The sequence below is a fragment of the Dermacentor andersoni genome, chromosome 8, assembly GCF_023375885.2.
Source record: "Dermacentor andersoni chromosome 8, qqDerAnde1_hic_scaffold, whole genome shotgun sequence".
Classification (NCBI taxonomy): Eukaryota; Metazoa; Arthropoda; class Arachnida; order Ixodida; family Ixodidae; genus Dermacentor; species Dermacentor andersoni.
In genome coordinates this window covers 22,823,218-22,895,306 of record NC_092821.1, presented here as the reverse complement: position 1 = coordinate 22,895,306, position 72,089 = coordinate 22,823,218, and the positions used below count along the sequence as shown (strand labels likewise).

Genomic DNA, 72,089 nt, shown 5'->3' with positions numbered 1-72,089 from the left:
GAATACGCGCTGCGTAAAAGTAATTTTCAAGGGGGATTGTATATACCATCCCACGTTAAAGTCGGACATTTTCGACATCCGGTTCGACCATTCATCCAGAAGCCGCTTCAGTGCCATCAGTGCTTCAGGCTAGGACACGTCAAGGGCGTGTGTCCCAACTCGCTACTGTGTTCCCGTTGCGCTGAACCTCATGCAGAAGAGATCTGCTGTGCGACAGTTCTGAAGTGCGCCAACTGTAGCGGCCCTCACGCAGCCTCGTCGAAAGACTGTCCCCGCATCAAGACGGAGCGCGCGGTTCTGAAGCAAATGGCCAGAGACAATTCGGCCCACAGGGAGGCAGCCGAAGTAGTCCGGCGTCGGCGTCGACGTCGGCACCATCGTACGTCTTCAAAGAAGGCGCATGCACGAAGCGATAGTACCCACTCCACTACGGTACTACTTAGTCGCGCCGCGAAAGGGCCCACCACTTCCACGACGGAATCACATAAGACTCTTTCTTTAGACGAATTGCCTACGCTACCGAACCGCTCCCTTGCTAACGATCCTCAGAAGGTCGCGGCCCCACCGGAGCCTTCTCCGGCTATGGATAATTCACCTAAAAGAGATCGTCAAGTCGTCTCGGTGCTACGTTCTCTCATGGAGGCCATCGGAACGATCTTAGTGGACATAGGGACACCGTCTGCTCGAAGCGCACTTAAAGTGCTGGACGCTTTAAGCCCAGTGCTTGAATCCCTCAACTAGAAACATGGCTACCCATACTCCATCCTTCCGAAAAGAAGTCAAGGCAGCGTCCGTCATCCAGTGGAACGCCAGAGGGCTAAAATCACGAATTTCAGATTTTCGTCAGTTTGTGTAGACCAATGTGTTTCCACTCATCGTCATTAATGAGCCCAACTTGTCGAAACCAATCAGACTGTCAGGGTACGAATTTATCATGTCATCAACAAATGGCGCATGCAGCAAAATCATCGTTTTTGTTCGTCGTGAACTTACTTATGTTTTGCAACCAATTGCGCCCCACGACGACAACCAATATATATGCATCACAGTTAAAAAGAACAAACTCTTCTTTACTCTCATAGGCGTATATATATCGCCTTCCAGCAATTTCTATACTAAAAGATTAGCTAATATCTTGAGTGTTTGTCCCGCCCCATGGGTAATTTCAATGCGCACCATCCAGCATGGGGAAGTACAAGGACAAATGCAAGAGGACGAAGATTAGCAAGCATCGCCGACAACTATGGCCTTACTCTCCTGAACGATGGTAGCCCCACCTTTCTTCGAGGCATGACATACGGCAGCTGCCTCGACCTTGCTTTCGTCTCCAACTCTCTCGCCAGATTTGTGAAGTGGTTTCCAGGTATTGAGACACATGGGAGTGATCACATTCCCACCTGTCTGAACATCAAAGGCTTGTCGTCTAGATCTCGCCCACGGAATACCATTCGGACGATTCAATGGGCCAACATTAAATCTGATATGGAAGATGCCTGTCGCGAGTGCCTACCCTCTGGGTTAGAGCAAACAATTAAAAATACGATGCAAAGCGCCACTCGCATGCTGACGATCTCTTCCATGCGAAACGACTTCGACATAGAATTAGAGCGACTTCGAGCACTTCGTCGCCGGGCGGAACGTCGATATCGGCGTACAAAATCAATCCATGACCTTAGGGCAGCCAGGAGGATGCAAAAGAAGATTCAGCGTCGAGTGGATAGGTTAGCGTCGGAACGCTGGGCAACGTTTTGCCAGGCACTCGACCCCCACAAGCCACTGTCTCACATTTGGAAAATGGTGCAAGGTCTGCGTTGCTTTCCGGAACAGCGTTTTCCATTCAAGGCGCTCGCGCTTTTCCAAGGGCGGCAAGACATCGATGTCGCCGAACACTTTTGTGCGCGGATGGCAGACCAAGCGACTCGTCCAGATCCTCCAGCCCGAGATGTCCCCCATTCCCGTGATTGCCGCATGGACCTTCCTTTTACAATGGAGGAGCTCGAGGCGGCACTAGCTCTCTGCAGGCGCTCATCATCTCCGGGTCCAGATGGTATATCATACCGAGCCTTGTGCAATCTCGGAGAACCCGCACGGATAGCATTGTTGAATCTTTACAACACCTCATGGCAGGAGGGAAATGTTCCTGACGAATGGAAAGTAAGCCACCTGGTGCCACTCTTAAAGCAGGGCAAATCCCCGCTAGAGCTCACCTCTTACCGCCCAATAGCGCTGGCCAGCTGTGTAGGAAAGATAATGGAACGGATGATCCTTGGCCGCCTGGAATGGTACCTTGAACACTACAAGATTTATCCGAATTCCATGGCTGGTTTCCGACGTGACCGTTCTTCCATCGACAATGTAGTTGATCTCGTTTCATATGTCCACCACGAAAGGTCCCGTAAGCGTTTATCTGCAGCTTTATTCTTAGATGTGAAAGGGGCATACGATAACGTATTACATTAGGCCATTCTCGACGCTCTTGTGACGGTTGGCCTAGGTGGTCGAGTCTTTTTGTGGATTGCAAGTTACCTATCTGCAAGATCATTCTATGTGTTAACTGACGATGACCCAACTACGCGACACTATACCAGCAGGGGCGTTCCTCAAGGCGGTGCTCTCAGCCCGACGCTATTCAACCTCGCTCTTATTAGACTTGCTGAATACTTGCCAACTACCACCAAACGTTCAATATACGCAGATGACATCTGTGTCTGGACTTCGGCAGTCACACGTCCTCAGATACGTGCGCGGCTTCAAAGAGCGGCTACTTTGACAGCGAGCTACTTGTGTAAACAAGGTCTCAGCATATCACCAAAAAAATGCGCACTAGTGGAATTTACCCGCAAACCAATGACGCCTTATGTCATCTCAATCAATGGGCGGACCATTTCCTATGTCAGAACCCACAGATTTCTAGGCGTAATTATCGACCGAGACCTCCGTTGGAGCCCGCACGTGGCCTACATGAAACGGCGCCTGACAGCAACCTCCCACTTGTTTAAATACTTGACAGGAAAAACGTGGGGTATGTCAGTAGACGCAATGCTGAAAATCTACGGAGCTCTCTGTCGGTTTTTTAAGATATAGTCTACCTGTACTGAACAACACCTGCCAGACAAATATTCGTGTTCTGCAGGCAGCACAAGCTTGCCTTGGTTTGCCCAGATGCACGTCAACAGAGGCAAGTATTGCGATTGCTCGGGACCATACAATGCAAACTCACATTGCGGTGGAAGCCCTGAGAACGCACATCAGACATTTTTTGCACGTGCCCCCTATCACCACCTTGCAACACTACCTTCAGACAGGCACCAAGCATCATTCTCTAAAGCTATCGTCAAGTACAACGACAAACTTCCCTCGGGCTTCACCGCTGCATCTATACTATTGATACCCCCTTGGTGTCTTGTCATCCCCACAGCCCATCTCAGCCAACCAGGAATCGAGAAGTCAGCTGTCGTGCTGAAACAACTGTCTCTGCTTCTTCTGCACGAGAGGGTCGCGTACAGTGTACAAATTTATACCGATGGTTCCACAAACATCCAGTGTTCGTCCGGTGCTGTGGTCGTCCCAGCAGGAGCTATTACCATCAGCTTTAGGACTTAACACCCAACGACATCGACATCTGCGGAACTAGCTGCTCTTCGCGCTGCACTTTGTTTCGTCAATGGGGAGCCACATCGACAACGGTCAATCTTCAGTGACTCAAAGGCAGCCCTACAATCTGTGCTATCAGCTCTGCATCGCGGACCATTTGAACAGATCGTGTTCGATATTAGATGCCTACTCCATACATCACATGAGAAAGGACATCACGTGACGTTTTAGTGGCTGCCAAGTCACTGCGGCGTCATAGGAAATGAAGACGCAGATAAAGCCGCTCGGGCAGCTCTTGAAGACACACAGGAAAAGGCCACACCACATTCACGGTCCGACGCAGCCAGCAGACTCCGAGTGCTTGCACGGGAGATCACGCTCTCTCTATGGTGCACACCCAGCAGCCAGACCAACCGGAACAATCGTCAATACGACCCGCCCTCTTTGATGCATCTCTATATGCCAACTGGACTCTGCCGAAGTGAGGCCACCCTGCTTTATCGCTTATGGCTAGGGGTGGCCTTCACGAAATCTTACTCATTTCGCATTGGAATGGCCGACAACGCTCTCTGCAATACCTGTCTTTGCGAGGAGACGGCTGGAACACATTCTGTGCGACTGTCCTGAATATGATGTTCAGAGACAGTCCCTGGCGTCCGTTCTAGCGCACCTTGACAATAGACCATTGTCAGTTGCAACTATTTTCACATATCGCCGACAGAAGACATCGCAGCTGAAGGCGACGAAGGGATTACTTCGGTTTATGAAGGAGACGGGTTTGGACAAGCGGCTGTGACAGTGATGTCACGTACCGCGCAAGAGTGACAGACTGTAACTAGCGATGTGTGTGCCATGTTATGTGCTCTCTCTATCTCTTCTCCCCATCTTTCATCCCCCCGTCCCGCTCCCATGTGTAGGGTAGCAAACCGGTTAAGCTAAACTGGTTAACCTCCCTGCCTTTCCTGCTCCACTTTTTCCTTCCTTCCTAAAAGTCGTGACTGGTTTGGAGTCGCACAGGTACAAAGTAGTATGCACTGTTACTGACAACAATGCTATTAATATAAAGACAATGTCAAGCTTTTGCAGTCCTCCAAAGCTGCAGTTTGTGTATCCACATCCCTGCGACCCGGTGGGACCCCTGCTTTACATTGTTGACACAGTCCACATCGTGAAATGTGTGCGTAATAATTGGACAAACCAAAAAAATCATGCCACCAATTTCTATTACACGAAGTTTGAGATGGCTAGTTATACAATTGACAGTGGTCATATCATGTGGGCTCCGTTTGAAGCACTGCGCAGACTACACGAACTGGAAGAAAGGTGTCTGCTAAAGTATGGCCACCAGTCAACTTCAAAAGCGTTGTATCGTTCAAAGTTAGAGCGGCAAAATGTGAAGATTGCACTACAAGTATTCGATCAATTTACTGCAGAAGGGCTTCTGACTCATGCCAATGACATTGACAGAGCAGCAGAAACTGCGAACTTTATCAACATTATCATTCGCTGGTGGTCAGTGGCAAATGTCAAAACACCTTCGAAGGGCTTCCAAAAACGTGACCCTTTTCAAGAGCCAGTGAAAGCAATGGAAAATGAAAAAATCCAATTTCTTGAGAAGTTTGCGGACTGGCTAGACATATGGATGGCGCTATGTTTTGACAATGGCGTTTTCACTCGTGAAACGGTTAGTGCCTTGCGTCTTACGTCCTGTGGGCTTATGGAATTCTCTCGCTACTGCTTCAAGAACTTAAGATGCGCTACATGCTTCTGGGAAAAATTCAGACTGATCCACTCGAGGCGAAGCTCGCTCAATACAGACAACTTGCAGGCGACCAGTACCATGTTTCTATACGACAAGTGTACGAGTGTGAGGCAAAACTTCGTTTGCGAAATTCGCTGCCAGTTCTACCAACTGAAGAACTCAGGCTTCCTCAACCGAGCACGCGACAAAAGCAGAACTTTGATAAAGCCTTCAGCATTGAAGTCACAGATTCTGACCTGGATGTTTTGCCTTCAAAAATCCCAATGATCCCATATGTAGCTGGGTATTGTGCTTATGCTGCTTGTAAGGCACTGAAATGTAAAGAATGTAAAAGAAACCTAGTAGTGGCTAGGAAAGCGGAGGAATCCCGTGAAGAAAATAGCCGCATCGACGCCCCTAATAGGGGTGGTCTTTGTTTTTCAGCACCAGTTGTTGTAAACGCTGTGATGTATGCGCATGCAGTAATATAACACGTTCTATCTAAGGAACACTGCCTTCGGTACTTGAAGTTAGAAGACCAGCGAACTGCCCTGCTTTGCTTAACAACAGAGGTCTTACCAGAATTTGAAGACTTTGACACATGCCTGAATGGCCATAGACCTGAACAAGTCATGGACCTATTGCTGCATTCAGCAGCAAACATCCTTCTAAATAACATGTGCACAAGGAAAAACGACCTTCTGTCAGCGTCATCTCATAATGCGGAATCAAAAAAAAGGAAGCTAACTGTCCTGTCCAAAAGTTACGTTATTTCCATGGCTTTCTGCTCTTTTCTGCGCTTTTGCCTGCGTAATTTGCTGTGATTCTTGTGTTTTTTGCATAATTTTATAATTGCAGTTTAATACATCGCCAGTCAGTGTGTTGCTTGTATTTCACTGTGCATGTGCATGTTTGTATGTGGAGTGTGTATTGCTTTGAATTGCTTTCGCAGTGCCATATTTTCTAAAGGAACCAAATTCCCAATTCTAGTCGCTTGTACTTATTTTCAACAAATATGTTTTGTGCTTAATCTATATATTGCTCGATGTTTTGTGTATTTTTCTACTGCGAACCATGATTGCTTTATTACTTGACGAATCACGTGCACACAGAGGATGGCTCGCATTGCCGACAGCTGTGCGTTGCTTCATTACCTTGAAGATGTTTGTTGCGGTGACCTGTTCTTCCTCTATATGTGACATGCTCCAAATCTTAAGTTTGTTCATGAGTAGAGTTTCTTTATGTCTTGATATTTTAAGGGTACGTTTGTTCTACAAGTCTGTGGTTGCTACCTGGCAGTCCAATTTTGTTACCTAGATGCTTTATTAGTTTTTTTAACGGTCGGTATTTTAATATTGTGTTATTTATTTATTGTGCATTTGAATGACCTTGACCAATAAACCGAGATTTGTCTTCTGGTTGACGACTTTGCTTCATTTTTTGCTTCATTTTGGAATTTTCGGCACATACTCAACAGTCCCGTAGGAGCAACAATCTTGGAAAGCTGCAGTGGGTACTATTATTCATTCTGCATGAAGGCGATGAGCTGCTGGTGCTGCCCCCATCTTCACGAATTCACGTGGCGCGCGCCGATGAAGCAGAAGGCGGTCAAGCAACTGCACTTCAGAAGTCGCCCCGCGTTTTGTATCGCAGTTATTCACTCACCTAGAGTACTTCGTCGACCGTACTACTTTAAAAGTGCACTGCAGCTGACCAGGCCCCTAGCTCTTTCACAGCAGGTTCTGCCTTTCTTTATAAATGAGCGCATGCGTATCTATTTTTTTCACGCTTTTATAGCGGTCACACTGGCACTGAATACAGGGGTCGATAGAGAGGAAATAAGCCAACCTAAATAAACGACACCAAGCGCGGCGGTGGAAGTGAGCGATGCGGCCATCCGCCTACCGGATGTAACGGCACTCGCATAGCGCACAGGCCTGAAGTTTTTAGAAGATGTTGGTTCTACCCATTCTCTGCCTCCTCTTCCCCTTCTGTCTTCCATTCCAGCTAACTTCCCTCTGGACTTGCACGTTGGTAGAAAGGTAAGCGCTTGGCGAGGGGTCACGGATAATTACAGCTGTCAAGAGGCTAATGTGGCGACGACCCGAGAGCTCCGGAGGGCATTGTGCACATTAGACGCCTTCCAGTCCAAATGAGTTCCTCATGTCTATTTTCTTCTCTGCCACGCTCCTTCCATGTATACACACACTCTGAACCCCCCTCCCCCCCCCCTCCGCGGTGGTGACGAACAGCAGCAGCCGTGGGAAAGTCGAAGGAAAAGGCAAAGAAAGCTTCGCTTTAAAAATAACTTTCCTACCTTGTTGAGCTAACCAGCCATAAACTAAGCCATTGCACAATGTAAAGTATCCGCCAACAGTACTTAAGAGAGTGCGCCTGCAGCTGCCGCGGCGGCATAGTGGATAAGGCGTTCTGCTAACGAGCCCGAGATCGCGTGTTCGATGGACATGCAATGCAACAACAAGGAGCACGCTGTCAGATTCGTCGGACGGTCCTACCGCTGTCAACCAGATGTAGGAGTCGTCGGACTATCTCGCCGCTGCCACCATTTGAAGGAGATGAAGGTCGTAGACAGGAACTCGGTGAACAGGATTTATTTACATATTAACAGTTTAAGCAGGATACATTGGCAGACTAGCGCAACTCCCATATGGAGCCCGCAAAACTAACATACAGCAAACAGTTTACGAGCACACAGCTCACTAGTACATTTCTAGTATGACAGAGCACTCAGCTCCCGACAACGAGCACACACTAGCAGCCGGCAAACGCTGCTTATAAGCCCTTGCTCGACGTCATAGTTCGACGTCATTCAAGATGACCCGCCTTTTTGGAGAATGAGGTGTGCCGACTTGGAGGATGAGGGCTCACATACACGTGCCGCGCATACACACAGGTGAAAAGGCCGGACGGTTCTCGGTACCGCCCAGCTTTCAGTGCCGACGTCAGAGGGCTTCGTAGAACTCTGCTTTGTCCCGGGTGGCTCGGCCAAGTACCAATTTCCTGAGTTGATCGCGCGCCACGTGGCTGCCGGCCCTTCGCAGTTCTCCGAAGGGTGCCCCGTCTGGTGGGCTTGGAACACGTGCAGCGGGCTGAAAGCTGGCACGTTGCCACCCCGTACGGCCATTCTTAACAACGCTAAAGACTCCATGGTGATAAAAATTAACCTTATATTCTTGCTTTGGAAGGTTAAAAGCAATCGATCACGGAAGCAGCGATTAGTCTCTCTAGTGCAGAACTTCGTGGGAGGGTAGCCGCATGTTGGTTTTGGATAAAATCGCAATTAGATCGAGCTAACTTAGGTTCACTAATCTGGTAAGAAATCGTATTTCACGGGATTAGACTAACGAAAAACGCCACGCAGTCGCACCCACCGCACTGTCGCTGTGTAAGAAAGCGCACATTTAAGTGGTAAAGCCGACAAGTGTGCGCCAACGCGTTTTAAATTATTTATTTTAAACATTTATTGAAGTTACAGTGGGATTTCGCCTTCGCGTCACAAAGCACTAAGTGCTTTAATCTCCCCGGAGAGTCCTTGCTAAGTTTAATGGCTCTCCGATTCTGTCCGAACGTCGACGAAAGATTCGATACATACCTTGTTTCCTTAGCTGTCAGTCACTCAACTTTGATGGCAAAGGGGGACACAGCAGTGTTACGGCACCTTAACCAGTAAAATTGTGTAAAAGAAATACGACACGGGTTTCCCTACGGCATTCGCGACGCACGTAGGCACACATGTTCCGTGCGTGCGCGTCGGTCGTCCGGCGTCGTCTGCTCCGCCTGACTAGGTGGCGTTGCGCATTTCGCATACTGTTGAAAAGAGTAGAAAAATGTTGAAGAGACAGACGAATACCAGACAGTTGGCGACCAAGCAGAATGAATTTAATTTATAAAGCCAAGGGGGAGAAAGACAGAATTCACTCGAATAGACCGTTGACCATTACATCTGTAATATACAGGTTAGCAATGCAGGCAATCAAATTAAAGCTGAAAGCATGGGCAGAGAATCATTGCATTTTAGTAAAACTTCAGAATGGCTTAAGAATAGATAGGCGTCTGGACGAGAAATTGTTTGTCATTACTCAGCGTATTGAAATATCCAGAGTAGAAAGGAGACCGTTATACGTGGCCTTTTTAGACATTAACGTATGACAACGTAGACCGAAACATTTTGAGGGATATTCTGGAAGATGAAGGCTTAGGTGACCATTGTCTACATTTTTTGACAGAGATTTACCTAGAAAATACCGTTTGCGTTGAATGGGAAGGGATGAGGAGCGAAGAGAAAGTTGACATCAGCAAGGGACAGAGGCAGGGGTACCCTTTATCCCCAGTGGTGTTTATGATGTACATGATGAGGATGAAGAGGGCGCTAGAAGGAAGTAATATCGGGTTTAATCTCTCATACAAACAGGCGGGTACAGTAGTAGAGCAGCAACTTCCAGATTTCTTTTATGCGGACGACATTGTGTTGCTAGCTAAGAAGCAAAGTGATTGCAACGTCGGGATAATATCTGTGGACAGGAAAGCGATAAATTAGGTCTGAAAACTAGCGTTAAAAAAATCAAGTGTTATGGTATTCAATGAAAACAGTGAACAAACAGTGTCAATACAGGGCCAGGAAATACCACGGGTAAAAGAATATAAATACCTTGGTATAAATGAAGGCAACAGATATATGGAAACAACAAAAAACAATCACAGTAATGGGGAAGAGAAATGCGGCCATAATGAAACACAGAGCGCTATGGGGATACATAGGTACGAGGTGCTCCGGGGTATTTCGAAAGTTGTAATGGTTTCAGGACTTACTTTTGGAAATGCGATTGTTTGTTTGAAATCAGGGGTACAATCAGGACTCGATGGCAACCAGTGGTCAGTGGAACGCCTCGCATTGGGCGCTCATGGGAACACTACAAATGAATCTGTGCCGGGTGATAAGGGTTGGACAAGTTTTGAAGTGGGAAAGCTCACAGTAAAATTGATAATGAAGAACGACTGAGGAATATGGCTAAGAAAGTGAATGGGCTGGGAGAGTGTTGAGGTATCTGTACAGGAAAAACATTGATTCACAGTGGAGGAAAAGAACTAGGAAGCTTACCAGCAAGTATGCGGCCTGTAGGGTGAGCAACACACCAACAAAGAAGGTCAAGCGGAAAGTCAGAGAGGCTGAAATAATCTCATGGGTGGCGGCAATGGAAAAGAAACCTGCCATGAGTAACTACTTAGGAGGAAAAAACGAAATCGGGAAAGAAACAATTTATGCTAACTCGAAGGGAAGCCCTTTGCTTTTCGAAGCGAGATCTGGATGGCTTAGAACACGCACTTATAAGGCGAGATACAACAAGGAAGAAGAAACATGTGCGTGCTGCGGTAAGCTAAAGAAACGATGGAGCATGCATTATTAGAATGTGAAGATATCTTCCCAGCGTTCAATTTAGGTACCACTGGCCTCCTTGAAGCCCTTGGGTTCAGCGAGAGCAGGGGGAAAGTAAACATGTCCGTAATAAAGATTAGTAAGAGGCGTTTGGAAGATTGGTGGAAGAAAAGTAGGGAAATAACAAACAACGGAGGCGTACAAAAACAACATTCACATTAGGGGTTCAGAAAATTTGGTTTTGGGAATTCCCCCCCCGCCATCGTGTTTTTTTTTCCTTTCTTTTTTTTAACATAGGCAGGACATTAGACAGTATAATACCAAGAGTTTGGTGGCGCAACCCACCACCCCGTTACAAGACGACGCTCATAGCACCCATCCATCCATCCATCCTTCATATAGATAGGGACTGAGGGAACTCACTGCCTGCAGCTCCTCCACTCACTAGCAGTTGTGTGTCGATGGAGCTAAGGTCGGGGGTCAGCAAGCGGAAGGGTGATCGTGTTCTGGTTCATCTTAGCGCACGCACAGCTGCTGGGGCAGACAGTATATGCCAGCACGTTCAATGAAAAGCCTGGAGCCTGATGCACGGGAATGACTTGTCGCTCAGCTGACTCGCATCCTCGGCGGCGCGCAGATCCCAGTGGGCTGCGGCAGGGTCGCATGACTTTTATCCCCAAGCAAGGAGGCAAGACAGAGCTTCTGGAAAGCTACCGGCCGATAACGGTCACAAGAGTTCTCTACCACTTGTTCGTCCGAGTACGAAAGCAGTGGATCGGTGCCTGGGCAAAGGCTAAGCACGTGCTAACAGAATTACAGAACGGTTTTCGCTCGGGTCGCCGACTGGAAAATATCTTTATCGATCCTACTGAGTACGTGGAGATTGCTAGGTGCGAGGGATGGTCTATATTTAGCTGCTTCCTTGATGTCGAGAACGCATACAACGTACCACATGCACCTCTGTTTGCCTTGCCGCTTTGGGCCGGCCGGAAGCGTTGTTGTCAATAGTCCGGCGTTTGTATACGGGGAACAGTGTCACGGCGCAGTTTGAAGCCGCTGAGGAGTCCGAACCTGTCACAGTGGTCAGGGGTCTTCGTCACGGTAGCCCGCTGTAGCCACTGCTGTACATCGTTTATGTCCCCAGCATTGAGAGAAAGCTTATGAACTCGGGCCGCGGCTTCCGCCTCAGGTACACCACCACGGGGATAGACGAGAACAATGCGCAGTACCCGTGTGAGGAACTGCGCAATAATTTCGGCTGCCTGGGGTTCTTTAACGTGCACCCAAATCTAGGTACACGAACGTTTCTACATTTCGTACCCATATGAATGATGTCACCCCAGCCGAGATCGAACCTGCGATATCGAGCTCAGCGGAGCAATAGTATCGCCACTACGAGCTACCACAGCGAATAGGAGTAGTCAGGTAACAGAAAATTTTTGATTAGCTTTGTGTGACAAACATAAGGCAAGTGTCGTCTGTTGCTGGATTTAGTTCCGTAATGACAAGGCATGCTACAAATCTAGCTAGAACACAAATGTAACCAATTATTGTATATAACGAAGTAAATACAAATTGGTTATCGCCGATATTACGAAGCAAACAAGGGTGACGCCAGTCAGAAGACTATTTGACGTGTAGAGGTGGAATCGACCTCGATAGCCATCTTGTTTATGCATATTTGTCTCTCTTGTAAATATTGTAGATACAACTTTATATGTGGCTTTTGCAACCTAACAAATTGGTGGAGATGCTGGGTACCCATGAGAAACAACAACGGAGCTCCACAGTATAGTCGTCACCTCGGACTGAAAAACATGACGGACGAAACAGGACCTGACATGGCGCGGCCCACATCAACACCTACAACCCCGACGGTTGTGCTGGTTCAGCCGCAGGATCAGCCGCACAAGGACGCCGACTGCCTGTCCAGTCATCGTGTCTACCGCCTTGAATATGATGCGCATGACACCGACTCTTGCGTCCTGGCCGTTTCTGATCTGCACGACATCCGCATTGAACAACGGCGTGATGACTGCTTACGTGTTCTCATCGATCGTCTCACTTCTGGACATTTGGGGGTCACGCTGCGCATGTTCGTGCTCTGCGATGACATTCTCTAACGTCGCAGCGTACACCCTGAAGGACCAGAATTTTTACTCGTTATACCACGCCATGTCCGGAGACCAGTTCTTCAACAGTTGCATGACGCCCCTACTGCAGGCCACCTCGGCGTTTCGCGTACTTACGACCGCGTACGGCGCCGCTTCTACTGTCCAGGCCTGTACGGCTCTGTGCAGTATCACTACGTTGCAGCCTGTGCGCTCTCCCAGGAAGCAAAAGTCGGCTACAAGCGTTCCAGACTCGGCTTGACCCAGCTTGGCCCGGCTTGTGCCAAGTTAAGCTCCAAATTAAACGTCTTCTGTACAGCTTATAGTAAATGTCTTCCAGACTTTTGCTGTAAGATATGATGGAGACGGAAAAACTCTAGTACGTTTTTAAAGTCGATCTCAAAGTCTTACAACAGAATTTACGCGCATTTTTTTCGCCTCCGGCTTGCAACGATTCGTTCGACAACACCATCAGTGCAATGATTAGATCGGTATGTTGTCGCCATATAAAAGCGCTCCGCAAAATACAATAATAAACCAATGTACTGCAAAGCTTATGCACGAGACGATTTCGCAATGACCGCTGTCGGTGACAGCGCGCGCTTCAATATCTGCCAATTTAAATTTACCGCGTCATCCGAAACTAACGCCAGGCAAAAGTTCGTGTGTTTTTGATAAAATACAATAGAATCTATCAATAAAAATGTGTAAGGTTATTATTTAATTTGTTGAAGTTTTAAAAAAAAATATCCTAATGAAGTTTCATAAGCTAATACAATGTGGCGGGGCGCAACAATAGGTGCGCTACTGTGGCTTGGCCGCTTTTAACGCTGGCACTCCCGTGCTCCCGTGCGCTCCCATGCATTGCATTGCACCATGCACCGCGCTTTTATGCGAAGCATATTACGAGAGCTCAACCCAGCTCCTCAGGCGCGGCGGTGTCGCCTTCAATACCACGTGACGTCACGACAGAGGAGAAACGGGGCTCCAACTCGCGCCGTCGCTCGCGGCGTCGCGGCGGTATATAAGCAGCTGCGCTTGCCTCTGCTAGACACTCACGAGGTGAGATGCCTCCTGGAGACAGAGCTGCTCGTTGGAATGAGAAGCGAAGGTTGCGGCGTGCTACAGAGGCTGATTTTCTAGGTGGCTTTGGCTCAACTCTTGCAAGATGGGCTGGGTGGGAATCGAACCAGGGTCTCCGGAGTGTGAGACGGAGACGCTACCACTGAGCCACGAGTACGATGCTTCGAAGCGGTACAAAAACGCCTCTAGTGAATGCGGTGTCGCCTTAGAAACGAGCTGTTTCTAAGGCTCAGGCGTGCGTCGCTTGCTCAGGCGCACATTTCGTTGCCGCGCCGAACGCTGCGTTGCTCGACGCTCACCGCGTCCAATGCGGGGCACGTAGTCGCTGCGCCGTAGCCCATTGTCTTACACCCCTTGGCGGGTCGACGGGAACGCTGTCGCGTTCCACTCTTGAAGGCGAAGCAGAGTAACGCATGAGTTGTTTCTTCGTCTAGCCGAACCAAATATAGCCAAGCAACAGCAGTTCACCAGGCTAAACAGTGGTTCAACAACTAAAATAAAGGCTAGTATGCTTTGCATCCTGGACTTAACCTTAGCTAAGCCACAGCCATTTTTTTTAAACGTGTTCAACGGATTTGTTCCGTGCGCGCATCGCCTGCTCTGTATCTTTCTGCGTTGAAGGCACAGCTTCATTTGGCTAAGTGATCTAACTTATTATCTCGTTTGAAAGCTCTGTTGCACGATTTTAGCACCATGACCAACTTGGTTTATTGTTTCACATCAATTAATGCATGTCGGTTATCGTTTCGAATTTCCTTGCGGCATGTCCAATGTCGCGGACACAATAAACTGGTCTAGTTGAGATTACATTCTGATTGGTGTAGGATCACTGGATGCCGTTAGTATCGATTATCCATGTTAAAATTGTTACATCGAGAACCGGTTCTCGCCGTGTCCCCGCGTAGTTTCCTCATGGTCTAAAATTGCCGACTGTTTAAGCTGGTGCTGTAATTATCTAAACACACGCTATATCGTTTATTGACATGTATTATTCATTGACAGTCTGAAAACTGCATCACAATGCGAATAATATATCTGCGTCCATCCGACTAGTTGCGTCGACACGTAAGCGCGTACGTTGACGGTGTCCACTGCGTTCATTTTTTTTTTTATCGTCACTTTGATCTTCACATTACAGAAAACTTCGCAAAACTTGTTTGGTCCTGTAGCCTGGCTGGTTAGTAACAGGACCAATTGTTCGACGCACTTACATAATTCGGCAAGCGGTTACGACAGTGACAAAAGGGAAACAAAACTAAATATAGATATCAGGAAGCGCAAACGGAGAACAAAAGGCAACGTGGCGCACCACAACAAAATGTGACTTCGTGCGAACGCCGTTGTTGCCCGTTGTATAAAATAAGATTTGATGCAATTTTTTTTTTAGCGCGCATGGCCTTGGAACAGCAAAAGTTGGACACGTTGCCCAATACAACCGTCCCTCAGGATCAGTGCTCCCCGGTGCACAGAGGCAAGCGTTTCAGGGAAGAACACGAACCGCAGTGACATAGGCTTGAGCCAGGCTGCACCAATGATGAGACTAGTTCCCAAGAGCTTGAGACACCAGGATCGAACATGCACAGCTATATAGGAGCTAGTTACGCATGCTCAAGGTGTGTCGTGCAGCATGTTATTAGCTACCGTCTAAGCTGTCAAAATGTTCACGACTCCTGTCCGTCTCTTGTAAGTGCTTTCGGACATTTGCGTACTAATGAAAGACTTGCGAAGACTGTAAGACATCAAGAGAAAAGGCTCCTAGCAGCTATCAGTGTTCCCAACAAAACTGACAGAATGGCAATGACCGATTACAAGATGCCCTTGGAGAACTAGGAAAATGACATTAGAATGCAGGTTGAACTCCGATCCTGCTTTTCGAAGCCACCTTGTAAGCAAAAGCTTTATTAATTTACGATATGAGCACGTATTTATAACTTGTGTTTTGTGTAACCAAGAAATTACACCTGGCACAAGTTGTAAAAATGTTGTATGGATGTTAAAGTGACTGCATTATTTTTTTAACGAGAAGAAAGGGAACCGAGGGCCCTGATTTAATTATTGTAAGAAGTCAACCAACAGACACCAAGGAAACATAGGGGAAATTTCTTGCACTTACTATATGAAAGAAAGAAATGATAAATTAATGGAAATGAATGAAAAAACAACTGGCTGTAGGTGGGGGACGATCACATGTCTTCACATCACGCATGCGATGCTTTTACCAACCGAGCTAGTGCAGCGCCGTTTACCTATCTGTTTCCGGGCTATTCATATTTTACTACTAGAACTAACCCGGGGAGTGTTCGCCAGTGCTACTACTCGCAAGCCGTGGTGGAAGATGTGGAATATCCTTTCTGCCGCAGCTGTCAAGAGTACGTGATCTTTTTGGGTGAAGGCAACTGGTCAACGAATCCACACATGCTACCTGAAGGCAATATTTGACATTTCGTGGCTTCATCTTTTCGAGTTCTTCATAGCATAAAAAAATTATACATCATCTAGCAGTTTGTGTGCGTAAATGGTGCTACAATACCAATTTCTCGGGAATGCATAATCATCCAGTGTCATTTCCTGTTCTGCCTTACCTTTTCTGGGGCTTTCATTCCTGCCTTAATCCAGCCATTGAATAGCCACATTGTGTATGTTAGTGTTTTTAGCTTTGAAATCCTTTTGCTGGTTTTTGTTTTTTGTTTTTTTAAGCCATGACGGCTCTCTCCCTTCAGATGCTTAACTGCGGGCATTGTACCCAATATTTTCAGACAGCTTGGGTGCAAACTTGGGCACTCAAGGCCGGTGGCAGGAAATGAGCCTCAGACCTGCATGTCTACAGTGTCATTGAAGGTAACTTTAGAGGGCTGCTGTATGACTCGGCATAAGTGCAGTGATTTTTACTCCCAAAATTCATGGTGTTCGGAATGAAACAAATATTTACGGACACATCTTAAAGAGAAAATTGTCATGCACCCAGTGTAGCTACAGTTGGGTGGATGGAAATTTTTATATAAAACCCCCTCCCCCTTGTAGTTCCATAGAACTGAGTTTCCACAAATTTAATTTGTTAATTGCAGAACTGTTCGTATGTGACAATGCTTCGGATATCAGCCAAAACTGTACTCTGTGTTACCTGCATTGTTTCAATAGATGCTTCGGTACTACAGAAGCTATTCGAAGCTATTACCTTTACTGACATCAACTGTCACGTGTGGTCTTCAAATGCCTATTGATAATGGCCAGCTAATGTCCAAGAATCATCTATGCTGTTGCGACATCATGCTTTACTGTGGTCATACGGAAACTTGTATACATTATGATATATTCTACTTTAGACATAGTAAATTTTGCGAGCACCAAGTAGGGTAAAACATCAGTTATTGCAGTTGTAATTGATGTTCAGGGCCGCTAGCCAACAAGATGCAAAGTAAAAGAAAGCTATAATAACTTCCAAGCAGCAAAAGAACATGGAGATGCTTTGGATGAACATGAATAGACATATTAAATTAGAGTGAATTATACCAGTCTTTTGGCATTATGCTACGCCTTCACTTTTATATTTCTGGTCCGAGGCCACCCACCTTTGGGTTCAAGAAGCCTGGTCTAACAATAAAGTTTATTTCTCTCTCCCTTAATTATGATGCTTGTTCTTGTTGTATTTGTTTTTATGCCATTGTTCAGTCTTGTGAGGACAGCCACTGAAAAGCGAGGCTTGAAACAAGCAACTGTGCATTCCGCGTGTTAATTGAGGTCCTAAAATATTGTTATTTCATAATTAGCATGTAATCCTTGAAAATGGTGTGTGCATTACAGAAGCTTGGGATTATAACTATACACTTGACAGCTGTCAATGGGGCACAGTATCTTTTTGGATAGTGTCATCGCTATTTTTTATATGCATAATTATTTCTTAATCATGTTTATGTTAAGCATTCAACTCTTATTTGTTGGTTTTACTCTAAATGAGTGCTTTTTTTTTTACTGGTGCAGATTCTTCAAAAGCCACTCGGCCTGCCACCAGCTGGCATGCCTTTCTTCATCCTCCTTACTCCTGTGCCTTAGTCTTAGGATGCTGCGGGGTCAGTTTTTCTAGACATATGCCATTCATAATTATATATATATATATATATATATATATATATATATATATATATATATATATATATATATATATATATGTATGTATGTATGTATGTATGTATGTATGTATGTATGTATGTATGTATGTATAGATAGATAGATAGATAGATAGATAGATAGATAGATAGATAGATAGATAGATAGATAGATAGATAGATAGATAGATAGATAGATAGAGAGATAGATAGATAGATAGATAGATAGATAGATAGATAGATAGATAGATAGATAGATAGATAGATAGATAGATAGATAGATAGATAGATAGATAGATAGATAGATAGATAGATAGATAGATAGATAGATAGATAGATAGATAGATAGATAGATAGATAGATAGATAGATAGATAGATAGATAGATAGATAGATAGATAGATAGATATTCCAGTCAGTCAATACAAAGCATGGCGTGTCGTTAATTGCCTGTACACAAATTTAATCACAAGCAATGCAATGCTTTTTTGCTGTCAAGTAGTATTGGTGTTATTTTAACTTTATAAAAGGTCCCACTACAGTGTTTACACTATGGGACCTTTTTCTGTACTAAATATCAATATTTTTGTATCTGCACGAAGTATGAAATAAACTTTAAAGGCAAGCAGATGTACCTAACTTGCAAGAATAAAAATTTTTATTTTGCCGATTTTCTTGCCTCCTAAACAATGTTATAAAATGCTGGTTATCAAAAAGACATTTCACAGTATTTTTACAAGATGTCTTTTCAGTGTGCCTCATTCAACACCCTTGTGTACTGCATGTATTTTCTTGTGTTGGCCAAATTTCTAAAGTTCTGTGCACTTGCAAAGTGTTATGCTGTTGCGCGACCATTCATTAATGAAGAACTTAATTTCGGTGCAAAGTGACTTGGCTGCCCTATGTACACGTTTGTGTGTCATAAACAGGCTTTCAATGTTATACCTTCACAGATTCCGAACTGCGGAATCTATGCAGGTGCTTTCAAAATGTATGCCTTTGCAAAAGCATGCATTTAGCCCATAATACTGAATGTTTTTTCGGATTAGTAGATCTTCACGTTTTAATTTTGAAGTTAAAACCATTCGTATTCAATACATGTACATTTACTATAAATCCTGAATCATGACACTGGTTCCAAGAATACCATACCAGTACCAGTGATCTGCATTAGTGCATGATTAACATATGCCTTAGTTAACCTTTTTTTACGGTGCAGATAGCATACTGCGTGTTTCAGCGAACACTTTCAAACTTTTTTTTTATTTCCTGTGGCAGATAGCTCAATTCTAGTCAATGAGGTAGTCTACTCAAACAGGCAGACATTACCTGCAGAAAAAGAATTGAAATGCATAATTTACCAAGTAACAATTCACTAAGTAAGTTTCTAACTAATTACTTTATGGCACATCTTGCAAGGTACAAATTCTAGCCGGGGAGTTTACAAAGCGGATCCACTTCGGACGAATTCGCAGGATGACATCATTTTCGTGATATTATTTCCAAAACTTCGCAGAGAAACGCATAGATGTTCCAATTGCTTGTAAGTTTCAATGCATAAAAAGACGTTTTGTTCAGAAATTAAATGGAACGACAGTGCAATTTTACCGCATATTTGACGGCGTATATCTCAGAGATGGTATCATCCAGACAATTATATTCAAGTGGATATGTCTTGCAGTCTCGCCCATTGATATTTCTAAATTACAATACGTGCCATAGAGCAATTAGCTTAAAACTTAATTAGTGAATATTTGTTAACTCGTCGAGTATGCATTTCAATTTCTCCGAGTAATGCCCGCCTCTTCAAATAGAGCGGCTCATTGAGTAGAATTGTGCTATCTGCCCCAGGAAATTTTTAAAAGTTTGAAATTGTTAGCTGAAACACCCGGTATTTTCTCGGGCAAGCAAAATAAGCCTTCATACGTGAGTTCGACACTTAGTCTAATGAACAGCTTGCCAAGACTTCCCCAAGACGAATACGGAGGGAGCGTTAATTAGCTTGGCTTCAGGAGTGCTTGGCCGCTATTTTGTAGCGATGCCTTATTCTATGCCATTTTTATCATCCACCACACACGGCCGGCTGATCCCGTTGATAATCTGGGCAGACCGTCACTCTGACCACTGGCCAAGCGCGAAAAGCCTGAAAAAGCACAGAATCGGAAAAGGCATCGCAACAAAATACCGGCCCTTGTGAAGTTCTAGGGCCATTGCTCAGCTTATACAAGCCGGATTGCAGACATTTTGACTTGAACAAGCCCAAATATAGATTTTTTTCTAGACAGGTTTGTGCAACCTGGGCTGCCAGTGTCACAAAAAGAACCTGCTGTGCTGCCGCTGGACGCCTTTGCCCTATCGATGTGCCCTCAGAACCATTCTTTTGCGTCGGTTTCGATCTTCTCGGCCCTTCTCCGATGTCGAAATCTGGCAATGAATGGGTCGTTGTCGCGACTGATTACGCGACCCGGTACGCGATCATGCGAGCTTTGCGCACAAGCTGTACCATCCTCTGTCATTCTCCATCACGGCGCAGTCCGGCAGCTCCTCATAGATCGCAGCCGCACCTTCTTGTCCCGAGTAGCTGAAGACCTACTTCATTCCTGTTCAGCCGAGCACAATTCCTTCCACCGCCTGCCACCGGCAGACAAACAGACTGACGGAGCGGCTCGTTGACAGAAATGCCGTCCATGTACGTTTCTGACGACCATAGTCACTGGGACAGCACGTTGCCCTTCGTGACCTTCACCTATAATTAGTCCCGTCAAGAGACCACTGGCTTTTGACGCTTTTAGCTTCTGTTGAGCCACCACCCCTCTTTGCCCTTTGGCACACTGCTTCCTTCCTCAACCAACACTCCCACTGAATATGCTCAAGACGTCTTCGCCCGGCTCACACGGCATGCCGGATTGCCAACTGCCGGCTCAGTGATCGCGTCTCAGGCCGTACAGAAGATCTGGTACGACAGCCGACATCGGAACGTTCGATTTCTTGGCTCCGTTGTCTTCTTATGGACATCATGCCACGACATCGATTTGTCTCAAAAGCTGCTGCCGCGCTACACAGGGACCTACACGATATTGCGTCACCTTGGCGATATGAACTATAAGATCACTCTGCTGGACTTGCGTGTCCCCACGGACGTTGTGCATGTGTACCAGCTGAAGCCTTACCTTGTCACGAGTTCACTTCCCTTATGGTTAGCGCCGAGACGGCACCTTTGCAGGCAGGGGTTATGTTACAACACAACCAAGAGTGGTGCCAGTCAGAAGAAAATTTTACATGTAGAGGCGGATTGGTCTCGACATCCATCTTGTTTATGCATCGTCGCTCTTGCAGATATTTTAAACACATCTTTATATGTGACTTTTGCAACGTAACAATATCATCATGTAACAAACTATGTTTATACCGAATAGAGACTTAACGAAGGTACTTTCGTGGGGAATGCTCGCTATTTCGATCATTAAAAAAATGCCTAACCCCTCCACCATGCTAAGGGACTGGAAGCAACTTGACTATTTTTGATACAGTGATTCTCTCGACTTCCTAACCAGCTATGTGTATGCGGACAAAGGTATTACAACCATTATTGCGATTCTTGGAAGGTTTGGATATTAAAAAACTCGTAGTAAATTCAAGGGCTACTGCACTAACTTATGAAGTGTGTGGTTTCATTAGCAGAACTGGCCCTGCCATGTGAAGCTAAACCTATGCTTATACTCGAACATCACATGTGCAAGCATGAGGAAAAATCTTTCTCTGAGTCAAGTTTTCTGGCTCCATATAAGGTACACATGAAAGAAATGTTGTCCATTTCTTCTCAATTATTACTGGTATGGTCAGCAATTCACATGCATGCAAAGCAAGGAAAGACAAGCAGTGAGCATTATCTCTTCCTTCACATGTTTCTTCACTACCATTTATTCAGTAATTAAAGGCAACACACTTGTATTTAATACTACTAAGTTTATTTCTTAATTACTGTTCAGGTATACAAAAGAGATGAAAGAAAAGAACAGTATAGTAGTGTAAATAGTATTCTACAAATGACTGCTTGAGAGTATTGGCACCGTAGTTACTTCTCTTTCCATGCTTTTATGGCAAGGTATATGATACACATTTATTTATTATTGCTGTAGATTTCATTGCTTGCGAGGTTAGTTTTTTGGTGCGCTGGTTAGTAGCTGCGCGTTGAACGTACATATCTTTTTATACATTGCACCAGAAACATAAAACCAGCTCGCAAAACAATATAGCAGTCAATTCTCTATTAGTCTTTGGCATCGCGCCAGAAAAGTGAAATAAATAGTTGTGTCACTGTAGACAAAGCCTCACTCTCGGCTACTACTATAATCTGCAAAGCTTTATGTTATGATTAGCCTACAAAATGACTAGTAGTCTGTTCAACGAGCCACTAGCGGTCTACGACATCAAAGCAGCCCGACAGGTTGTCAACAGGAACAAAGGGTGCACTAACAAGTGCTTGCTGTCATCAAAGTGCACAAGCTTACATTTCCTCGCTATATTTCATAAGTGTCATTCATGGCTACTGGTTTGAGAGAACTACACCCTTGAACCCTGCTTGTCCAAGAGTGCCAAATACTGTTCAAACCTGCAACTATGTCTACCATGTGATAAAATGCAATGAAAATATTTTTTGCCATGCTAAGTTCCATTGGGCACATACGGACTAATGACATACATATTATACGATCACTCCATCCAACCAGGCTTTGGAATACATCAAGTGTGCACGAAGCAAGTGGTCACAGAAATAGCAAGAACAAGTCAAAATCAAATTCAACACCATGCAATCAATATTAGACAGCACACTGTAAATGGTAGAATGGCAGTTACTTCACTAGCCCAACTTATTAATATGTAGCCTGGCTGCTTGAGACGCAGGTCGTCAGTGGCTCTGTTCTGTTAATGAGCTTTCTATTCATTCAAAAGCAAAGTATACAAGTGAAATAATTTTTGTTCTCTCAATTTTTTTTCTTTTCAACAAAAATGAACAAAGCAGTGACTGCTTATCACAGACAGCGCCAAAACTAGACAAAAAAAATGAGAAAATTGCAGGAGAATCAACAAGAAAACACTAAATAAACGCTGCATGCACGCTTCTTTGCATAAACACATAAAACACTCGCATAAACACAGACGGCATTTGCTCTGTGGAAAGAGATGACATTGCAACCATTCGCTATCAAGAATGGCATCTGCGCTGTCGATAACGAAATGCTCCAAAATAGTACAAGCAGTACATTGCCTTTCGCAGTGCTCTTACAATGCGATACAAGCCTCAGCAATCACTGCCATCAATAAGTGAGCCCAGGATCACCCATGAAACAAAAGCACCGCAAACACACAGCACCCATAAGCAGTCTAAAAAAACAAAAAGAAGAATCTTAAGCAAGTACAATTTTTCCACCTCTCCTTCACTTGCTGCAAGAGTCATCATCTCCGGAAGGTCCACGGGTGTCCCTAGAATTTGTCTAGGTAAAATGCAGTGCGACATCTGCACTGTCACCACGGCTGCTCTGGAACCTTACGAAATCTAACAAAAGCCTTCCTATTTCTCAGAGGAGACACTCGAACGTGACGTGCAAGCAAATTGGTTAAAAAGAACTGTTTTGATGTCATTCAAAGCTTTGACCTTTCGTGCATAATCTGAAGTCGCAAAGCTGAGACACATACCAATTTCATTCCTGAATGCACCTAATTAAAGAATGGCTGGTGTTTCGTGCTAGGGAGCTCTACACAGATTGAATGCATGAATTGCGGAGTAGGCTACTTATTATCGCAAATGCAACTTGAAGAAATAACAGTCAAATGGCTTATAATGAACTGTAGCAGTGTTCTTTAGCAGTAGATGTCACCCGAAGTTCTTCCGTGATGCTGCACTACAACGCTTGTACCCATTTAAGAATGTGACTGACAACGAACAAAAAGTGGACAGCATTTAAAATACCATTCTGAAAATGTGCATATTGAAGATGGGCATTACACAACAACACTAGTGGCAATGTAAGATGACGAATAAAGCACTTCAAAGAGCAGCCTCAACCTTGAATACTACCTAGCATAAACCAATAGTTAGGGTAGGCAGTATTGAGAAGCTTGAAAACGTTTGCAACCTCGTCACTCACTTTTTGGTTTGCATAGTTGTGCAGAGTCGAGCTTGGAATGCAGTCTACAGCAATTTTTGAGCCATCAAAAAGGCACACAACCTATTCCGTTCAACAAATGAAACGAGTTGAATTGCATTTTTTTTAACCTTTCCACAGCCTCACTTGCTTTGTTGTCCATACAAAGGACACTTAAAGCAACTCCTTGCACATTCATGTGCAAGAGACTGACATTTCTTTCTTTAATTCAAGTAACTTTCACGTTCACCTTGCCAATAGTAGATACGCTCAATCTTATGCATTAATCTATCGAATATAAACAAATGAAATTTCTTTTACCCCATGTTCTGCTGTGCCAGGAGGTTGTGTGCGCCCTGGGGCTCAAAGACTACCCAGACGTACAAATGAGCAAACCTTGGCATGTTCGACCTCTCATGACCCCAAACTTTTGCACATGCAGTTTTGCACCAGCTGCAGTGGGGATGGAGGCAAGCATGTATTTTTTTTTCTTCGATGCACGTAGTACCGACGCACGTGTCTGTCGTGCACGCTTTTGCAGTCACTGCTGCCATCTTTCTGTGATTTGTATCGACACAGAGTTGCCACAGAGTACAACAGACTAAATTCTTGGCGCCAGCTGCTCAAGCATATATTTGAGGCCTGTTCAAAGCTAAAGCAAGAATAAGGTGCTAAGCTTGATGTTACACGCAAAAAAAGAAAATAAAGCAGTAAATGCGAAGCCTCAGGAACTTCCAAAACAGATGCCCAGTAAAGCACAAGGCCCCTTTATGAAAACAATTGCTTCTTTCCCGCACATGCGCAAGTTTTAAACAAGCACGCAGATGTTTAAGAACTGCCATAAACTGCAATAATGACCGAAACGTACAGTGACCCCTCTAACGCAGTACACCTTTCAGCTAACATGACTGCCGTGGGCAGTGAAAACTTAGTTTGTTGCCCTCTGAAGCAGCTGTTGTGCCTACTCATTAGAATTAACTACTCACACGCAGAACAGCAGTTGTTCTCAAGTGGGTCTATCATTCCAACATTGACTTTATCTAGTAAACTTGCACTAGTTATACTACTACAAAACATTATTCTGTGAAAACATTCACCCTAGTCAAGGTGCTTTGGTCACAAAGAAAGAAAGAACCTTCCAGTGCTGTCAGGTCCTTCAAGGTACTTCTGTACAAACACTTTCATGTTTGCACCTTGTCTTTGGTTAGTTAGCTTTGTAATGATTGCTTTTCACAGCAAGCAACTTCTCTGAATATAAGTGATACAGACACAAGTCATACCTTTGGAATTTAAGGTGATAATAACAGAAAGAACTCAATGAAATGTCTAGCCATGCAGAGATAGAAAAATGTGCAAAAAGCTTTTTTCACACTGATGTGTTGATATATGTATGAAAGCACCTTCTTGTGTCCTCTAGGCTACTGAGAGAGAAAACTGGTAGCTACCTAATACAGTAACATTATCTACGTACTGGACAGTGCTTCTTAAAGAAACGTACCTCAGAGCTATTACTTCAGTATTTAGTATCCCTTGAAGTGGTATCCCTTCTGATAAGTCTCAGTATTTGGACAGAACCTGTTTCTTCTACCTCTGCTATGCTGATGGCGCTACAAATTTCTAATAAAAATCTACAAGGGTATGTTTTCCATAAAAACCCTGGCACGAGAAGATGTAAGAAATCTAGTCATGGCCACCAACCTGTCCACATGTACATAGATCATAGGAGGGTTTGTCTGGACATGGCAGCAACTCTAAATTTTATTTCTCCCTAGCAATTCCTGTTGTATCCATGTCATCACTTCAGGCTGTTCACGACGGCTATTTTCACCTGGTGCACTAGCACAATGGACACAAAGTGAACAATACATGATCTTGCAAAACATGAATAGCTTTTCAGGTTCTCTTAGTTCATCATTGGCTCTACAAGATAAAATAAAAGAAGAAGCTATCTGTGAAATATTGAAATCTTCCTATGTGAAACAAAGTCACAGATGTAGCTAGGAGATTGGTGCGTGTTGGAAGACTCCATCGATTTAGCAATTGTGCTCAGGTATGGGTGTCTACAAGGTGCAATAATGCAACAAAAGAGATAGAGAAGGCGATCTAAATATGTGAAAATATGCCCCGTAAATAAGCTTCGGCGATACCACACTACCCCTGGTATAGAGCAACAAGATTATCAAGCACAAACAGGCTAAAACAACATATTCTTTATGCGCAAAACCACAGAACATTCGGGACAATGCAATAGCGCTTCACACTTCATGGAGGATAGGCATTTTTAAAAAAAGACATGGAAGAGACGGGTCCAGAGCACCTATCTGCGTCCTGGTTATTTCTCGGGAGAAAACAGCACAGAGTTCATGTGTCATGCAGTAGCTGACGTGTTCACTTCCACCTGCCCAGCAGTATTCTGATCTCGGGTGTGGTGCCAGCTTACCTCGGTGGCAGGCCGGCACACTTGTGCGCTTCACAAATGGTACAACAGACCGCACAGCGGAATTTCATTACACAGAGCCACACCCCGAGCACCACTTACAAAAGACACCTTTCAAGAAAGGCAAGTACGTGAAACACTCACCAAGCATCACAAATCGAAGCGGAGTGCTCGACCTGCGAGTGAGGGTGGCCTCGACAACTCTCACTTTCGTGACGTTTAAAATGTTGATGGCACTCGACCCACCGCGAAGCGAAAAAGAGAGAGTGTCACAAGAGCCAGCTCACGCAATAATGCTCCGTCCGAACACGACCATCACATGCAGTGCTTAACGTAGGCAGAAATATTTCACATTTCAACTGTCCGCTTGAGCACTTCTCCCTGCACACGTATTCAAGGAATGCATCACAATACTTACAGAGAGCGATGGGGACTTTTCAAGGATTGAAAGTGCATACTGAGTGACTACTTCGAGAACGGCTGTTCAATTCTGCGTGGCAGCAACAAGCTCTGCCCGCGCGACCAGGTATGGTGACAAATACAAAACTGCAGACTGAGCAGTGGTTTGAGAGCGCTGTGAGTCAGCAAAGATGGTGAAAAGTTCGATGCTGTAGAGAAGCCTGGCTATTCATGTCCACTGCATTAGCATTCCATTCCTGCCAGAGAAACAATGCAGGAAAACTGACTACTTCAATGTCAAGCAGGAACATGGGATGTGAAGGGTGACGTCTAACCACGACGAGTAGTATTACAATGGCACTTCTTTGTCATCTTTTCATCCATGAAAGGGCAAGCCAAGTAGTCGGGAAAGACAAATGTGTGGTTCAATGGTGAAATAGTGTTGACACGCACATTAAAACTATCGTGCACAAAGAATACACAAGAACAGCCAGGAAATTTTTAAGTCTCCAAGGACAACCAGACTTCACAGCCACAACAACCATGGTGCGAGAATTTGGCCTCAGCACGCCGCTAGCAGATCAGTATTGGGGCAATGAAAAAGAAAAGTAAAACACAAAGAGAAGCAACACTGAATGTTACGCCATAAACTCAAGAAGGAAACAAGTTAAGCTAACCACAGAAGCCACCCAATAAAATAAACTTCCTTTGTGACAACAAAAACCATTATATGAACTTTGAAACACCAATAACAGAAACGTAAAAATTCAACTGTAGTGCTCTTATCTGTTTTTGATAGTAAGAACACAAGAAAAATGGGGGAACATTGTGCACCTGGCACCCAGAACCGATGCAAAGTGGTCGCCACCAGAAGGACATTGTACGCAGCTAACAAGAAAAAGCAACAAAACTAGAATCAACGGCTGCCAACGTGATTCGGATTAATAAACCCATCAAAAAAAAGCAAGAAAATGTTGGTGTACACTGCAAGACAGCTTTAAGTGTTTTACTCACCTTTGTCACCTTGGGCGTGAAGGAGCACACAAGGATGGTCACACGGAAAGGCCCCGATAGTACCCCAACCTGCTTACGAGATTGATAAATCCTGCTAACGCAGCATGCAGCATGCCACCAAAATGCCACGGTGAAATGTCATCAACCGTTAGAGGTGTGGAAACAGTCAGTACTCAAAAAGAGTTTAGCTTTGATGAACTGACCCCCACCCCCAAGCTGTAAGGAAGTCTGTACGTACTCATGTAGTGCTACTGTTTCATATTGACGTCGTCTTCCTCAACTCTTTCGTGCCTTCTCCATTTTCTCTCCCCTTTTCTGACTGCCATACAGGAGAACACCAAATAGTGTGGGACACTGTTCCCACCCTTCTTGGCAATGCTCACAAACGGCAGTGACAAGGAGATTCAAGGACAAAGCAAGTAGGAGACTCGTCAAAGATGCTACAATCAAGCATGTGGGGAATAGACTTCCTGGTGTTTCACAGAGCCAAGTTGTGGTATGTCAAAGTCTCTCTCTCTCTCCAGCAACCAAGAAGTAAAGCGGGCGAGTCGTCGTCGTGGTCGGGGCTGTGGTAGCATCGTCGGCCACTCACTTGCGGTGCTCGAGGCTCGTGTAGGGGAAGTAGTACAGCTGCTGTGCCAGGTTGAGCTGCCATCCGGAGGCGTGCAGCTCGAGCAGTTCGAGCAGTGTCTTGCGCGCCTGAGCCGAGAGGCCCGGCTGGACAAATGCCTCCCGCAGTCGCCCAACCAGGGTTGCCATACGCTGGGGGGCGTCACGCTCCACTGCCCGGCCCGCGATCGTCAGCACTGACCGCAGACACTCCATCTGTGAACAAGACGAAAGGACGTGTGATCGGTGCAAGTGGCAGTTGTAAGAGGCACGAGTTACAACTCGCAAAAATACCAAGAGAATATTTCACAGGCACAATAGGGCACTCCCACTGGTTCTGTTGAAAACATATTGGATTGATGTGTGTTTTATTTGGATTCTACTGGGACCAATGCCATCCTATAGGTGGACTCCAACCTCTATTTGTTGCCTACTGGACCAATAGAACTTGTATTGTTACTAAAAGGGTCTGATATATTACATCTATTTGTGGCCTATTGGACCAACAGGCCTGTATTGGCACCAATAGGGTCCGACAAGTGAGACCTATTTGACCAATAGGTTTGTCTTGGTACCAATATGGCTCATTAAGCAGGAGCTATTTGTTGCCTATATATCTGTTTCCTGTTGGACTGATAGGGAATGAAAACATAAATGATGCGGCTGGAAATAAACCTAAAAGTGCAATTTGACAAATCACTTCATTGCACAATTCAAAAAAGCAGCGGTGGTGGTTATACAGAACACATGCACCAAAAACTATCAGTTTCGTGTGACGTTAACTTGATTTGCCGGCAGTCCCCTACACTTCGTTGTTCTGGTGAAGCCCACAGACTTGCAGTAGTGTTGATAGCGTTCCAATAATACAATTCCACTGTGCTAAATCATCGTAACTGGCGTGCAAGTGCCGCTGAGCAGACAGGGCTACTAAACTCCGAGCTCCCGCCAGCCTTCCATCATGACAGGTGGCCCACAATCCACAAGTGCTGGCAGTGGACACTTCAGCTCCTGTCTTTCAAAGTTCTTCCCATTATGTGTTTTTAGGTGTGATGTTTGCTAGGATTTGTGCCGTTGATTTGGAGCTGTTGTCAGCAGTCCATAATTAAATTAAATTATGGAGTTTTACCTGCCAAAACCACTTTCTGATTATGAGGCATGCCGTAGTGGGGCACTCCGGAAATTTCGACCACCTGGGGTTCTTTATAACGTGCACCTAAATCTAAGTACACGGGTGTTTTCGCATTTTACCCCCATCGAAATGCGGCCGCCGTGGCCGGGATTCGATCCCGCGACCTCGTGATCAGCAGCCTAACACCATAGCCCCTGAGCAACCATGGCGGGTAGCAGTCCATAATCACACAGGAGCACAGTTCTGTCACCTGCATGGCGAATATGTGAGGTATGTGGCCATACTGAACTCCACAATATGACTGTGACGACACTGCCTATGAAATGCATGCATGTTGACCGACTGCATGATCAACCTTGGATACTAAGAAAGTTTGCCGAGAGTGCCGATATACTGCCTGTTGTGATAGACATGTTGATGTGACTTGACGTGACATTTTGTACGAAGCTAGAAGGGGTAAGCTGGCATAAGCAGCAACAAATCAGCATTATATTTTAGGTGTGCTACTGATAATTTTAGCGGTTCATAGTAGATGTGAGCTTTTTATTTCTTTTTTGCTCTATGTGGACTCATTCAAAGCTCTTTCGAACCTGCGTCAATGCTTTCCAAACCGAGTTTTGCCACTTTCCAGTGTAATTCTGAACTTAGCATCATTTTTATAATTGGTTAAGTGATTTTCTGTGGTTTTTGTTTAACATGCAGAGTGTGAATAAAGTACTCTAAGCTTTAACATGGTGTAAAAATGTTTCTGTCACACTAGTATGCGTGGTGCATGGTCACCACTACCAATGAAACCTACTGGACCAAAAAGTCTATAAGACCAATAGGCCGATTGAACCAATACACCTATAGGACCAATACACTTAAAGAACCAATACACCTATTGGCATCAATAATCTCAGGCTATTGATATTGTACTGGAAGTTTTGGTTTTTCTACTGGGAATTTTCTGTTGGTATCAGTAAAATTACTGTGAGTGACAGGATGATACACAAATTTGAGAGGAGATTAAACAAACAGCTCTAAACTGGTAGGTAAAATTTTTTACACAACACATAAGCTGGAACAACCCGTAAAATATTTAAGCAGAACTTATTTTGCGACGACTGTCGACGGCAATGTGTTTGGGGGGGGGGGGGGGGGGGAATGGTGCACAAAATCTGTCCAAAACACTTTTTTTTTCAAAAGTAGGACTACTAAATACTAGATCACTTGTGGTTGCACCACAAGTGATATAAAAGTTGAGCCTCTAATGCATAACCGCTCGTGAAAGTGGGCATGGCTTCTGAAAATATTGTTTATGTTGCAATTTTCACTACAAAGTAATTCAACAGTAATGCAAACAACGAAGGAAGGACATGGCAAGAGCCAGAAAAGGTTTCGCAAAGAAATATAATGATGATGATGATGCAGACTATGCCCCAGGTGTATACTAGGATGGTCGAACAGCAAAAACTTAACACCAGATTTCTTAAAACGCTGTTTTGACTTGCATAAGATATATTTTCTCTGCAATGAATGACCATTCTTTGAAATTTCGATCAATAATCGCTCAGTGGTCATTGCAGAGACTGAACTAAAAACAATTTTTCAATAAATACCTTATTTTTTTATTTACAGCTTTCTCCACCCAAAAGCCACCTAGTTAGAATGTTAAATCTAAAAAAAAATATTTCAGGAATGCAATTATGTCATTTATTTCTTTTAGTTCAGTAAAAACTGTGTTGATAGAAAGAGGTGAGAGCACTTTCGTCACTCTAGAAGGAATCATTTTTTTAAATGGTCCTTCACCAAATAACAAATGTGTTTCAGTTATGTTTTTATAATATCCATACTACTCAACTTTCTTGCTTTAATTTTTATATGGAAGAAGTAGAAACACATTTAAATAGCTGTACAAAATTTGAATTTATTGTAGAAGTGGAATTTGAGATATTCCCCAAAAATGTTAAAAGCTGTCTGTCTTGGTACCATCCCCCTTGCACATGGAATCAATGGCACGGACAATTAGCATGGATAAATCACTTAGCAGAGACAAAGTGCTTGTCCCATCTGCCTCGCTTAACTTTGTTCTGCGTTTCACGCTTCATTCTACTAAAAGTATCAATATAGCGACAATGTATTGCCACCATCAAAACGAGTTATGTATGAGGCACGTATTGCAGCAGGACTCCTCTTTCGTGCTTCCCTAAGAACATTCAGTGCCATCTAGTGGCACCGTCGCAAAGCCTTCGCGTGGCTTCCGGAATGCATGGCGTGCCTGTGCATGCGAACTCTGAGAAACTCGCCACAAGACTGGTGGGCTCCTTTATCGCACTTCTTTCCGGACACGCTGCCCCGTATAGCGGTGCTATTGCGAAGTCCACGCACGGCCTCTGACACGAGAAGTGTGGTGGGCTGATGCATGTGAATACTGAGAATTATTCCCTTGCTTTCCGCACACCCAGTACTCAGCGACCCAAGTTGGCGAAATGTTGGTTGCAGAGCAGCGAACACCCAGTGCACTCATGCATGGTGCAGCTCACAAAAGCGATGACCTAACCTAACCACTGGACAGCAGCACATACCCAGTGCATTCGTGCCGCAGCCTGCTAAACCTGTCCTCGAAGAACCTGTGGGACGTGGGTTCACTTCTGCCCAGCACCAGAGAAATTTAAGGGATCTTTTTTGTCCTAGTAGAGCAGCACATTTCCAGGGGCACACACCTAGTTACCCGAGTCGGCATCAAAGACGTTCACTGAAGACTAGCATAGACTGAGTGGCACATATTTTATTTATTTATTTATTTATTTATTTATTTATTTATTTATTTATTTATTTATTTATTTATTTATTTATTTATTTATGCATACGGCAGCCTCAATGAGGGAATTGCAAGAGTGGGATGAAAGACAAAGATACAACATTTACGCTCCAATGACGCTAATGATTGCATCATTTTCAGAGGAATTAACAATGCTAACGACATTGAATTACTTAAGCAGGACTACGCCAATATAGGGAACTGGTGCAATGAATGGTTAATGAAGCTAAATATTAACAAATGCAAAGTCATACGTGTGTCTACAAAAACATCTAACATACCGTCGTACTACATTGACAACATGTCGTTGGAATCAGTTTCTTCATATAAATATCTTGGTATTTACATCACTTCTAACCTCAGCTGGTCTCTATATACTGAGAACATAATTAAAAACGCTAATCGCATGCTTGGCTACCTACGTCGCAACTTTTTCAGTGTACCTATTATTTGAACAATCAATGCTCATTAAGGGCTATGGACTGGATTCTAAGGGAAAGAAAGCATGGCAGGGGGCGGCAGAAAGTTAGGTGGGCGGATGAGATTAAGAACTTTGCAGGGACAACATGGCTACAATTAGCACATGACCGGCGTAGTCGGAGAAGTATGGGAGAGGCCTTTACCCTGCAGTGGGCATAACCAGGCTGATGATGATGAGGACTAATTTGAAACATTTGTTATATAAATTTTTCATCATCATCATCAGCCTGGCTACGCCCACTGCAGGGGAAAGGCCTCTCCCATTCTTCAACTACACAGGTCATGCGCTAATTGTGGCCATGCTGTCCCTGCAAACTTCTTAATCTCATCTGCCCACCTAACTTTCTGCCGCCCCCTGCTACACTTCCCTTCCTTTAAAATCCAGTCCGTAACCCTTAATGGCAATCGGTTATCTTCCCTCCTCATCACATGTCCTGCCCATGCCCATTTCTTTTTCTTGATTTCAACTAAGATGTCATTAACTCGCGTTTGTTCCCTCACTGAATTTGCTCTCTCTTTATCGACTTAATGTTACATGTGCACCCATCACTCTTTCCGTAGCTCGTTGCATCGTCCTCAATTTAAGTACAACCCTTTTCGTAAGCCTACAGGTTTCTGCCCCGTAGGTGAGTACTGGTAAGACACAGCTGTTATACACTTTTCTTTTGAGGGATAATGGCAACCTGCTGTTCATGATCTCAGAATGCCTGCCAAATGCACCCCAACCCATTCTTATTCTTCTGATTATTTCAGTCTCATGATCCGGATCCGCGGTCACTACCTGCCCCAAGTAGATGTATACCCTTACCACTTCCAGTGCCTCGCTACCTATCGTAAACTGCTGTTCTCTTCTGAGACTGTTAAACATTACTTTAGTTTTCTGTAGATTAATTTTCAGACCCACCCTTCTGCTTTGCCTCTCCAGGTCAGTGAGCATGTATTGCAATCGGTCTCCTGAGTTACTAAGCAAGGCAGGATCATCAGCGAATCGCAAGTTGCTCAGGTATTCTCCATTGCCTCTTATCCCCAATTCTTCCCAATCCAGGTCTCTGAATACTTCCTGTAAACACGCTGTGAATAGCATTGGAGAGATCGTATCTCCCTGCCTGACGCGCTTCTTTATTGGGATTTGGTCGCTTTTTTATGGAGGACTACGGTGGCTGTAAAGCCGCTATAGACATCTTGCAGTATTCTTAAATACGGCTCGTCTACGCCCCGATTCCGTATTGCCTGCATGACTGCTGAGGTTCTGACTGAATCAAATGCTTTCTCGTAAACAATGAAAACTATGTATAAGGGTTGGTTATATTCTGCACATTTCTCTATCACCTGATTGATAGTGTGAATATGGTCTATTGTTGAGTAGCCTTTACGGAATACTGCCTGGTCCTTTCGTTGACAGAAGTCTAAGGTGTTCCAGATTCTATTTGCGATTACCTTAATAAATAACTTGTTGCATTGTGGGGTGTTGCTTTGATGAAAACAAATGGCTACCTGTACTTTGTTTTCATCAATGCAACACCCCACAGTTAAGTGAAATCTGCTGAGCATTTATTTTGTCCTAAAGAAACCAAAGATCTCGTTACTGTAGCACTTAAGGGCATGTGTTCTCCCACCACAACTGCTGTAGGGTCACTAAACATTTGCTAACATCTATTGCTAACATCTATTGCTAACATCTATTGCTAACATCATATGCTACCCCACAGCTGGTGTAGGGTCTCTAAACATTTGCTCAAGCAAGGCACACAGCTGCATGATACAGTCAGTGTGCAACTTTCTGCATCTCAGGGGCTATGTAAGAAGATCAGCTTACCTCAGCTGGGTTGCCAAGCGAGGGAGGCCGCAGGATGATGTGGCAGCAATCACAGAGCAGCATGACCAGGCACAGTGTGCGGCTCGCCGTGGGTGCCCCACGGCCACCGGCCGAGCCACTGGCACAGCTCCCGCTTCGACCTCTCAGACCCAGCAGCAATTCGGCCAAGAAGCAGACGTAGGCTGTCCAGCGGCGCGGCACTGTCGTGGTAGCATCCAGCGGACGCAGCAGCTGGTCGCGCTCATTGAACCACTCGCGGCAGGCGCTTAGCAGGCTCTCCAGGAACGTCTCGCCTCTCTCCTTCTGCAGTGTAGGAACAGTCACCATAAGTATTGTGCATAGAGCCTGAGAAGAAAGTACTGGAATATCACAACTACCAGAGAAACCCCAGTATAACCACCAGCTCCTATAACTAGATGCCTGCAACACGAGCCAAAAACCCGCTGCCCTTCCCTTTTCATTTTTCTCCTTTCCAATCATAGCACTGCGTGCGACTCATACAGTCCACCCCGTATGCTTGGCTAAGCAATTAGAATGTCTCTGTGAAAGTTCTTCCCAAGTTTGTAGCAGAACTTCACACACACACACTGTTGTTCCAATTCCTTCATTGTCACTTTGGCACCAATGCAAAGAACAGCTTGTTCATGTGCTCACTTCAGTGGCTGTAGCTCGGCAACTAACAGTCAGAGCGAAATGCAGCAAATGGCAGTTTGTTGTCTAAACCTGCCGCTACATGTGCTCAGTAGCCACAGCGCGCTCCCTCTGCCAGTTGGCGCGCTACTTCAAAAGTTCGGTTTCTTTTTGAACACACCTCGTAGGGTGAGCAAGGTGAAATACAAAATTGGCATCTAACATTTGTTCGAGCAGTGACTGCAGTAGAGGTGCCGAGTTCAAGCCTCAGATGCTGGTACCTGCTAGATGGTTCTTTCATTACAAAACTACCTGAATCTCTTGTAACGAGAGAAGAGCAATTGATAGCTCAATGCAAATTATGAGCATTGTTTCATAGGGCTCAATCTTGCAGGCGCGTGCCTGCACACTGACATATACCATTGCACAGCGATGCAACATCCCATGTTCAGCGAAGGACTGCACCAGAAGGCATAAGTCGGCCTCCTCCAATTACTGTTAGCCTTTCTGGATGCTTTGTGGAATGGCTGCTGCTAAGCATGAGGTCACAGGCTCAATTTTCAGCTGCGGTGGCTGCATTTCGATGGGGGTGGCACGCAATACAGCTGATGCGCTTAGATGGAGCAAGCAAAGCAGAAGATGTTTCAGCCGACCTGGCTGCATTGGGGATGAGTGGAAGTCTCACATCTTGTTCACAAAGGAGCACAGGAACTGGCAGTGCAAGAAGCAATGTTACCACATTAGCCACCTCTTGGTCCCTTACTCAGACAAGCGAATGCAGTGGCATTCACACTTGTGTGGCCATTGGTGAGGCCACGCTTACACCATGCATAGAGCTGGCATGTGCAATGCTGGCAGCACGCATATCACCAAAACTTTTGCTTTGATGCTGCATCCGGCAATGCTGGCACAGCAAGCTCGATTGTACAGCGTGCCCATGTGGCAGAGGCAAAGTGGATGTGTGGTCGTTATATTGAAGTTTTACTTAAAAGAAAAATACTGATAAGACCGGGGAGGCCTGTTTAATGTCTGCCATCCAGAAACACTAAGGAACATCTTAGTGATAGTTGTAGGCATTAATCACTGGATATCTTCACTGCACTTCAGTACACTTCTGTGTGCCTGCATCACTGAAGAAGCTGAATATGATAAACATGCAAACAAAGTCGTACCCATGTATTCATAAATGGGCTCTGGTACTATAGTGTAGTGTAGTGTGTGTAGTAGTGTGGTGTACTGTAGCGGAGCCTTTGCATCCACGTTCAAGTAATCACCGCCCCTTCCAGTCCGTGAAGATGGTCGAACAGCAAAGCTGTGTTGCTGACACCAAGTGTTACACCATGCAAGTTAAACTTCGCGAGCAGTCTATATTGTAAATATTTTGTTTCGCCATTCTTTCACCTCGTTTTCCCTTTTGCATGGTGAGCATACTTTAGGAGTGCTTTGTTTTGCAGTTCTCCCAGTGCTTTTTTTTTTTTTTTTTTGCAAGCGCTGCAATCATTTTGGCAATTGGTTGGAGTGGTTTAACGATTGACGTGGCTGCCAACACTTTTTGCTGGCGCAAGAAGTGCCGGCAGCCACGTGCTCCGAGTATAGCAGTCCGCCGTTGTCGCTTGCGTTCGATGTGTCGAGTTTGCTCGGTAGTGTGGTTAGCAGCGTCTGCCCAGCACTGCTGCTTACGATTCTTTAAAAATAATTTGCTTCAATATTAAATCTGTCCATTACATAAGACAATGAATGGCTTACGCCCTTAAGCCCTTAAGCTATGGCTCCTACACCCTTAAATGCTGGAATGACAAGCTGCCACAGAGCCAGCTGTGGAAGGCGACGACGACGAACATGGGGGCAATGGCACGAGCACGTACTTGTGGTAGTGCCGAGGAGTACCAATGAGCCAGCTGTGGAAAAAGATGACATTCAAGCCATTGTTGATAATAGTTTTAGCAAAGTCCGACAACGACGGCACAAGGTCAGCATAAACTGCTTCACTGTAAAAAAAGTAATATCATCGCCTCTCCTATTTTCTTTCATTCCTGCATAATGATAGCGCATGTTGAACAACCCTAGCAGGTCAGGCTCTATCCAGAGCACTCCACTACAGTGTCCATCAATGCACATTTTTCATTGGGATGCTAAATCCCACAACTCAATCAAGGATACTTAGTCAAGTATTCCTAATGGTCCTCCAATCAAGAGCGCACTTTGACTAGAGGTCCTGAAGGGTGGTACTGCACTTCAAATGTAATTTAATGCCCCTTGGTAATACCCGAGCAAAAATGTCACACACTCAGCACCTGCTACAAGCCTTTACAGCGACGACGTGTTCCTCAGTCAAATGATTATCTGATCAATTATTGCAGAGCATTGTTAAAGCACAGTAAGCTTTAGTTGAGGAGTGGCAATCGCCTGCACTCGCTGTAGTCGAGGAAATGCTTCAAATCATGGTTTGTTTGTCAACCAAGATAGAAAGTCAGTGTCAGCTTGAACCTTTGCATGAAACTGTGGGCGACTTATTCTGTTTTTCAACTTTTTCTGTTTACTTTTTTTTTACTTCTGTACGTTCATATTAGAAATGGGTCACTCAGGAGCAAGCCAGATCTTATGAGCTGCTCTTTTTAAAGAACAAATGAGTTGTGGTTCAGTAAAAGGGAGTGGTGGTTCTTTTGGAGAGAGGAAGCCAGTTCGCTCTCATTCAATGAGCCGCTCGTTTAGTGAGCCCTGCCGAACCGTGTCATCAGAGCCGGGTCTTCTGCTCTATGCCACTTCCGTGCCTTCTATTAGTGGTGCAAGAAAGCAACTGCCCTCCCACACTACCTCCAAAGAATCGCAACCACCCCTTCACAGTCGGCTGTCTTTCGAGCCACTTTTTTTAAATAACGAGTGAGCCATGGTTCAGAAAAAGTGAGCAGCAGTTATTTTGGAGAGAGGAAGCTGGTACTCGTTCAGTGAGTCGTGCTGAACCATTCTGTCAGAGCCGGGTCTTTTGCTTGGTTTCGTTTTCTTGCCGACGAGTGGCGGCCAGTGTGGGCAGACTCCCGCTACTCGTACTCGCTCGTTGTGTGCGCAGCAGTCCCTTTGGTTTTGTGCGCATCCTACAGTGTGGCACCCGATGCAACCGAAGGGAGAAGAAGCCTTAATTAGCAAAGGATGGTGCTGTTCATTGCCTGCTGCTGTTCAGACGTTGTCTCACTACTCTCACCGATCACGCATTGTGCGCTGGTGCAAGAACACTTCAAAGACAAATTCTTCCATGTCTTTAAAGACAACAGATGAATGTACAGTTTACGTCCTGGTCTTTATTCGTGCTAATTAGCGCAGTGATGAAAATGTCGCCCATGTCATCCACTTCTGTGCATTATCTGAGCCTGTATCATTAGCATGTCAATAAAACGAGGCCAATGATGTGTTGTGCGGTAATGCGACTTCCTTTTTGTTTTGTTTTCCTGCCGCATGATGGCATGATTGCCGGTATCGCATGTGCACTCAAGAAAAAAAACGAAAGGTACATGCGGCAGGGTGTGGGGGGAGAATGAGCCAGCATGAAAAGAAAAGCGACCAAGACAGGGCAGAGGCACCGCATGGCATAACACAGGTTACAGGTTACAGATTTAAGTGAACCAGTGAGACGTTCAAATGAACCAGTTCACTCCAGTGAGTTGAGCCGTTCCGAGCCACTCACTGAAGGGAGCCGTTTTGCCCATCTCTAGTTCATAAACTCTGGGTCCACCTGACTAAAAATTCTGTTATAAGAGAACACCCATGTCATGCACTTTAGTTGTCTCTCGTCTTAGCACTGAGTTTTGCTTGTAACCATAAAACTTGCATGCTGGCACCAGACTCCAGGTAGTGTAGAGCAGAGAAGTCATGTGATCAGTTACCGCAATAATGGAGAGGCACAGCTGAGCCGATGGCTCAGCATTCTGGATGCCTTCAGTGGCCCTCTGGCAGATTGCCCGCACCAGTTCCATCAGCTGGTGGGAGCTCAATGTGTTCGGGTCTGGGAAGAGAACAGGGGCATGGTCATCAGGAACACGCTGAGCATGTGATAGGTGCACAGACAGCTGGCAAAATGTTACACAAGGTGGAGTTGTGCAGACACAGTATAGCATATGCAGTTCAGAGATAACCTGAGAAAAGCATGGGAAGCAGTAGAAGCAGCAGATTAGATCCAGTGATAAGCCCACTGAAAAACTGCGAAGACAGGATTAGTTCAGTCGGCACAGAACACCAGAAACTGAAGATCTTTTGGAGAGGCCTTCGTCATGCAGGTTATGTAAGTTGTCTCATTACGATGATGATGATGATCACAATAATGATAAGCAATCGGTGCGCTAATCTGTTAGAATCAACAAAGGGTGAACAAAGAATGGCTGAGTCCGCAGCCAACTTTTGAACAAGGGCACTTGTCTTGGTCATGTTTATGAAGTCCCCTCATTAAAATATTCGCTCCAGGCTGAGGCTTCCCTCTCTTGACAATTTTCATCCAGTCTTTATTTTTCCGTAACATTTCTTCCCCTATTCTGCCAACTTTCACATGGAAATTAGGAAAGCAATAAATTGTAAAATCTCACTAACACTTAGACAAACTCATGCACCCAGCTAACAATATGCTGAGCTTGTATTTATTACAAGAACTCAAAATGCATGAGTGTGTTTATTATTGTGCTCAAAATTCCAATGCGCAATACTGAAATGCATGTGCCATGAACACTTTTACACATTTGACATTTTTTTTACAACAAATTATTACACAAGATATTTGGCAACTAGCAACAAAAAATTAATGAAAGTTACCAAGTTATCATTGATGACAAGATTCTTTGCATAATTCTAGAAAGAAAAGGAAGAGCTTCTCATTAGTCAACGTTAGTGTTGCCATTTCATATTTCTTTTTGCTTGACTAAGCAACAAAAATTACTATTCAGCAACTGGCGACTTTTTTTAGCATCATGACAGAACAATTGGTCACATTTTAGCAAATATCAAGTTACGAAAGCTATTTAGCAAATGCCTTTGTAGAATGCACTTCATTGTAAAAGCTACAAGCAGGTGGCTGAAATTGACCATACAGTGCATTGGCTCAGTCACCATGATGAAGCAATGCTGTTCTCAGCTCTCACTCACCCTATTACCTCTTCTGAAGTTTACTCCTGCTAGCGCGAATTAACAGAGGCCACATGCTGCAATTGATTGCACCGAGCCAAACAATGTTCACATTGTACTCATACAATTTATGTTTCTTTTTTTATTTGTTATAAAACCTATTACATAACAGGCTTTAACACTGCGAGTGCTGCACTTTCACTAAATACATTCAATTGGTGGCCGTTCACATATGTAACCGCAAATTACATTACCAAAACTTATTGCAATAAGTTTTGTGATAAGAATTCGAACACTGCAGGGAAATAATAGGAGAGTTGAACAGTCGAATCGTGTACATGTCAGAACAGCTGAGCTTGTTCATGTCAACTTAAATGCACTGCTTCTGTTTCCCACAGCTTTCAGACAAATCAATACAGCGGAGAGCTTTCAGGTGGAACAATGGACAGCAATGCAGTAAATTACCTGTGCAAACATCATGTAGGTGGTCGTTATCAGTCTGAACAACGTGAGCAAAGCATTGGTCACAGAATTCTTTCCTCCTTTCATGAGCGATAAAAACTAGATTTGCAGGCATAACATCGACCGAGTGCCTATTCATGCTGGTAAAATCAGGTTACTTGTGTTTCTTTGAACAGTGCTGGGTTTGTAACATTACAGTTTGGATGTAAATGCAGAATTCCAGCTGTCACCATCTATTATTTTCTAAATATATTCCATTATAGGAACCTTCTACGCCTTGCCAGTAAGTATATTCCATTATAGGAACCTTCTACGCCTTGCCAGTATTTCTGCTGTTCATTCTACGTCTGCACAGATGCTCGATGAATGTAAAATGTTTCAGTAGATGCATTACGTCATGTTAATTCTTTTGTTACCACACCTAATCAAATCGATCACGGGTGATTAATGCTTTAGATCGCCGATTTCCACATGTTGGAGCTGTTTCTTAGCCACTTAAGGCCATCCAGTAGTTAGTACAGGCCCTGAACTTTCAGAATCAGTTTAAATTTTCGCACTCCAGCAATGTTGTGATTTTGATGGACCTTTTTACGAACTTATGTGTGTGTGTCGTAGCGAAAAGAGGCATGGCTGTCACTTTCTGCTGCGCTCGAGAAAAAATCATGCCGCTCAGGATTACGCCGCATTAGCATCAAAATTTTGTAATCAAATGACCCCCAGCAAGTCAAGAAGCATATCGCCGGCTTTGCCGTCCGACAGTGCTGCACAGCGATAATTAACCGAAAATAACGCCAGCCGTTCACTAGCGAGCTTACGTTTGGAGTCCGAGTCGTTTTATTCTGGCAAAGCGTATTCCTGAAAGTCTGTCGCATGTCCAACATGTGGACCTGCATTTTCGAACCAGTTTCAAAGAGTTTCGGTTTCAGTTCTCTCGTAAAATCCAGGCAAGGGGTGCTGCAGGTGTCCAGTGTGTAAGCTCGCATTGCCACTGCGTAAACTCACTCCCATGGCATCACCCTGCGTGGCTGCGTCACGAGAAAAGCGTTGTGCTCGAAACAATGCTGCACCCACACTTCAATTTAATATGAGGACAAGAGTTATGATTCTGAAGATTCTGAAGCCGATTCAAGCTCTGAAGGCAACGATGTTCTGAGTCAGCATGGGACAGCTGCAGCTGTTCACCGGCGAGTTTCCTTTATGGCCTTGAGCGGTCTCCTTCCTTGTGTGCGCTTATCTGCTGATCTTTTTGCACGACCTGAGAGCTCTACTGATTATCTTCAGGGTGCATACTTCGCTTGGTTATGACCTGCTGCCATCGGCAACAAAGAAACTTCCGTACACGCCACCTGTAGCACATCTCGGCCCAGCATTATGTATCAGCGCAAGACAGTTTAGAACGGCAGGAGAATTGTTTCTACTCTTCTCTTCAGAGGTGATAAGGACAATATGAAAAAATTCTAACTGTTATTCTTGGATGCATAATCTTGTCGGATGCATAATCTTGTAGTTGCCCAGCTACGCTGGGAGCGATCAGTCCCAGAAGAGGTGCATGACTCTACATGAACTGGTGAAGTATGTTCCTTGGACTTCTCATCGGACCAGCCTCAGAAAATACCGAAAAGATGGAACTGCAATATGTGTTACAGGGCCCGCAAAGATGAACAAAAACCAAACAGGGGTTTTGTGGGAAAAGTGTGGAGTGCACGTACGCTTCACAAAATTCAGGAACTGCTCCACCGCATGGCATGAGCGATGAACTGGTCTTAGTTTCTTCTTTTGCATCCGAAGAACAGCAGTGTACTGAGCATTTACTTTTTCAGACGCTATTCCTGGGTTATTTACCTTTGAAATTTATATTCTGAATTTCTTTTGATATTAATGTGTTCGTACATATCATGTCTTTTATTGTTGTTTTTATCAACTGGCAGCCAAAATGGTGCTTTCTAGAATTTTTATGTTTTACCTAATCAATTTTTTAGTTTGGCAAAGTATGTTTTCGGAAAGAGCATTTCATTACATACAATATACTATGCTGAAATGTGTGCTGGAATATCGTTTGTAGTGGTAAATAATTTTTTTCCGAGACCTCTAAAGAAACTACCATTTTCTTGTGGTAACGAAAGAGTTAATGGCTGAATCCAGCTTCCTGCGTTCTTTAATATTCACTCGACAATTTTGGCGACATTGCCGCGAAACTTAGCAATTATTAATGACTGTCTCATTCTAAAGACACTCAAATTTGGCAATACTAGTCAACATTAACAAATTTTGTTAAAAAAGATCCTAATATTTTTTCCCATTAACACTTGAATGTTTTTATATGTGACATACTTTTATCCTGAATGTAAAAAACTTCTGCAATAGCTAGAGTGCCTTTAATGTAAGTCAACTTCAGACCTATGATGTTGCCAAACCTTCATCAAGATATCAGAGATAACAGGTCTAAAACTGAGATATTAGCCAGAAAAGTTCACGTGAGAAAAAAAAGCAATAAACAATAGCTCTCAGGTTGGAAAAATACAGGCGAGGTGAAGCACATGTGTTTACACTTAGATGCAGGTTAAAGACTCTCAGGTAGTCAAAATTAATCCAGCGCCCTTCATTATGGCATGCTCAAAACTAGGGTTCTTCCTTTTTCGGCTTTATCTTGTTTCCAAATGCAGACATTAAACGGACATTAAAAATAGAGGCTGATGATAAGACATTTCCCTTGAACAATCACAAGAAAACAAAAGAAATTTCGGGAACTGTTGTATGGGCATTGGTCATCAGACAAGGGGCTGAAATGTGACCATGAGGCAGTGCTGCCAACCTCTGAAGACAGATTTCCCCTAAGTTCGATAAAAAATTCCCTAGATTTCTCAAGAAGCCATTGTCCAGTTTGTCATATGGCTTCTGACGAGAAATTATTTTGCTATGCAAATAGACTGCAAGAATTTCGTGCTAAAATTTATTGCTTGGATCTATTTCAAATATATAAATAAAATGTTACTGCACTCAACCCAAATCATCAACATCATCATCATCAGCCTGGCTACGCCCACCGCAGGGCAAAAGCCCCTCCCATACTTCAACTACCCCGGTCATCTGCTAATTGCGGCCATGTTGTCCCTGCAGACTTCTTAATCTCATCCACCCACCTAACTTTCTGCCGCCCCCTGCTACTTTTCCATTCTCTTGGAATCCAGTCCGTAACCCTTAATGACCACCGGTTATCTTCCCTCCTGATTACATGGCCTGCCCATTACCATTTCTTTTCCTTGATTTCAACTAAGATGTCATTAACTCGCGTTTGTTCCCTCACCCAATCTGCTCATTCCTTATCCCTTAACGTTATGCCCATCATTCTTCTTTCCATAGCTCGTTGCGTCATCCTCAATTTAAGTAGAAGCCTTTTCGTACACCTCCAGGTTTCTGCCCCGTAGGCGAGTACTGGTAAGACACAGCTGTTATACACTTTTCTTTTGAGGAATAATGGCAACCTGCGGTTCATGATCTGAGCATGCCTGCCAAACGCACCCCAGCCCATTCTTATTCTTCCGATTATTTCAGTCTCATGATCTGAATCTGCGGTCACTACCTGTCCTAGGTCGATGTATTCCCTTACCACTTCCAGTGCCTCGCTACCTATTGTAAACTGCTGTTCCCTTCCGAGACTGTTAAGCATTACTTTAGTTTTCTGCAGATTAATTTTTAGACCCACTCTTTTGCTTTGCCTCTGCAGGTCAGTGAGCATGCATTGCAATTGGTCCTCTGAGTTACTAAGTAAGGCAATATCATCAGCGAATCACAAATTATTAAGGTATTCTTCATTAACTCTTATCCCCAATTTTTCCCAATCTAGGTCTCTGAATACCTCCTGTAAACACGCTGTGAATAGCATTGGAGAGATCGTATCTCCCAGCCTGAAGCCTTTCTTTATTGGGATTGTGTTGCTTTCTTTGTGGAGGACTACAGCGGCTGTGGAGCCGCTATAGATATCTTTCAGTATTGTTACATACAGCTCGTCTACACCCTGAGTCCGTAATGCCTCTATGACTGCTGAGGTTTCGACTGAATCAAACGCTTTCTTGTAATCAACGAAAGCTATATAGAAGGGTCGGTTATGTTCCGCACATTTCTCTATTACCTGATTGATAGTGTGAATATGGTCTATTGTTGAGTAGCCTTTACGAAATCCTGCCTGGTCTTTTGGTTGACAGAAGTCTAAGGTGTTCCTGACTATTTGCGATTACCTTAGTAAATACTTTGTAGGCAACACACAGTATGCTGATCTGTCTATAATTTTTCAAATCTTAGTGGTTAGATAATGTTGGCGTTCTTCCAAGATTCCGGTACGCTCGAGGTCATGAGGCATTGCATATACAGGATGGCCAGTTCCCAGATCAACCCAAATATGATGTCACAGTTTTAAGCTAACAACACGGCTGCACTTGCAGCCATATTCACAGAAGCATATGTCAGCAGATTTATACTTTGCTATACATGCAAAACAAGATTTACGATGAACCTTTTTGCAATAATAGTATGGTACATTAGCACCGCACCTCTATAACAGAGTGAACCAGTATCAGGACAGTGTGCTACTTCACAGCACCAATGCAAAAGATGTGCAGTAATTTTTTCTTGCATGCCACGTAACTGGAGCAGCACAACTGCACGTAGATGTCATTTGCAGTGAAGCATGCAGATAAGCAGACTAATGTATCCTTTGCTCCATGTCAGAACTAGCCCAAACACACCACTATTGCGACTTCTGTCAAGGTTGTTTGGCCTATGGACTGTTCCTGGCAAATTTTAGTATACAGGTGCATCAGCACCTTTGTCTAGTGTTGAAGAATAAATTTGTTTTGCCAGCCACAGATCAATATTTCCTTCAATGTGCACAGAAATTGACAGCCCAGCGGCAACAGGAGCAGTGCTTCGTTAATGAGCCCAGCACATTTCCACCCTGTCATTTGCTCGGCAAGATGCTTTCTCTGCACTGCTGTACAATCAAAAGTCATACTTCGCATGGTAATGCGGAGATAATTTAAGGTTAGTGAAATCAAAATATGACCTTCACAGTAGCGGTTCCACTTATTGATCGGTCGTCGTGTCGCCGCAGCAGTGGTTGCGTTTTAGCACAAAATTTCCCTACATTTCGACAACATTCCCCATATCCCTAAACAAGACCTGTAATCTCCAAACTTAGACAAACTTCCCCAAGGTTAGCAGCACTGCCAGGGGGTGAGGCTTTTGCCATCACCAAAGCTACGTGGGTGAATGGCGCGAACAACGCACAGGTAGACATCACACAGAGACAAGCGCTCGCCCCTGCCTAATGTTGTAAATATTACTATACTTTAGGCCATGCAAGCTTGCAACAAATAATGGAATGCCAACTAGCCTGATCTTCCATGCCAACCTTGTTTAGCTGCCCTTTGGTGGAAGCTTGTCTGCAGAGCATGGCTGCTTATGAAGCCACCTGACTGCACTCGGCAGACAGAAATGCGAGCGGTGTGTGCAAATGTGGGACTCACCGTGCAGCGCCTTCTTGACAAGGCCCTGGTACTCGGCGGGAAAGGAGGCGTTCGCGGGCACCGGCTCATCGTGCGAGAAGCTCTTGGAGCGCCGCAGCGAGCTCTTGCCAACCACCGGCGGGTCCTTTGTCGACGACGGCAGTGAGGAAAGCACCACGGGCGGAACCTGCGTATGCCAAAGCAAGACTGATTAGGTTGTGCACCACAGTGAAGGGTCTATATTACATTACTATACGCATTGCCAGTATTGCAACACCATTTCTGAAGAACGCTTTACGGCAAGACAAATTTGGACTACGGCTAAGCATACAAAAGCGGCTCCACCATATGGGAAAAGTGGTTCCATTATAACAAAGGTGTTTTAATAAGATTCACCGCAACACAGAAATGTACTGAGGTGAAGCGTTTTGGACAATAGGCAGAGTTGATTAGAGTAAAATGAAAAGTGCAATTACCTACAGCTATTCAGTGTGCCAACGCAAGAACGTGCACACTGGGTGCTGGCAGGCTTCATGGTACAATAAGTCATTACATCTATAACGAGGCTTACAGTTGTCACTGTAAAACATGCGGTTCCGCATGGCACGCAAAACAATCTGAATAATTATGCCGGCGACAGCAAAAGGAATTAGTGTAGGTGGCTTTTCCCCAAATAACCTCTAACTGTGGAGAAGCTAGCTTTCAAAAACACTTACAGAGTTGCTTTTGCATGCACGCACACCGAGACCGATTTAGGGGCATCTGGCAAGTCACATATACGCATCTTTCATATAAAATGACGTAGTGGCCATGCCCATACATGCCGCCCACTAGCTGCTCCCAATGGGCGAGTTTCTAAACTCTGTATCACGTGCTTTGTAATGCTGACGTGTGCAGCATGTATGCTAAGAGGGGCTCTTGAGGCAGAATAACATTATCTGCCACAGGGGTAGCTTTTTTTTTATCTGTTAGTAAGAAAATAAAGACCACGAAATCCAGCAATACCTATTCCCATAACACGTAAGAAAGCTTGAAACTCGCAGTAAGTATGCAGACAATGTGAGCATTTTATTCACCCGACGGTACTTGCCAACTCCCTTAGGTACAGGAAGCTCTCGCAAAGAAAGTCCTCTGGGCGGTCACATTCAAGGTGCTGAATCGCCAACCATCGATTCTTTTCAGTTTTCTACGACTGTTCCATTTCTTGTCAGGCGAAAGCTGCACATCGGATCCTGCAGGGTGCTGCATCACACCCACCCTCGCCATACCCTTCACCTCTCCACACGTTCTACGTTCCGCCAAGTTGTCCAGGGTGTGTCATTGGTCTCTTCTTCGACTCCTGCGCATCATTCTGCAAATCCTGTGGGAGGCTCCACTCCTGTATCGGTGCGCGTTTAAAGTGACGATCCTCAACAAAGGGCACAAGTGATGACTGTTGCGAAGAGACAGATGAGAGGGCATGTTCATCCAATTTTGAGCACGTAACTTTTGTTAGCAGTAAAAACAAGGTGCTATACGAATCGATTCAAAATGGCATCACCCTTGGCCAGCGGCAACCTTTAATGCGAGGCATTCTCGTCACATGTAGACCGGTTTTTCCTGCCGGGTACCAAAGTGTTTTCGTGGACAGACCCAAAGGCAGTACATGCAGTCTAACACAGCATCTCAAACAGTGACCTATGATTGCATTTGGAGCACACAGCTGTTATAAACTCCCAGATAGCGCTCAATGTGGCCTTCAGACCCAGCAGAGCATCCATGTGCAATCACTTATTGCTTGACATATCTGCTCTCAGATTCTAAGCATATCGCAGTTGAGTTCTTTCGCAAGTGTGTGTTCACGTCAGCAATGATGCACATTGGATCTAATTGCTCCGCCCTAACCGCTCAGTCCACCACTGAAGTCACCAGTGACGTCACCGGTAAAAAGACAGTCGAAACCGCAATGAGCTGAACCGATGGAGATTGAGTAATTGTGTCAAGTTTATATAGGTATCATATTGTACATACTCTAACAACATAAAATTGCGTACAACTATCATCTGGAACAATGCAATGAATTTAGGTAAACATTTAATCTTAGCAGCATGCGGAGCATGTTTAGCTTCACAAAGTTACCACAGTTCACGAGTGCCCTTCCACTACAAAACGACAATGTTTTGCATTACGTAGTGCCAATTTTTTTCTGGTACAGTGTTTGCCTCATTCTAGTGCCGTTGTTTCTTCTCCTCCCAGCCAGACGTGTTTCAGTCGTGGTATTCTACGGCCACACGTGCAAGGGCACCCACCTGGAAGTGCACCGCCCTGGGCGCAGCAGGTTGCTGCTGAGAGGGCGCTCCGATGCCATTGGTGCCATTCATGAGCGCCGCCTGGTGGTGGTGGTGATGTTGGTGATGGTGGTGGTGGTGGCTACTGTTGCTTGGAGGAGGAGCCACGTCTTCGCTCGACTGAGGCAGGTCTGCACATCACGTGCCCAACGATTGCTCTGGTTTTGCGCAATAGTGCATCGTGCAAGAGCCTCACATTACAATTCGCATTAACATGACCAAGAGCATATTACTCCTTTTCCTTCGCTTTTGCACATTTTCACTTGGTTTTGCAGAAATTCACGCTTCCATGTAGCCTTTCGACTTCTGACATCTGCCATAAGGACATTTCCAGCCATCGTTTTTTTGTTTTTCGTGTGTTACATGAAGTTCCAAACTTTGGAAATCATAAAACGTCGGCAAGCGTCAAAGTTTACACAATTTACTACAATAGTTCTTTCTACAAACTGGTTCTGGTACGAGGAGGTTGATGAATCATGAGATCATGATATTGGCTCACCTAATTTGTTCTTACAGTCGCTGTGGATGTTACACGCAAGCGTAAGCCGAAGAAAGTCGCGCAGAACATTTTTTTTTCTCTCTTTTATGACCGACATCATCCTACAGATCGAGCCTTGTTAACCAAGCCAATAAATTTTGTTCTGAGCGACCATTTGGGGAACAGCGCTAGGAATGTTTTCTATGTCGGCGAAATCAACACCAGAACTTTCTCTTATCCTCTTTAATATCTTCCTTTCCTTTCGGGCCCACCCATGTGGGCTGTCCGAACCATTTCGGTCAATCAAAGAGCGTTAATGGCAGATTTGGAATAAAAACAGACGAATAGTTTTACCTCGTCCCAGCTTCATTTCCATTTTTACAAGCAAACAACCGACTTTTCTTATATCTGTCAACATCTGGCTCTTATGTCAAGGTCTTATGCAAAACCCACTACTATTCTAACTATTCGCTTCGAAATTATTCAATACTAATTACTAGATGCTTCAACTTCGCTTTGAACCAAAAAACTTATATTCGTACAGGCCTAGTAAATTGTCGTACACCCGACAGTAGCACGAAGCTACAAAAAAAATGCGTATCGGTTTCACACAAATAGTGCTTCACACTTGAAAAATTCAGCCTGGTTTGGGAATATAACACAGGACCAGTGCCTTTCTGGAGGAGTCGCTCTACTGTCTGAGCTCGTCAGAACCGCTAGAAGATGTCAAAAGGCCCAGGACAAAGACGATCTTTTCTTGAATTGGGAAGTTTTCTCTCAGAGAAGCTCGTATGACTTCATGTGTTGCTCGTGCAGCTCTCGAGTGAATGACAGTTTGATTTCCTTTTTATGTTAAGCTTTATTTTTTTGCGCGGCCATCCTTTCTGAAAAATGAGTTTGTCAAGCCCAATACAATTGCGCAATGTTTCACTTCAATTCAATTTCTTAGCAAAACATTTCAATATAACACATCATATATGCGGGCAGTGGTCCCAAAGGAAAAACTGTTCGCAAAATACTAAAGTTAGCACAGATTTCTCTTTGTCTCAGAACTAGTTGCTGAACTATTACGTATCTGCTCGGGCACAAATAGCTTTGTTAAGCAGATTACGGGAGGAATCAGCCAGCTGCAACTTTTTTTTTGTAATGCATGAAATTTCTATGCCTACCCAACGAGGAAACTCATCTGACGTGCCTCCGTGCATCCATCACGTAAGATGATCGCTTTCAAGAGAGGGCCCGAAGCAACGCGCGAATTGACCTTTGTGCTGCCTTTTGCTTGAATGCAAACTAAGCGGCAAGAACAGAGCGCACATGAAGCTATCAGCACTCGGCGCACGGTCGCCATCGCAGGTCGCTTTCAAGACAGAGCCAGCGCAGCCGCGCCATACACAGCTGCTGCCAGAGTACGGTTGATCACGATTGATAATGGTTCGCATCGAGAGGAGGCAGCGTCATCAACCATGTCTACGTACGAGATCTACCAGATGTGACGCTGTTCAATAACGTCACATACTACAGCACGGATCGGCCAGTGCTCATCTTCCACGAAGCAGCGGCATCCCCCAATTGCGCCATCATATAACACAATTAAGTGAACATTGCTACTACTTGCCTCTTCATCTCACGCTGCTGGTCTCAGTCATCATTTCGGCGTTGCAACTGTGCTTCTCCGTTTCACGATTATGTTGCGGTTTCTCGCAATTATGCCACACAGAGCAGCATACGACGACGAAACAGCAGATGATTAGTAGCAAGTGGTTACGCATCATTTAGATAACTCCCACAGCAAATTCTGCATGTATTTTTTTCCCCTACCGTTTTTAATACCACAGACTTACAAAACACTTTAACTAAAGAGCTTAGATAAGTTTTCCGCTATTGTGATATTGCAATAGGTGAACTAAGTTCCGACATTTTATGCATGCAGAATTAAAGTGCATAATCCATTTTATTCCTCATCATCTCTAATTTTTAGTCCAATTTCGCTTCTCCAACACGGAGTAGCAGGTGAGAGCTCATTCAGGCCAGCCTATCAGCCTTTCCTATTATAATAGGTCTCTCTCTCTCCGTATAGTGTGAAAATTACATGAACGGCAATTTGTTCATTTCATAACCAAAAAACGTTTTTCATGGCGCCATTTTTTTCTCATGCTCAGCCATAGTGCTTCATGCAGCATGTGACCTAAGCGCATATAATGTTAGTTGCTGGAGAAATGCAGTGCATGCACCCATTGAAGCATTAACATGCAGCGACCACTCCATGAAAACAAGATGGAATAAAGTGGCTGTTCTTATGTTAGCCCTAGCACTTTTATCCAACATATGCTATTTTGTTTGCAGATGGATCATGTTTACGTGCAGAATTCATGCAACACACCTGCCTACTACAAAAAAAGAAAAAAAGAAGAATGTTGCAAAATCCAGCGCTTTCTCAACCATAGCTTGGGCAACTGTTTATTTGTACTTTATTGCTGTTTATGTTTTCAACTGAATTTATTTTTTGTTAAAATCTGCCACCAAATTATTGTGAACACCTCCAATGCAACATATGGTTGTCCACACTTCAGCCTTCGAGCTATTGGTGGCAGAGCAATGAAAACAATGATATGGGAGGAGGGGGTTGCAAGGGGCCAGTAGGGGCGGGGGGTCGTCTGAAGACACCTGGAAATTGTTGATATCGTCACCTTCCTCGAGTACATCCGGGGGGGGGGGGGGGGGGGGGGACAGAAGACCTATGGGCCCTAGGTGCCAGACGACTTAGCTACGCCACTGTACGGCAGCTGAAGGTACTGGGACAAATACTGCGTTTCCGGGACGCCCTTAGAAATTCTAAGGTTTTACGTGCCAAAACCATGAATTGATTATTGATACACGCCGTAGTGGATGACTAGGAAATAATTTTGACCACCTGGGGTTCTTTAACCTCTTTACTACAGAAAGACAAGGTCTTCCAAGCCAACTTCACATGGGTGGGCGTACCTGGGATCTGGGTATCTTAATGTAACCACATCAACAAAAATAACGGCCCTTTGGCACCTCCAGAGCATCGTAGCGAGTCGCAAGATGTATCAAAATGCAGATCTCAACGAGACAAGCAATAATTAGTCGCAGGTAAGGTAAAATTAATGGTATAGGCGTAATTATAGCGCCAATATAGTCGAAAATAAACATTGCACTATACCCCTGTAAAGGGTGAATCGCCATAGACAGATATGTTGCGGAAAAGCCGCTGTACAAAACACTTTTGGAAAATCAAGGCCGTTCATTTAGACAAAGCGGGGCTTGCGCGAGGCATTTGTGCTTGGAAGGCGGCTTATGCGGTGCCGTCAAGCAGCAGAAATTAGTCGTTGAGTAGGTAAAATTAATGGTATGCACATAACTAGCGCCAATATAGCGAGAAATCAGCCATGCTGCACCATAGCCGGCTATCTCCAGGATTGGCCCACCTGGCCTCTCGGTCGAAAATGAACGTTCCTCCAAGTGCTGACACTAAAGAGTCCACGGTCGACGTAATATGCGACACAAATTAGATTTGAAATGAGTCGAAATCAAACATGAGAAAGACAGAGAATAGAGTTATAATCGACACTAAATCATGAAATCGTTTGAACCACCAAGTACGTCAGCCTTGTCTTCTTTAACGTCGACATTTTTAACAGCCTAAGGCGACATATGGTGCGTTCCTCAAGAAATAGGGTATAAGCAATGATTCAAGCTGATAAACATGCACGATTTGAATGTCTCGAAACTTTCGCAAGACGTACTTGGCTTCACAAGAAGTGTCTGCAAATGTGGAAAAACGGTGAAAGCCAATTTTTTTAACAGCCACTTCAGCGAGATATGGCATCTTACTTTGGTAGCGAAGTCCACTGTGGTCCGGCTGAGGAAGACGCGCCATTTTAATGTCTCACAACTTTTCATTCAGGAGTACTTGGCTTTAGAATAAGATGTCCAGTACATTGGTAGTGATAGGTTAATAATGTACACCTAAATCTAAGTGCACGACCATTTTGGCCCTTTGCCCGCATAGATATGCAGCCACCGCTGCTGCGATCGAACCCACAACAGAAGGAGCATGTGTATGCTCCTCGAGCTCACCAGCAGTGCTACGCCAATAGCCACTAAGCTGTTGCTCCCCGTACCGCATGTGGCTTCCACTGGTCGCAAGCACTGTCTCTCAAGCTGAACAGCAACGCAGAGATCTATTTCTTTGCATCGCGGCGGTATAGACAAAAGTGTGAACAACTGTACAGTTGCTAATACAGCTATCTAGTGCGCGGGATCTGTGCGCTTGTTTGCGCCATTTGCTAGAGATGCCACTGTTTCGTGAGCGAATTTTTTTTTCTATGCGCCCACTGTCGAATGGGAATAAGTCACAATAATTTGCGCTGGTTGCCTCAAAATAAGGACGGCCGAAGCGGCGACCGATTGGTCGCACTTTAAGATTGACTTGACTACGTGGCAAAAGATTCCTCGAAGTTTTTTTTTTTTTTCTATGATGGGCGCCCCGACAATGCTGGTGTTACCCAAAGTGACGAATAACAAAAAAGGACGAACAGCGGTGAACTGCCAGATTATCGGCGGATGCTGAAAAGCAGCAGACGCCACGTGTTTCAAACTAATGTATTTTCTCCGCTAGACAGCGAATCAATACAGCAGCGTGTACACACGGCACTCGAGAAGATAATGCGTGAACTGTGAAGGGTTGTTCATTTACTGAGAAAAAATACACGAGGAGAATTCAGTGCAATTATAAGAACAATAGGTTTTTACTTCGTGAGAAAAGAAAAAAAAAGGAAATTGACCAGTATGAAAATTTTCAACCTAAATCCATAACTTCGGCTGCTGCACAAGTGCTTAAATACCGATAAAGTATTTGGCCTAAGAGTACGACCTTGTACTGTCACCTCAGGCGCACATTTAAACCAGGTAAAATGGTGGAACGAAATGACTACCATTGTTTTTCAGTCGTGTGCGAACTCATCTACCTGGAGAGCAACAGCACTGAGCAAAATATTGCCCACATTTTACTGCTTCCTCTATTGGGATTATCGGCTGGTTTTGTGTATTGAATTGTAACGATGTGCATGGAAAATTCTGATCTTCGTACCCCCCAGGCCAGCACACTGCATCATGCGTATAGCTTTGGCATTCGCCTGTTATATTAAATCTGAAATCCCATAACCCTGTACTTACTCTATCTCTTCCCCGGTATAAAGCAAACGATGCTTCATGCATAATTTGATTACCTTCCTGGCAGACTGGTTATTCCACAGTGAATCTTTGTACGACATAAGCACACAAGCAGCACAATGCCGTGTTATGCGTCTATGCTGTATGTAGCCAACTAGCTAACACTAATCCATATTCCTCGATGACTGCTACTGGTCTCGAAAATGAAACTCAGTGGGAACCCAGATTGGACATTGTAAGTAGAACTCCCACGAATGAAGTGATAGCCCTATATTACAGAGAGGTTTTGTCGAAACAAGAAACCACGCAGACATTCTTGTGACCTGAGCAATGTGAGCATGTGCAGTGAACTAGTGTAGTTGCGCAACGAAAAAAGGAATACATCAGCTCTGAAAGAGATGAAAGAAGTGAGCACTAAATACCGTTGAGCTGCGCGCAAGAAATGGAGATGCAGAAGTTATGACGAATCGGTGTTCCATATCCAGAGGCGAGCGTTTTACCACGAACATATCTTGCAGCAAAGTGCAGCACAAATTAGCATAGTCAGCCACGACATCGGCTCCGAGATTTCTAGTGCAGAGCAACCCACCACAACGAAGACCACGGAGGCCAACGGTTCCGTGGCTACGCGCCCTACAGTGCTTGCCAAATATTACATGCGATAATGTTCCTGTGTATGCTCCTGGAGCATATACAGCAAAATTATGATTAGAGCGAGCATAAAGGCGCTCAAGTCGCCGTTCACCGTCTTCTCAGGGCTCAGAAATTAAAGGATCAGCAACTATTGATGATGCGGAACAAGAAGAAGGAAGTATTCTCTGTCAACTATTTGCACAGGTGTGCAGCTATTTGTTTTCGTTGCCCAAAGTACAGTAGCTCACCGCAGTGGTCACGTGAGTGCGTTGTTAGTTGCAAAAGAGAAAAAGAGTAAAGAGGCATAACTTCTCACCAGAAACCCTCACACCTGAGGTTCCACAGCCATAAGGTACGGAAGGCATCCAGATAGGACAGAAGACGGCCAAGAGGTGGCGGATTGTCAGAGATAAAAGAAAAAGAGAGGGTAATATTTTGAGGACACCGCTTCCCAGAGCCAACGTTATTTCATACACCGAGCATACATTCTACATACATACCCCTCTTTGACCCCGTCCCCAAATGGTACACCGTAGATTAAATTGGACACTCCTGCCAAATATTGTATTGCTGGATTCTCTAAATAAATCGCTCACACTATTACTGCCATAATGACTTGGCGTTTGCCTACTTTTGAGCTGTGTGCAAAATCTGCCAGAATTGCACGCCAGGTAACAACCACACACCAGCGCTTACAGGAGCAATGCGAGTGTGTGATGCCACTTCGCACTGTTCAAACTATCGTATCTGTGACTTTTCAGTGTCGAGTGTAATATTGAACTGAGAAAAGGATCACCCGCTACGATGTCGATCGTCTTTTTCTGCCTTCGTTTCGAATAAACAAATAAACAATTTGGTGACTCACCGGGAGGCCGGTAAATCTCGATGGTCGGCTTGGTCGATTTGTTGGGCAGGCCGACTCGGCGCGCCAGTTTGGCAGTCTCAGTTCGCTTCATCGCGTCCTCCTTAAGCTGCCCACGATTAAGAGCAAAATACATACAGGACATTAACAGACAGGACACATGACAACGAAAGTGTCGGCTAAATGTGCGCCCCTTAAAGCACGCGCGTTTTCAAACACGCAATGGTGCTCTGTTGCGGATACACAGCTTCTGGTTTACAATACACGGCAATAGAGAATTAAGAACAAAACACACCTGCCGTGATGCATGCAGTCATGCAGTCACGAATCAAGTACGCCGGCACACCAGCAGATCAAAAAGTAACACATCTGAAAATGGAAAAAGTTGAGCGTCCACCAGAATGAAATTCCATGCCACAACATGCGCGAGAAGTTGATTATCACACAAACAAATTCTCAAACGCAACTGCTGTCTCTCGCCTACAAGAGTGTGAAGATTATGCCGGCATCAAACGTTCATGATATATGTACGAGTTGCTGCTCGTTCACGTTATGCGACCATGTTGCTACAACTTCACTAGATCATGCACAAAAACAGTAGTAAATTTCAGAATACGCATTTAGCGAAAGAATTTATTCAGTTCTCAGGTTGTAATGGAGGTGAGCAATGTCGCGGTCTTGCGGAGAAGTATCCAGTGGAAGTCCAATGCAAGGGCGAACGCAGCCGCTTCGACATTTTTTGTCGCGGATGTGTATTCCGAAAACATTTATGCGTGAATGTATATATTGGCCTCCATTAGACTCGTTAATCAAGTATTTAACACTTCAAGTGATAATCTTCACTCAACCAATGTGCCAGACTCGCCGAATGTAATGACACACACCATGCCATACGAACTTCATGGCATGGACAGGGCAAAAGCACGGTGCGGCAATCCATATCATTGGCACAAAAAAAGGTAACTTTAATCCTGTCGGAAAGATGCGACATAAGCAGACTGCCGACTGTGCAACATGGCTAAAGACGTTATTAGACGTTTGCCACGAGGCAACCTCCACCAATGCATCAGCGCCTACCAAGAATTGAATGCAGCATTGACACCAACCACTGACGGGTCCACAAAAGGCAACCCTCCCCCCACCACCACCACTACCTGATAGCCTGAGCTAATGATGAAAAGGGGCCAACATCAAACGATACCGAAGAAACGGCACCGACCTTGGATTACCAAGGTGCTATCCGGCCACATATTTCATACCATCGGAAGGGGGGAAGATGCTTCGGAGGTGGGGTGCAGCGGAGCATTGCGATAGCATGGGTCGTGGTATCGCAACTGATGGGACGATTGTGATTGGCTGCGATACAGTCATCAGATTCCCTAGTCGAGTCGCCTAGGGAAGACGACATTATTAAAAGCAGGGACTTTTCGTGCAGTGGCGCCGACGTGTCCTGATGTGAACTCCGATGTTTAACTTGCTCCTAAATGGAGCGAATTTCCCTAACTGGAGCCGTGCAACTAAGGTAAAATAAACCCTTTTTTCCTTCATTCCTACAACTGGACGTATTCGTCGATGGGCTTGGTGGATTCCTTGCCCTCACGCCACCTCGAGCCGCAACAGTGCCGTGTCTTTCGATTCACGTTGGTGGCACTTTTACGCCTCAGACGCCCTAGCTGTTTGAGTCACACTGTGACGATCGGCACTGAACGGATGCCCGCAAAGGCTGGGAATGAGAAAACAGCCACAGCTGGGGGTCTTCCAACTGCCTATGAAAAATGATCATGGGGCCATCAAAATTCAATGTCCACATGCTGTTTAACTAGACTACGTTCACTCCTAATGCCCCATATATGTTCCCGCAATGTTTCAAGAGTATGCATTAACGACCACTCCAAAATTATGAAAGCAAACTCAGGCGCCAATTGGCAAAGTAAATGACTCGTCGCGCGCACGACTTCACAGTATTGCGAAAAGCTGTGATGTAATCGCAGTTTGGCAACTTTCACAAGAGTTTCTAAGAATAAAATACGACAGCTTTATTATTTTTTAAAAAGAACTACACAACATTCGTGCAGCTGCTTTAGGACAAGGCTGCGGACACCAGGTAGTGAAACAATGCATTTGTGGCCGAGCTGCAGGTGGCCTTGCAATCCTCTACTCGTAACACTCTCTAGACGCGCAACCCTAAGCATTCTCCAACACTCACGAGTAACAAAACTGCGCGAGAGTCAGAAACACTTACTTTCCATAAAGTGGAAAGTTGGGCTAGTTGGTGAGTGATCATCATACCTTACTGGTGAAGCAGCGCACTGACATGGACACAGTGAAGACAAACAGGAAAAGACGACACTCGCTGCACTTGCGACTATTTTATTTCAGAACACATCCTTCATATTTATATACCTGCGCACCCTCAGGCGTCAAAGAAAATCAAGGCAAGATTAAAGGCATTTTTTTTAAATCATTTGCCCGCGCATACTCGGGCGTCAAAAATATGGCACCTATCTATCATGGTGTGCAACCCTATCATAATTTGTTGCAACCCTAACAACCATTTCTATTTAAAAAAATTTTTCTTCTTTTTAGTGTACTCCCAAAAAGGCAACCTCACCATTGCTTAGATGTACAGATGGCTGACTGATACAACCCTCTCCCCTCTTATGAATATGAAAGGCTTCGATTATTTCCCTGGTTAGCTGATCCTGGTTTCCCCAACCAAATTACGATAGGATTGCACACCATGATAGATAGGTGCCATATTTTTGACGCCCGAGTATGCGCGGGCAAATGATTTTTAAAAAATGCCTTTAATCTTGCCTTGATTTTCTTTGACGCCTGAGGGTGCGCAGGTATTAAACATGAAGGATGTGTTCGGAAATAAAATAGTTGCGAGTGCAGCAAGTGTCGTCTTTTCCTGTTTGTCTTCACTGTGTCCATGTCAGTGCGCTGCTTCACCAGCAAGGTATGATGACTTACTTTCCATTAGACGCATACCATGGTTTAGTACTGTGTTACCTGCACTTCTCCAAGTAACCAATATGAAAACTCTCAACCCGAGCTGTCAAATACAGTAATGGGTGAAGAGCCTGACAGAACAATGAATAACACCCCCAGTGAAGTCTCACAACAACATTAGCTTGTTATGCAGTGAGTGACGACATAGTATATCCATACAAAGAACGTGAGCAGTTTACTATAGTTGAAGTCATTATTTATCGGCAAATAAACGCTGTAGGGCCCACAGTACCTGCAGGAGGTTGCATCGCTTTCTCCATCTGTTAAACTGCGTGAAAGACGTCTAACAAGTTTTGGTTATAAATGAGCAAACTAATTATAAGCACCGAAACTTTATCACGAAGAGCAGGAGGGCATAGCCATTACCCACATTCGGGACTAATTACTTTTGTTTACACCTTTACCTATATCAGCGACCGGGATGCAGAGAGATTTTCCTCGAGAAAAGGTGCGCTCGCTACTTTCCTGTCGAGAATGCTGTGTCACGCTGATAACGCACAAGTTGTACGTGACCTGGAAGCACCGAGCTTGGAGCGTTAAAGAAAGAAAATGCGGAAAAGACAGATGATTATTATTGTGGGACAAGATAAGCCCCAAAAGGTGTACATTTTCTTTAAGAGTACTGTTTCTTTAGCTCAAATCTGCGCATACACTCTTAAAGTTTGCACCCTTTGGGGCGTATCATGTCCCACAACAATAATCATCTGCCTTGCTCACATTTCCTTTGTTTAACGCTGCAAGCCTGGTACTTCCAGGTCACGAACAGCATGCACGTTATCAGCATGGCACAGCATTCTCGACAGGAAAGTAGCAAGCATCGAGTTTTCAAGAAAGGAAACACTAGCGAGGCAGGCGACAATTATTGTTGCAGAACAAAAAAAGGCTTTGAACTGCTTTCAGAGGCTACAGTTCCAGATAAACAACCTGTTTTGGTGCATCACTGTTCTACATACAGTAACATATGTTCATGAATACGCCACTATAGTGAGGTGGCTGGTGTGGTCGCTTGAATGCAGAGAATGTGCGACACCAGGATAAACCACCGGTTCACTCGAGCCAAAGTTTCGCACAGGGCACCACTGTTGTCATCTGCCAACGCCACACAAAAAACGCTGTGGGGACGGTTGGTGTTGTATACCATACAGATAGCCAAATATGCCAGGCTGCTATGTGAGCATGTGCTATGCGACTATTTGTCACCGCCCTGTTTTGAAGAGAATGCCAACAAAAGTCACCATAATCATCTGCAAAACCAACATTTGTTGAGTGGCATTGCAGTAGACGATGCGCAGTTTGCATTAATTGTTGACGAAGCAGGCAAGTATGATGCATGTGAACGTGGCATTAAACTGAACCTAACGCGAAACGTGAAATTTCGGCAGGAGGGCGAGCCAGTGGTTTCGCTGGAATATTCCACTGCATGCCTCATGCTCCTTTTCATGCAGCACTCGGCATATTCCTCGCTAACGCTAACTTTCCTGCCTACGCAGAAGCAGCATGGTAGTCTAGAATTCAACAAAAGCTCTTCTGATCAGGCAGAATCTTACGAAAAAGTGAAAAATTTTTATTTGACGTTTACACAGAACATACTGAATGAATAGTTTCAACTCGGTCCTCGACGTTTTGCTTTCTGCAAGCAGCAGCACATATAGACCGTTTTCTCAGCGAGGAGGAACACAGCCTCGAACCAGCACCCCACGCCACTCCTCCTGGCACTGGTATGTGCGGATTCTATTTTCTCCCAGCAACAGCTAGGAAAGGTAGCAGTTTAATAGTGAATTAGTGCAATTCTAATGCATTGTGCCTGGAATTTCTGCGATATCAGATGACTCAAGCGCGACATCTTGCCACTCATCGTCAACAGTACGTTCACCGTACGCTGTCTAGTGTGATGCCACATATACCAGGATGGCGCCGGACAAAAGACGGCACTGTGATCGCAAAATGGCGGTGCCGTCAACAGTCTATACACGTGTCAATGCCGAGAGACCTGGTAGTGCCGCTGGATCTGGTTCTCCTCGATCTTCCTGAGGAAGCCGTGCTCCATGTTGAGGCCCGGCGAGGGCACCACCGCTGCCGCCGCGTCGTGGCGCTGCTCGGTGCCCAGCATGTCTCGTGGTGCTGATGCTCGATTTCTTGGCCCCGCCGCCGGTCACCGGGCGCCGCCGCAGGAAGCGCTGCTGCTGCTGCTGCTACAACCGGGGGCCGGGAACCAAGTCATCGTGTCTGCATTAAAAAGCTCGCACTGTTCATTTGTTCATTTATTCATTGCTTGATGAACGTTTGCCCCTTCAACAGTACCTACCTACCTACGTCTTGGAACACTCATGGTCGTTTCGTTAACTTGGTATGTACCAAAATTGGCATAACGTGACAAGAGTGCATGACAAATATAAATGATAGGTCATGACACGAATGTCATGTAGATTGTGAAGCAGCCGTCTACATCATTGGTATGTACCAGAAATGGCATAGTATGAACAAGAGTGTATTATGAACACAAATGATCGGTCGTGACATGACATGTAGGTCATGAAATAGCCGGTTTGGTGCTCTCATGGCCGTTTCGTTAACTTGGTGGGCTCTCCGCACACTTTTTCACATAAGATCAATTCCCACAGGGCATGGGATCCGCCGGCTTTCCTTTATAACCCACAGTGCCTCATCGGCATTACAGTGTGGGGAGTGGGGACAGTACCTCAACAGGTACGATATACAGAGACAGTTTGCATGTACAATATTAAAACAAAACACACGAAGAACACAAACATTATGCAAAAGAAACCGTGCAGCTAACAGCACGAAAACAACGACAACAATTCGACATCGGTAGAACCACAGCCGACACAAGGTTACATAGCAGGGCCACAAAAACCAGCGACCCGAAAGAAGGTTAGAAACATTCAAGTGTGAAGGATTGAAGAGCGATTCATGTTCACACGCAACATATACTATAGCAAGGGAGCCACAAAGAAACGGAATTAGCGCAGCGGAAACACTAGAAAGAAAAGGGAGCAACACATGACAATCTTGAGGCCTAGTAATAAAAAAAAAAATCGGGTGGGATCCATCAGGTACGCAGCCTCAGTGGGGCACGTGAAACGTCTTGTGCATCCAGCAGAAGGTGTAGGGCACCGAGATATGGAAATGGCAATCAAATATGCAAGTTACATTTATATAAGCAATAGATAATCTTACATGGCTATCTTATGCTCGAGCTAGTGAGGGTCTTACGGTCTAACTTTGCAATCGTGCTCGCTCCCTATTCGTAGTGGGAGCGTTTGTCTTGCAGATGGTGTTTAGGCACATGGGTAAAGAAATTTACCTACTGAAAAAAAAAAAAGGTTGAGGCACTGGTGCAAAGTATATCTTCCTCCCAAGATGCCAATCACAAACCAGTCTTCGCCCACTCTTCGAGCGCCGACGCGTGACACCGTGGCATCTTCCAGCCTGTGAGGACAATCACAGTGTTTGCTGCACTGCACTAATACAATACTAAGTATTGACAAGCATAATCAAGCTCAAGGTAGAAAACAAGTCACTTAGAGAAAAAAAAAAAGAAAGGACAACAACAATTAACACATACACGAAATGGTCACAATAGAGCTGCATTTCAAAACATGTTAGACTTCCGGTCTGTTCTGAAAGTTTCCCAAGCATTATTATTATTAAATCTGTCTAGGAGAGTGAGGCATCGTGGGTGATGGCCACTACTCATTCTCGCTTAGGCAAACAATATATTAAGATAGGCTGATTCAGACAAATTAAACGAGCAAATATAAACAAGACAATATTAAATCAAGGTATGTTCATACAAAGTTTCAAGTGGCAAATTTCACCTCTGTACGTATACAATTTGTCCCACAAGTAATGACAGGTCTAAAAAATGAAATAAAGATAACATTGTATGGCCATCACTTCAATTTTGCATCTTTAAAGTAAGCATAGAATACAATAAATAGCCTACAAAGTAACACCACAACCTGTAAAAAAAGAAAAGAAAGAAAACATGATTTTAGGCACATGCAGAAAACAAACTAAAATTGTATGAAAATAAAAGTACTTATAACAATCGTTCTGCAGTATGAGAGGGGTATTTGATAGAGAGTACTGATAGGGAAACAGTACAAACTGCTTGTACCGTACCTAACTTCAATTTAGAGGTATTAATTGTGCAACATCATCTAATCGTGTGGCTCGTTTCCTACGCAAACAAGTATTCCCACTCATTGCTGGGTGATTTCTTGCCAACTGTCCCAACCGTGGCGCTCGGGAAAAATCATTTCTCTCAAGAAATTACGAAAAAAATTACACATATATAAGCATTACTTGTACAGCATTTTCCTAAAATATTTCAACTGAGAAAAAAGTTTTGGCCCCGTGAGCGCCATTTGAATTTCACGAAATAATGGAAAACCAGGTGTGAAAAACAAATTCGCCAAAAATCAATTGTATTGCGCATAATTTCAAAACTTGGGGTTTTGCATTGCCTGAACATTGTTTTTTTCTTTTTTCACTATAAAACAGTTTCACAATATATCTATTTTTTTTGGCACCGAGGTGAAAGTGCACAATTTCTAGTGCTTTTGTGAAGCTTTTCACAAAAACAGGTCAGGAAAGGAAACCTGGAATAGATTTTATAGAACTATCCCTAAAACTTACTTTCTAAAATTTTATTTTCGCCTATATGCTGCTCACAAGCTCCAAAATAAAAGCCTGAATTCGGCAGAAAGGTTATGTTGGCCTACGTTCAGATGTTAGTAGGAGGTCAATGAAAAAATAAGCAGAAAAACGGATATCACTGAGAAGAATAACAACAAACGATTTGTGGTCCGCTCTTGCCACTTCACGTGTCGGCAGTCGCGTATGTATAATTCCAGTAGCACGGAAGTGCGCAATGTCAATCTACCTTAAGTAGGCATACCTTCAGCATTTAAATTCTTAGGAACTCCTGAGCGATCACGGCTTTTATTCCTCTCCGCACAAACCGTGATCTGCACCACCCTGGTTTGCATTTGCCACCAACATGGTATCAGGTGAAGTGGAAGCGCGAGCCAAAGAAATGCAATGGTGGGACTCAAATTCAAAATTTTTCTCTCAATGAAAACGCAACTTAGTTTGATTAAAATTTCCGTGGCGAAGGCTGTTATTCTTCTCAACGATATCCATTTGTCTGCTTACTTTTTCATGGACCACCTTTGTGTGTTACCTGAGAGGTTTAGAATACGCTCCCGACAGTGGAGTTTCCCGGTGACGGCCGCGCCACCTGTAGTGTCGAAAGCGCAACTCTGGTACTGATCAAACTTCAGTCGAAGGCGTAGTCGCGCACGTGTTGTTGTTATGACCGCGTGTGATTCGAAATTTCTGAACCACGTGCGCCACCGTCCTGCGAGTAAACGTTCCCATACCGCTTTTTTACGATGGCAAATGTGCAAGACATCGAAAACAGCCCAGGAAGAAAAGCGTGGGGACGGTGGTACTGCTGCGTCTAAGGCTTTAACGGCCGTGCAGGACCGCCTGCTCTCTGACTCTACAGATTTCCTGGCCGGCCGTGGTTTTGTGCTCGCGCTTCCTTCCTGGAGGATCGCACTAGAAAGTATTGTAGTCAGTAGACTCAAGTTTTTGGTCAAGAAAGAATCTTGCCGCGCAGCCGGCTTACATATTTTAGCAAATTATCCACATCTTTAGAGCTATTTATTTTCCTGTATACGAGGCGTACTGCGTGGTGGCTGCAGGTGTTCTGGCTTGCATGAGTCGCTCAGCACTTCACGCTGTGTTGCCGGATACGGTCACCCGAGTCTTGGCGGCCGGAGCGGCCCAAGCTTCGTCGTGCCGGTACCTCGGCAGTTGTAAACAAAGTGCTGCGGTTGCTTGTCAGAACATAGCAGTCTGATAAAATTTTTGTGCAAGTTGTTTAAAAGAGCCTTTTAGTAATTCTAAAGGATATGGCGCCTATCATCCCTGGCCAATGAGGCTTTGCAAGCGTGTCAAAACAGCACCACGGAAGGACACGTTTGGCTACGGCACGGGTCTACGGTAACTCAAATGGTTGGATAAGAACACCTATGGTTTAGTTTGTAGCAATTGCTACAAACGGGTGGATGTCCGATTTTCCCTTCTTCAATTACTTCTCTCCACCTTGCGGGTTTCCGCGGAACTATTACGTCAAACTCATGCCTTTGCTTCGTGTTGTCCACAAATTTGACTTAGCCCTGCCATCTGCTAGCCGCCTGGTTAGCTCAAATGGTAGAGCAGCTGCCCTGGAGAGACGGTGGTCGCGGATTCGAGTCCCTAACCAGGACGAATTTTTCTTCAACTTTGAGGCTTTTCTTGCGAGGAACCTGTTTGGGTTTCCTTTGTAGCAATTGCTACGAACAGGTGGATGTCTGATTTTCCCTTCTTTACCTACGCATAACGCATAATAAGCTCTGCCATGCCTGCACACTCAATTGAGCTGCTTGATCAAAGCATAATATGATATTTGAGTGTACTCAGGCTAGAGATACTCTGAAGTTGTGTTTGCCTTGGTGGAAGTGACACTTCTCATGATTCAGTTCTTATGATATGACTAATAAAAAAATCGGGGCCCTCGGTTAACTTCCTTTCTTCTCGTTTACTTCGCCAGCAAACTCACAACGGCGGTTTCTTTCACGCTGTGAACATGCCCGGCAGCATAGAGCTCTTCCCCTTTACGACGAATGGCAGGGCATACCGAACGTCTAAAGTTAAGATTGGTCTAAAACCACACAGCAAAACTTGCGCCATTTAAATCGTTTCAAAACAAGCATGAACAAGCGATCACGTTGGCAGATCCGCGTGGTCCGTCAGTGTCAGTTTTGACGGAAGGTGCCGCAAGAGGCGCTGACGATCGCTGCTCGGATGTGCCGCCTGGGCAGTGTCAGGAGCGTATAGGGGCCCCAATATTTTGGGGCCCCAAAGAGCTTTGCGGGTGTTAGCGTTGGTAGCGTTGGAGCACGCAGGAGTGAAGAGTTTTAGAATAGGGCTATGCGTTTGCGGATAGCGTCTTGCGCTGACAGCGGCACTATGGTGTCTAAAAAAAACGATTAAAAATAATTAAATAACATGTACCATTTTATGATATGAATAGTAATTTTGACTTGCGTGTATTCGCGTTTAATTACAATTTAGAGGTTATTCTTCAAGCAGGAAACAATTAGTTGTGCTTAGTTTTGAGCAACAAAACCAACTTTACGTGCCTTCACCAGCCAAGCTTAGCCGTGTTAGGCCTACGCGCCATAATATCCACACTCGAATTCGGAATTAGCGGCGTTTAATGAATCAACCTTCATAACACACGCTAGTTGAGAGAAAGCGATAACTGCAGTCACTTCTCCTAGCTTGCGAACTTCACGCGTTACCGCGAATCGAACCCAGTTTGGTGCTAGGTTAGAGCCGTCGCTTCGATGGGTGCCGCCATGTTTGTTGAAAGCTTTTGGGAACGCTATTTGAGCTATAGTGCCTAGAATATATAATTTGAGCTCCCGCTATATCGGTGAAATAGCGTTCCCAACGCAAAACCCAAACGCAGTTTGCGTCTCGCGCATGTGCACTGGCTTCGACGCTATTTCTTTGGGGCCCCTATTCTAAAACTCTCTGCTAACGTTTATAGACGTAGGCCAAAATAGCGTTTTTTTTTACAAATTGACGCTTTTATTTTGGAGCCTGTGAGCAGCACATAGGCGAAAATAATAATTTAGAGGATAGAACGTTTTAGGGAGAGTTCTTTAAAAGTATTTCCTGATTTTCTCTCCTGACCATTCTTTGCGAAAAATTTCTCAAAAACGCTAGAATTTGCATGTTTTCACCTTGGTGCTAAGGAGTGAAAAATATGAAATTACCTTTTAAAGTGTTTTATAATAAAATAGCAATGTTCAGACAACACAAAACCACAAATTTTAAAATAATGCGCCAAACGGTTGATTTTCGTCGAATGTTTTCGCGCCTGGTTTTCCATCATTTAGTGAAATTCAAATGGCGCTCACGTGGCCAAAGATGCCTTTCCCGTTCAGAACATTTTGGGAAAATACTGTCCAAGTAATGCTTATATACGTGTATTTTCTTTATTTATATATGTATAGAAAGCGCCACGGTTGGGACAGTTGGCATGAAATGACCCTGCTTGGATGACAGACAGCACGGGCGTTTGTGAGCGCCCAGTTTTAGCTTGCCGTCTGCCGTCCGCTCCGATCAGACCAGCGTGTAGTCGCCGCCGTCTGGTACGCACCCGCACGCGTGCGCGGTGCGGGCCGAACGCTCGCACCAGCAGCGGAAGGCTGCCCGCCTCCCTCCACCCTCTCCTGCTCGCGGGAGCGTGACGGTGCGTGCTAGGTTTTGTGTCCAAGGGCTAAAAGGAGACGCGAAAATTGTTGACAAACGTAGTAGGGCGACCTGGCGGAGCATACAAAGCAGCGCTACGTAGCCCCGGCAGCGAAACGTGGGACGCGCACGGCGTGCGCGACCCGCTTCCGGTGGCGGCGCCCGTGCGGGCCACGCTACGCGGCACGCCGTAAACAAAGGTCGCCGCCAAAGGTCACCCACGTTGTGGCGTCCCATCAAAGAAGAGCTAAAGTAAAATTAAGTGTAAGACCTTGCAATTAAGCGTGACAATCTTATCGAGAATGCGTGCACACGAAGAAAGCACTGCAGCCGGAATCCCGCCGAAACACGTCACAATTAACATATGCGACTACCGGAACTTCTGTTCCAGGTCTCGGTTACCAGGCTCACGTTGGAGCCGCACCACGAGGACTAACGTGCTTTCAGGTCGCGCAAAACGTGGGCTATAGCGCTTTGTTTTACGAGCAAGGTAAACAAATCAGCGTTCGCTCGCGCTCTCCAGTTTTTTAGGCTCATCGGGGTGCGAACAGTGACAGTGGGACACGCCCCGCCACGCGATACAAAATACAAGATATCGTGGCACCGAAGGTTATAACGAAGCGACAGCAAAAACGGGAAGCGAGGAAGCCGTAGAGCAGCGTCATGCAGAGGCGGAAGAAACAAAGAATGCACGAGCGCTGCACGAAGGGCGTGACCCCGAAGACGGAGAATTCCTCCCGGTCGAGTACGCCCACAGACGGCGGCGGCGCGAGCACGCCTACGCGAAACACGCGGCCGACACGGAGCCGCCGCGTCATGGGTGGGGGCGGGGAGAAGGCCATCGATGGACCGCTGCCACCAAGTAGTACGTGCGCCTTGGGCGAAGGGACGGCGAGTTGGACGACGTGGTACCGCGTGCAAAGGTCCACTGGGTTGGGGGGCGGGGGGGGGGGGGGGGGATTACGGGTCGGAAGACCCTTCGATTACGGGTCGACTACTGGTCGGAAAACCCTTCAACTGCCCCGTCTGGGCGGGCCTCACCAGGTCGGGGCTCTATCCGACGTCCTGTATAGATGTTTTTAATGGTTACCCACATATCGCCCGAGTGCATTACAGCAGAGAGACAACACAACAACAGTCAGTTTATACAGAGTGCACCCAACCGAAATGGTGCGATACACACATAAAACAAATCTTATGCCTAGAATGTATACATATAGAATGCATAGCACAATAGAAAAAGAACGAGGAATACAAATATTTGTTTCAGACATCGCCACAGCCCTGTACTAGTACAGCCAGTAGTTTTCATGTTGCGCAGAGCTAACCATAGCCATATCTCGTGAGCATATAAAGAATACCACGTGAGCAGCGTGATCAATATTGCAATTTACGAATTGTAGCCGGTGAGTTTCTGATGTGCGGGACGAAATACATTGTCGTTCCGGTTGCACGTGTGCACCAATGCATAAAGAAAAGCGTTTTGTTAGAGAAGTGAGTGGAACAACAGACTGCAGTGCATTTTTACGCCGCGTTTGATGGCCCATATCTCGAAACTAGTGTCATTTTGGAAATTCATTGCAAGTGGATAGGAGTTGCAAAGTCACCGCCTACAATTCATAAATTTCGATATGTGCCGTATAAGGTAATTAGCAAGCTAATTGGTGATTTCTTGTTAATTAGTTGAAAATGTGTTTCGATTTCTCGTGGCAGTGTCCGCCCTTCTCTCGATTATCAAGGTCAAGGCCTATAGAACTAAGCTATCTGCGACGGGTGACCTGCAAACTTTCGCAAAACTTACAAATGGTCACGCCGCATAGCTATCGCCAATCTTGCAAAATGCATTCAATTCAGCAGAGCTACCAGCAGTCGCCAAGTCACTGCGAATTCAAGGAACGCAGGAAGCACGTATAATTAAACCACAAACTTTCAAGTTGGCCCCGCAGATCACCACTGACACTTTTCCGGTGCCCTTCACAGGTAAACGCGTTCGCACAGTCAATTCTTTACGGATACCGGGAGAACATGCGTATAACACTTCTATAACGCTTTCAAGCGATCCTATTCGTAATTTTCTACGAAGGCCGTATTTTAGCACACACGTTAAACGTTGAGAGTGCCGTTTCTTGGGCGAGTTGAAATTGCGATGCCTTCCTTTGGCCGTGTTTGTGGGGCGCAACCCATACCAGTACGCTAAACGGTGCGCGCACGTCACCTGCACAACATACCGCCGACCACCTGCAAATCTCGACTCGTACAGCATTTAGTTTTCCGAGGACACCCGGAAAACAAGCGCATAACGCTAGCGAGCGCGTCGCACTTAGTGCCTGGTTTTATTAAAAATTCAAAAGGAATCCGACGATTATGGTATACTCCCTAATGCGAAATTTCTGCGCAGCCCGATACGCATTCTACTTGGGCGATACACCGAGGCAAAGCGTCAGAGAGAGATATCACCGACTGCCTGCAGTGCCGTCAGCGCCTTCGCAGAGGGAGGGGCAGCACGGGAACGCGATATAGCTAAGCAACGTGTTATATATAGGCACGGGGCGGCGTGACAAGCGACACCGGTGTCCACGGGGCTATTGCACGAGGCGTAAGGAAGGAAGCATGGTGTACTCTTGCCGTCCCGTCCGTTAGCGCAGGCCTTTCCAAGATAATTAACCACCAAGTCGCCCAATTGATGACCTTGTTGAAGTACTCTTGCCCCCCTCTGTCGACTCCGTTACCCTTCCGCCCTCTCCGCGATCCTTTCTGACGTCTGTACACTGCGCATTGCGGCAAATGCTACGACGGCCACAAAGACGTGACTCAGTGACGACGACTTCCGCCCATGAAGGAAGAGCAGCTTTAGCGCTCTTCAGGCTGAGCCGTGCCAAGGCGGCCGAACTATAGTGCCGCATCGATTGAGAAATGCCGCTAACCGAAAATTCGAGGTAACGTGCTGGGCCGAAACAGCGGGGGCCGTACCGTAGGGAGTGACTGCACGAAGAATTCGCTTGCCGAGGCTGGCGGCATGACGTAGTGCCTCCCTCTCACTTCATTTCCTTCGTCCGTGCTTCTTCCGACAGCCTCCCTCGCAATAACCATGTTGTAGATTTAATGTACGACAACTGAAGGCCGAAATACACGTACTACCGCGCTCAATATGAGTTACAACGCCCGAGCGCCGACCGGAGTTCGCTCCTCGGCTTGAATTGCGACAACACTCGCTAGGAATTCTGGGAGAAAGTGCTGTTCCGGGAAGTGACCGTACCCCCCACCAGGAAAACAGCTCGCAGTGTGGCTCCAGGGTTTTACAGGCGGCCTCTTTCAGCAGCTTTATTACAAAATTCAACTTAATTTGATGCAAACGGATTAACTATGCAGCGATTCGCAATTCAAGCATCATGCACATGCAGGAAACGGTTTTTGAAGCCCAGTTTCGCTATGACTAAATGATCTCACATGGAGCCACTGCTGATTCCTCTCACGAGACCACATTCAGGAGGTGTTTTTCTTTTTTTTTTTTTTTTTGCTCCGAATACACGACACATGTGAAACGACTGGGGTCTCAACGCCCTGCTTGGCTCTGAGCATGACAAGTTTATATGACAAAGTCGCTATAGATTCTAGTCACGCGACCACGTTCTGACATGCTGCCCTATTTCGTACTCTGGCTTCGTGTATGTCAACCGATAAAAGTTCAGTCGAGTGCACTGCTCTTGTAACCAGGGATGATGCATATCAAACGAAATGGCTTTCGAAGCCCGGCTCAGCTACCACCATGATGAGGTCACATGACCAAGTCACTAGTGATTAGGGACGCACGATCACCATATAGAGCGCTGGAAACTATCTCTACATACCCATGACGCATATCAAACGACGCGGATGGAGAAGCTCTCTTCGAATACGAGAGTGAGAGAGTTCACACGGACAATTCAGTAGTGATTCAGGTCACGTGACTTCTTTCGGGCATGCGGCCACATTGTGCACCCTGGCTTGATGCATATCAAGCGAAATGGTTTTTGAAGCCCAGTCTGGCTATGACTAAATGAGTCCACATTGGAAGATCACAAGTGACGTGGTCACGTGACCAATGTTCAGTCGAGTGCAGTGCTCTTCTACCCAGGGATGATGCATATCAAACGAAATGGTTTTCGAAGCCCGGCTCAGCTACCACCATGATGAGGTAACATGACCAAGTCACTAGTGATTAGGGACGCACGATCACCATATAGAGCGCTGGAAACTATCTCTACATACCCATGACGCATATCAAACGACGCGGATGGAGAAGCTCTCTTCGAATACGAGAGTGAGAGAGTTGACACGGACAATTCGGTAGTGATTCAGGTCACGTGACTTCTTTCGGGCATGCGGCCATATAGTGCACCCTGGCTTGATGCATATCAAACGAGATGGTTTTTGAAGCCCAGTCTGGCTATGACTAAATGAGTCCACATTGGATGATCACTAGTGACGTGGTCACGTGACTAATGTTCAGTCGAGTGCAGTGCTCTTCTACCCAGGGATGATGCATATCAAACGAAATGGTTTTCGAAGCCCGGCTCAGCTACCACCATGATGAGGTCACATGACCAAGTCACTAGTGATTAGGGACGCACGATCACCATATAGAGAGCTGGAAACTATCTCTACATACCCATGACGCATATCAAACGACGCGGATGGAGAAGCCCT

General features: G+C 45.0%; 1 protein-coding gene across 2 annotated transcripts; it reads right to left on the bottom strand.

The window, feature by feature from the left end:
- Positions 1-23,000: 23,000 nt before the first annotated feature.
- LOC140219775 (uncharacterized) lies at positions 23,001-61,311 on the bottom strand. Of its 2 annotated transcripts, XM_072289591.1 has the most exons (8): positions 61,057-61,311; positions 56,055-56,160; positions 55,506-55,520; positions 48,844-49,013; positions 46,577-46,742; positions 39,368-39,486; positions 34,860-35,162; positions 23,001-28,847 (listed from the first exon to the last, which is right to left on the bottom strand). In XM_072289591.1, the coding sequence occupies exons 1-8, from the start codon at positions 61,174-61,176 to the stop codon at positions 28,611-28,613; spliced, it is 1,236 nt and encodes a 411-aa protein (XP_072145692.1). In that variant the 5' UTR covers positions 61,177-61,311; the 3' UTR covers positions 23,001-28,610. The 2 variants fall into 2 exon arrangements, with proteins under 2 accessions (XP_072145692.1, XP_072145693.1); XM_072289592.1 differs by lacking the exon at positions 55,506-55,520.
- Positions 61,312-72,089: the final 10,778 nt, after the last annotated feature.

Bases quoted from the DNA above. Each gene is read 5' to 3' on its own strand.
- LOC140219775 (XM_072289591.1), bottom strand. From the start codon at position 61,176: ATGCTGGGCACCGAGCAGCGCCACGACGCGGCGGCAGCGGTGGTGCCC. The intron at 56,161-61,056 runs GTCTCTCGGCAT...AATCGTGGGCAG, and splicing joins AGATCCAGCGGCACTACCAG to CTTAAGGAGGACGCGATGAA. The intron at 46,743-48,843 runs GTGGGTGCCCTT...TGGCATACGCAG, and splicing joins CCAGGGCGGTGCACTTCCAG to GTTCCGCCCGTGGTGCTTTC.